Source organism: Nicotiana tomentosiformis, chromosome 2 (assembly GCF_000390325.3).
Source record: "Nicotiana tomentosiformis chromosome 2, ASM39032v3, whole genome shotgun sequence".
NCBI classification, from domain to species: Eukaryota; Viridiplantae; Streptophyta; class Magnoliopsida; order Solanales; family Solanaceae; genus Nicotiana; species Nicotiana tomentosiformis.
Window position 1 is genome coordinate 6,876,604 of NC_090813.1, and position 72,089 is coordinate 6,948,692.

Consider the following 72,089-nt stretch of genomic DNA (forward strand, 5'->3'; position numbering starts at 1 on the left):
GACCAAAAGTGTAACTTTCGATTTAAATAGTTTAATTTATATAATGATGGGTTAAACTTAGTTATTAATAATATCTCTAAATTTTATTTCCGGAAAGGTTACTAATGTTGGTCAGATCTGGTGAAGGATCGACAACAATATACATTAACTATTCCAAAACGCATGAGCAATAATGCAATAATAACTAGCAATGAATAACAATAAATGACATTTAAGTAAATAAAGGAGTGATTCACCCAATAAAGTATGAGCTAGATGATTATCCCTCCTGACAATGATGAGTGATAGACAAATCCCAGAATGTTCCAATTATTCTCGGATCTGATGGAAGAGTGTGATAATACGAACAAGAATCTAGATGAAAAGGTAGTGTTTATATCTTTGTAAGAGAGAGAAGGAATCTTCAATCAAAAGTCTGTTCTTGTCAAGTAATGCATGTCACATGCCTTACATCATTGTCTCCTTTTTTATTTATACGAGACATTTTCTTAACAAACCCTAATAGTACAAGTACAGAGAATATCCACTAGAATATTCTCTTTAACATGTTATTTCGAAAACTAGCCATTTTAATTTTGCCAACTGTGCTCGACCTCGACCATTGTTGACATCTCGGCCACGAACCACGTTGCTTCCTGGTCTACCTCAACTGATGACGGCTTGAAGACTCTTCCTTAGCATTATCTAGTCTTAAATATTGTAGGGCAGATTTTGACCTATACAATGATAAAAAGTCCTAAATTAAAAGGATACCGAACATGGAAGGAGAAATAAACAAAAACTCAAGTGTGGTTTAGCTATACCTATATTCTATGTGAAACGAATTACTATAGTCAACTCCCTTTTTTCAGCAAAAATAATAATAATAATTAACTTTTTTTTATTAAATATACATGTAATAATAACAATAACAATATAAAAATAGTACTCCCTCCGGTCTACTTTAACTAAAATTTTTGATTTTTTTTATGGTCCGCAATATTTGTTTTTTTTAAATATCAAGAAAGAATTAACTCATTTTTTTCAAAGTTACCCTTAGAGTAAAGAGCATATTCAATGAACAAATCAAAATTAATATGATCAATTTCATTATTAATTAATGCTAAAAGATAAATTCCTTAATATTTATGAAAACAGACAAAAAAATCAATTAAAGTGAACCGAAAGGAAGTAATACAATAGTACTCCTATATATTTTCAACTTTGAATATTGAGACAAAATATTAATTAGCGTAACGCAAGAAAGCCACTTGGGATATGCATGCAAAAATACAGATGACTGACTCTAAGGCATGAGGAATTGAGCCATTGAGGTCGACCCCTTACCATTCCTACCTGGTGTACTATTTTAAATTTTAATAATGGGTAAGTACAGTCGTTGAGAGCCTTATAATGCAAATTCCAGTGGGTGAATGAGATGACATCGTTATGGGCAAGTAAAATGCATGATCCAGGATTTAATTAAACGTTGTGAGTTTAACCTTTATTATTTTTCATATTGTGTTTTAAAAGTGTTCATATCAACTATTTGTTTCAAATTTTCAATTTTAATGAATTTTCATACATAAATTTATACTTCGTGTCAAAAGCGTGGGTTCAGATGAACCCGTCACTCAAACACTACATCCGCCCTAGATCGTTACTGCTACTGCAAGTGAGTTTATTATGGTAAGAGAATAATGGATAACAACTACTTGTTCAGTCCAGGGACATCAATGGACACTTGGTAAATATCTATATATGCTCTTCTAAATTTGCTAGCAAATAACAGAGTTAAAAAGTTTTTTGGTGAGTATGCCAGCAACTCTTAACCATTTATGCTCTAACAGAGTTATTTGGTGAGTATGTACATAATAGATGACAAAACAAGTTATAAATATTTGGGGCTCACAAATCTTAGCATGAGTCATGCATTAGTTGATTTTCATGAAGAGGACATATGATAAGCCTACTTACTGCAGTACATAAATTTGTTTGGCAAACTGCTGGTAAGTACTCTGAGCTGTGACTTGCGGAGGACCCCTACACAGAAAGATATCATATACTTTTGTGTGAAAAATGCAAAAAAGGGGGCTGTGGAATATCTTGATCAATGATCATTAATTGATAGAGTGTAACTACCCGACCGTTTTGAGCTCTAGCACGTCGTTCGACGGTTTGAACCCTTAAGTAGTTTCACTTCAGGTATTATGACTTGTACTGGGTGAGGCGAGACTATTGGACCTGTGATTAGTGCGATCGGACTTATGTAGCGTATATTAAAGAGCAAATATCGCTATTCAGTTCAGAATGAGGTAATGGTTCTTGTCAGGAGGAGAGACCCCATGATTTATTATTTTGGCAGGTGGTTATGAGTTTCTACACATCTCTTTCGTCGTGGCACTATTGTGAGAGTTGGAACAAGGCTTACATGTGTTATGAGGCGTATTGCGAGCATCAGATTCGTAAAATTGCAGCTATTGTGGTCGGAGGATGTTATTATGGGTATGTGAATTATGCTGTGCCTGATGTGATTTCAGCAAAAGTGCACGATCAAGTTTTGGTATAGTGTGTAGTGATTGATGCGGTGTTCGTATGTTTGAATTGGGTCTCGTAGAGAAATCCGGATGTTGGAATTTGGTTCTTAGGCTTGGCAGCCAAGTTTATAGGGAGGATCTTCAGTCTGGCTCGAGCTAATGTGCTCACATGGGTTGTGGTGGCACGAGTAGGTGCTCGAGGTATTAAACAGTGATTTTGGGCAACTACGGAACAGTTCTTGGCACGTTCGAGGACGACCGTATGTTTAAGTGGGGGAGAATGTAACGACCCAATCAGTCATTTTGAGCTTTAGCGCGTCGTTCGGCGGTTTGAGGTCTTGAGTAGTTTCACTTCATGTATTATGACTTGTATGTGTGGTCGGAATTGAATTTCGGGAAGTTCAGAGTTGATTTAGATGAAAAATTCTAAATTCGAAAGTTTTAAGTTGGAAGAGTTGACTAAGGTTTGACTTTTGAGTAATCGACCTCGGAATCGAGATTTGAAGGTTCCAATAAGTTCGTATGATAATTTCGGATTTGGGCGTATGTTCGGGTTGAGTATCGGGTCGCCCGGGAGTATTTCGACACTTAATATGGAAAGTTGGCAATTTTAAGGTTTTAGAATTTCTTAAGTTTGGTTTGACGTGGACTTTGGTGTTATCGATATCCGTTTGGGGTTCCGAGCCTTGCAATAGGTTCGTATCGTGATTTATGACTTATGCGTAACGTTTGACATCATTCCGGAATATTTAAGTATGAATCGGACGCGTTCGTCGAAGTTTGAAAGTTTAAAGAAAGATTTTGATCGTCAATTCGTAGTTTTGATGTTGTTTTGTGTGATTTGAGGCCTCGGGCCGGTTTGTGTCATGCATTGGGACTTGTTGGTGTGATTGGACGGGATCCCGGGGGCCTCGGGTGTGTTTCGGATGGTCTACGGATCATTTCGCCATGTTGAGCTGTTGTTTTATACAAAATACAATATATTTGAGTGAATTTGTACATAATACAATGTATTTATATCATTGTAAGTGACTAAATCTGGAAGATCTCGGCGCTTCAGAAACATAAAAACTAGAATTTTCTCTTGGAGTCATCGAAAATCCCTCAAAATCTCAGTCCAGATGTGGTCCACTCCGTGCTTGATCGAAAGAAATTGGTTGTTAACCCAAAACGCCTGCTTGACTTCTTCAACTGGTCAAATCACAATTTGGGTGTGACTCAACACATTGATTCTTTCTCTATTCTTGTTTTGACTTTATGTAATTCAAAAAATATTGCAGTATCCGTACAGAGGAATCTATTACAATATCCGGCGTAGAAGAAAGATATTGTCTCTTTCTTTCTAATATTGCAGTACAAATCCATGGTAAATATCCGGCGTAGAAACTAAGCAGTACAAATTCATTACAATATCCGGCGTACTCGAAGAGAGAGAAGGAAGAGAGAGAGAGAGAGAGAGAGAGAGAGAGAAGAAAAATTTTGTTGGGATTTTGAGAGAGAATCGTATGTTAATTGAAAGAAAGAGATAAAACATAAATAGCGTATTTCACGCCTCAATTGTAGTATATACCATAAGTACCTATTTTGCTATAAAATATAAAAGGTAGCTATAAAAAATAATATTTTAAAATAGTTTTGGTTTATAATAAATAGGTGTATACATTTGTTATAGGAGGTAATTCATCTTTTTACCAGCATAAATATTGGGTAATTTTGTCCATAAAAACTTAGGAAGAATTAATTTATTGGTTTACACTAAAACCTTTTCAAGATCTTAATCCGGATTAATTCAACTTGTGTATTAAATTTTGTAAAAAGAAGAGACACACTTGTTTAAATGTAAGCTTCGATTTTTCTGTGGCGTAAGGTTTAAGCCTGAATAGAGGATTGTATGTTGTTATTAAAAATTCCTACTATAGAAATGAAATGATGACGTTGTTTTGGTAACAAATTTTTGGGTGAAAAACGTAGTTATCAATGAAAAATTCGGAGGTAGGGACTTGTAAAGATATCATTCTATTAGTAGAAAAAAGACATGACACGTCGAACATCAGTAAGCTGGCGAGGTATGACGCGTGGAGTATCAATATAGCGACAAGTGCCACTCTCAATTAACTGAATTAAGAATGCAAGGAAGGTACGGGAGAAACACCCACGGGGTAGCATAGAGAAAAGATCCGGACCTGACAACTGTCAAAGGAGAAGCAGGAACGAAATGAATGAAGGCTACAAAGAAGGGAAGATACACGAACTAGAAGTAAATAAGGAAGGGAAATCAGAGTAATTACAAGGAATTTTTAGTTATAAATATGTCAATTATGGTTGTCTATGGTAACAGGCAATCAATACAATTAATGCCTCTAATAAGCCCAAATTAAATGTGACAACCGTTATGATTATATGCTCCAATATAAGGATAAAAATCTCATTTGTAAGGACAGGTTATGATTATTACTGAAATACATACTATAATTCTTTGCTTTGCTATTCAAGTTTTAAGCCTTGATTTTGGAGAGTGACTGTCATTTCATTCCTTATTGTTCTTTGCTAATCGTATCCATTATTTTTTCTATTCTCCTTAAAATTATTGGAAAAGTAAAGTAAATCTTGGTTATCAGTAACCCGGTTTCTTCTAAATATTGACTTTGACCAAGAAATCAATTTTTGGTTAAATAAATTGGTTATGTTATCGGGAATCTGATAATCTTTTCTTCCCTTCCCAAATTATATTCTTTGACAACCAACTATGTTAACGGTTAACGAAAATAATCAGCTGAACCAACAAGATGGAATTCCACCACTCCACTCTCCAACGGGATCCCCTCAACAATCCCGTGGAGGTTCACCTAAAAGGTCTACATCACGCGCTGATGATCAACAAGGGGACTAACAAACCGTAGAGCAAGACACTCTAAAGCATTTTATTGTAGAACATGCGAATAGTGCACTACAAGCTTTTGTTAGAGGATTGCCCAATGTGCCACAAACGCCTCCACCGGTCAATACAGCAACCATGGAAGGCCTACACTCAGGGCTTGACAATTCTGGAAGTAGAGGAATTCCTAACGAATATCGTGAGGGAGGGTCAGGCACACCAAATAATTCTAATTTACAAAGATTTGGTACTAAATTTACATAAACAATTGAATGAGCAAAACAAACAAATAGAGCAAATACCTGGCGTGCCACCCGTGATGAAAGGGGTGGATATTGATAAGTATTCACAACAACCCTGCAAGCCAAGTGCAACACCTTTGCCAATTCCTAAAAAGTTTAAAATGCCTGATATTCCAAAATTTGATGGAATAACTGACCCCCGAGATCATGTGACTGCATTCACAACTGGCGTGAAAGGCAACGATTTAACCAAGCAAGAAATCGAATCGGTTTTGGTTAAAAAGTTTGGTGAAATACTCACGAAAGGAGCGTTAATATGGTATTCTCTTTTACCTGAAAACTCTATTGATTCTTTTGTTGAGCTTGCAGATTCATTTATAAAAACACATTCGGGAGCTCAGAAAGTTGAAAAAGAGATGGAAGACATCTTTAAGGTAAAACAAGGGAATACAGAATTACTTAGGGAATTCGTAGATAGATTCCAGCGGGAGAGGATGATGTTACCTCAGGTACCTGATAACTGGGCAACTATGGCATTCGCGAGCAATTTAAACGAGAAAAGTTCAGAAGCCACGAGAAGGCTGAAGGAAAGTTTGCGATAATTCCCAGCAACAACTTGGAACGATGTGTACAACAAGTACAATATAAAGTTATGGATAGAGAAAGATACGGTCGCACAGCCAAGGGCTGAAGAAAGAACAGGATCGAGACGTTCAGAATCAGAAAAAAGGATCGGAAAAATAGGTACGAGCCTTACATGGGACCTGCAGTGCGAGACTCTCGATCTAAATAAGAGAATGCACGATTTGATTTAAGACCAAGGCTATAGGTTCATAAAGGAACGGGATACACGGGGCAATGATTCCAATACACATGCGAGGATAGGAGATCACAGCTTTAATGTCAGTACCTCTGAGTTAGTAGTTGTTTTAAGTGGTATGTGAGATAAGGTGCGGTGGTCTAAAGAAATGAGATCAGATCCAAGCAAAATAAATCCAGAAATGAGATCACAATGATCATGGTCATAGAAAAACAGATTGTAGACTTCTGCAGGGAGAAGTCGAGCATTTGTTGAAGTAAGGTTATCTTACTGATCTGTTCAGTGAGAAAGGAAGACAATCATATATGAAGAATAGACAGTAACTCCCGAAACCTCCTTCACCAAAAAGAACAATCAATGTAATAACTGGGGGAGATGAGGTCAATGGGGTAACATATACAACTGTAAAAAATACGTCAAAAGTCACGGTAACTCACGGGAAGCGAGTTCGCCAGGTCTTGGATGGAGACAATACAATATTTTCTGATGAAGATGTGGACGTCTTTATGATTCCTCACAATGATGCACTGATAATATTTCTACTTGTACATGATACTAATATAAAACGTGTTTTGATTGATCCAGGTAGTTCAGTGAACATCATTTTACTAAGGGTGGTGAACGAAATGCAAGCTAATGACAAAGTGATATCAAAGGCACAGTCTTTGTTCGGGTTTGATAATTCAAGCGTTATCACAAAAGTTGAAGTTGTGCTTACCACGTTTGCAGAAGGAGTTGTCAAGGATAGAAAGTTTCAGGTGATATACGCAAACATGGCATATAATATAATTCTGGAAGACCGTGGATTCATGATATTGATGTCGTCCCATCCACACTGCATCAAGTTATCAAATTTCCTTCACAGTGGGGAATTCGTCAAATCCGTGAAGATCAGCAAGCTTCAAGAAGTATCAATTCAGTGATGATTACAAGCACGGTAACCAATGATGCAGACGTAAAATAGCAACTACAGAACTCGGTTGGGGATGTTGGCGCAAAGACCTCAACTGAAGGCATACCAGGACAAACTGATGTTGATTCGAGACTCGATGTTATTCAAGAGCTAGAAGATAATGAAAATATTAAGATAGCTACTGAAAAACTCGACGCTATAGTGCTATTTACACACTGTCCAAACAGAAAAGTTTACGTCGGAGAAAATTTAAACCCGAAAATGAAAGGTAAATCAATTGAATTTTTACAAGCTAACATATATTGCTTTGCTTGGTCGCGCTGAGATATGACAGGTATACCACCGGAGGTGATGACCCACAAACTGGATGAGGACCCATCATACCCACCTGTCAAGCAGAAGAGGAAGCAAGAATCCTTCAAAAATCAAGTAATCCAAGATGAAGTACAAAAGCTTATACAAATTGGGTCGATACGAGAGGTAAAGTACCCTAACTGGTTAGTTAATACCGTTGTAGTTCCCAAAAAGAATGGAAAATGGCGCGTTTGTGTAGATTATACTGATTTAAATAAGGCTTGTCCTAAAGATTTATTTTCTTTTTTGCATATAGATCAACTAATTGATTCTACCACGGGACATAAGCTTTTGAGTTTTTTAGATGCATATTCAGGATATAACCAAATAAAAATGGACCTTCTAGATGAAGAAAAAATTTTGTTTATCACAGACAGGGGGACTTACTATTATAAAGTCATGTCGTTTGGTTTAAAAAATGGTGGAGCCACGTATCAAAGACTGGTGACTAAAATGTTTCAAGAACATCTGGAAAAAACTACGGAAGTCTAAATTGGTGATATGCTAGTCAAGTCAACACAGGCGGGAGATCATTTTCGACACTTGTTAGACACTTTCGAGATTCTCTGAAAATATAATATGATGCTAAATCCAGAAAAATGCGCTTTTGGCGTGGCTTCAGGTAAGTTTTTAGGCTTTCTTGTTTGTAACAGGGGTATTGAAGTAAATCCTGCGCAGATCAAAGCTATCGAGGAAATACCGGATATACTCACGAGCAAAAAAGAAGTACATAGATTAACAGGTAGGATAGTAGCCCTGGGGAGGTTTATATCAAAAGCGTCAGAAAAGAGTTTTAATTTCTTTTCAGTATTGAAAAAACAAAATCAGTTTGAATGGACTGATGAATGCCAACAAGCTCTCAAGGACCTAAAATCGTATCTGTCAAAACCGCCTTTGCTAGCCAAACCAAAAGACGGTAAAAGGATTCTCATCTATCTCGTTGTGTCAGAAGTGGCGGTAAATGCAGTATTGGTCCGAGAGGATAAAGGTAAGCAATCTCCTATTTATTATATTAGTAAATCTTTGCTAGATGCTGAGACACGGTATTCCCATTTATTAAAGCTTGATTTAGTGTTAATTATAGCATCTAGGAAGTTAAGACCTTATTTTCAATATCATCCTATTTCTGTAATAATTGCTTTCTCCCTGGGGAATTTACTGCATAAACAGGAACTATCAGGTAGATAAGCTAAATGTGCAATAGAACTTAGTGAGTATGGTATTATATATCAGCCCGGAACTGCAATAAAATCGTAGGTTTTAGCATATTGTTTAGCATATTTTAGTACGAATTTAGTTTCTGAAGCAGAAAAGGAACTACAGGTATTTACCGGAGCTAATCCGGGGAATTAGACTCTATTTACAGATGGTTCTTCAAACATTAAAGGAGCGGGTATATGAATTGTTCTAATTCCAACTTTAGGGGAAGTCATAAGACAAGCAATAAAATGTTGTCCAATCACTAACAATGAGGCATGATATGAAGATGTGATTGCATGCTTGGAACTGGCCGAGAACATGGTATAGAGCAGATTGTGAACAAAAGTGACTCGCAGTTGGTGGTTAACCAGATGCAGGGGACTTACGTGGCAAGAGAAACACGAATGAAACAGTACTTGAAAAAGATACGAGAATTGCTTAGAAAATTTCATACATGGAAGGCCGTGTAGATACCTAGGGAAGATAATGCAAAAATAGATGCGTTGGCAAATCTCGCGTCTGTCGCGAATGTAACAAATGCAGAAAATGTTATCGTGATACATTTGTTACATTTGACACTTGACTAAGACAAGAGTGAGGTAAATTTTAATAGTCTAACTTGGGATTAGAGAAACGAATTTGTGAACATTTTGCAGTATGGTATCTTGCATGAGGACAAGATAAAGTCGCAATTGCTTTGACAAAAAGCCATTTGGTATTACTTAATTTGTGAAAATTTATATAGAAATATGTTTGGCGGACCTTTAGCATGGTGCCTCGGTCCATCGCAAACGGAGTATGTGATGAGAGAAGTACATAAGGGGTACTGCGTCAATCACGTCGGGAGAAGATTATTGGTAAAGACATTAATAAAAGCAGAATATTATTGGCCAAAAACGGAAGAAGAAACAGAAAACTTTGTAGCCAGGTGCGATAAGTGTCAACGATATGCCAATAACATGCACCATCGAGTAGAACTGTTGCATTCAGGTATTTCACCATGGCCCTTCATGAAATGAGGCATGGATATTGTAGGCACGTTGCCTCAAGATAAGGAAAGGTATGATTTCTAGTAGTTTTAACAGATTATTTTTCAAAATGGGTAGAAGCGGGTGCTTTCAAACAGGTGCGAGAAAAAGAAGTCAAGGACTTTATTTGGCGAAATATTATATATCGATTTGGGTATCCAAAGGAAATCGTGTGTGACAATGGCCCGCAGTTCATAGGCGAAAATCATAGAATTCTTTCAAAGTTGTCAGATTAAATGGATTACCTCCGCACCTTACCACCCTGCGGCCAACGGACAAGCTGAATCGACAAATGAAGTTATTATCAATAGCTTGAAGAAGAGATTATAAGAATCAAAGGGCAAATGCACAAAAGTATTGCCAGGGGTATTATGGGCTAATTAGATGACAACAAAAACGAGTACGGGTGAGACTCCATTTTCACTGGTATATGGTGTAGAAGCTTTGATTCCGGTAGAGATAGGTGAACCAAGTACGAAATACACATATGCTACTGAGGAAGCTAATAAGGAGGAGATGCGAGTAAACTTGGATCTATTAGAAGAAAGGAGAGAAGCAGCATTAATTCGAATGGCAGTTCAAAAACAGATGATTGAACAATATTATAACAGGAAAGCTAATTTGAGATACTTCAAGATTGGAGACTTCGTCTTCAAAAAGGTGTTCCGATCGACAAAAGCGACCAAAGCAGAAAAATTGAGTCCAAATTGGGAAGGCCCTTATAGGGTTCGAGGCATCGTTGGAAAATGAGCATACGAGTTGGAAACCATGGATGGCAAGGTACTACCATCAAAGTAGAAATAGTTCATTTGAAGAAGTATTACTTCTAGACGAAAAAAGTACCCATGTTCAGGTATCACACAAGTTCAATTTTATTTTGTTCTTTTGAATTTTATTAACAATTTTAGATGATAGGAAAAAAGTTATCCCGTACCAAATAATGATATTAAACCTGAAAGGCGCGCGGAATACTGAATTATTCTCGGTCTAGGTTGTAACCTTTCTGATGGAAAAAGGATTATGCAGGCATCATCTAAATAATTATCTCTGAGTCTCGTTCGTATTTTCCTTTTTAGGGAATGGACCAAAAAAGATGGAGCAATCCAGTGTTCGAGATTTCATACTTCAAAGCTCCAACACTGGGGGGGGAGGGGGACTATGCATATAGAAGGAAGCAAAAGAGCCAGAAAGCCAGAGCCAAAATATAGTTACGGGATAATAGACCCGATTTTGTATTTTAAAATCTGCTACGATAAAATCAGTTATGAAAGTGTTGTACGAACAATTATGGAAATGATGTACGAAATTTATTTTAAAGTTCAAAACATAAAACTTCTTCAAATTATTTCTTTTTTCATGTCTACTTCATGTTTCATATATTTTCACCAATATGAAGATGAGACGTCATCTTCATTAGTGTCGTTAACATAAAAGGGCCCTCTTTAATAAAAACAAACTGTGTTTATCAAAGTCACGGATTGTTAAGTTATTTTAAATGCAAGAAAAATCTCAAATATCAAAAGGCAAAGAGCACAATATGCGGCAAAAGCAATCGAAACATTTATATATATTAATCTTGAATAACAAGGGTGATAATTTGTCATTAAATCCCAAAAAGAAAACAGAGGTAGAAAAAAATAAACCTTCCAAAAAAGTTGTTAAACTAAGGGAAAAACAGCAAAAGGAAGTTCCAAATAAAAGCTAACAAAAAGTAAGGGAAAGGAAAAAGCTAAGGAGTATCATCAACGGTAGCATCATCAATGGGAGAAGAAGGATTAATTTGAGAAGAAGAGGCCTGAACATCAGCCCTTCCTGGAACAAGTCCATCTCCATCACCCTTGGAACATTCATCTTCAGCTGAGGAAACACTTTGACGTTGCTGAATTTTATCAATTGCTTCTTTAGCCCTAGCAATCTCAACATTAAGGTCAAAACCCTCATGGTTTGCTTCAATTAGAGTCTCGAGGCGAGTGTTCGAGAAAGCCCAGCTCACATCTAATGATAACTTATCCTCGAGAGCTTCATAATCCTTCTCCCACTGATCAATCTCACTTCTCAACTCTTCTTTCCTGCTTCCAAGGCTTCATAGCTGTCTTCAAAGGAGCGAGAGAACTTTCCAAGAACTGAATCTTATCTGTAGAGATTTAGAGATCTTCCTGAGCTTGGGTAAGTATCTGAACCAATTCTCCCGCGTAAATCTCTTTTTGATTGAGGAGTTCTTTCAAACTCCTTATCTCTTCAGTAGCCTTGGAAAGTTGTTCACCAAAAGAGGATTCCAGTATATCCTTGTCCTTCCCAACCTGACTGGAAGAAGCTTTTTCAACGGCTAACTCGGCAGAAACCATCCTCATTTGTTACTCCAAAGCATTCTTCTCTCTGCAAGAACTTTCTTTTTCAGTTGAAGACCTTCGAATTGTTCCTTCCAGTTGTCAGCCTCGGTGCGCAATTCAATAACTTATTGGCCCGTCTGAGAAACTCTTTTCATAAGCTCTGAGCCAATCAAATTAATCTACAAAAAAAAGGGAGGAAGAGTTATGAATGAGAAAGAAAGAAGGAATGAAGTAATAATTAAATGTATACCTTCAAAGAAGAATGAACAATGCCATTCCTTAAAGTCAGTGAGTTATGGCCTTCTAACTTCTTCTTCTCCACGGGTCCTAGTAGTGGCTTCAACCACACATCAGCTTGACTAGATTTTCTTAATATATTCCCGCCTTCAGGGACCTCAATTACAACACTTTTCATCACCCTTCTACTACTAGAAGGTTCGGCTTCTACATGAGAAGCAGTCACGGGAGTAACAACGGGAGTAACGTTTGGTAAATACACTGGGGGTTAATGGTAGATAGAATTGGAAGGGAAGCAAGAGGAAATTCTTCAGAAACAGGCCCGAAAGCTTCTTCACCCTCGAAGCCTGGGGTGAACATTCTATCAACGGAACTTGATGGAGGATTAATAGTATCTTTATCAGAAATCACTAAAGGATCATTCTTTGGCTCATTTATGAGTCTGAAAGGAATTGAACTTGATGGAAAGTCATGAGAGGGAGGGGTTTATCATCAGAAACCATGCGCGACCTTCTCACCAAAGATCGTTATTCTATCTCTTCTTCATCATCAGAGCCACGAGCTACGTCAATTTTCCTTTTGGAGGAAGGAACACTCAAAATTAGCTCATGGGCAAGACTCACGGAAAGCTTGGTTGATGGAACAGAGGCGGGACTAGTGCCGTGAATAGAAAACTCTAATAAACAAAAAGGGCGGCTGGGAAATTTTTATATAAACAAGATAAGAAGGAGAATTATGAAGGAAAAAGAGTATCGTGCATTTTCACTTTCCAACTAAATTTTTGAGAAAGGAATTTCCAAGATCTTTTGTCTATAGGGGAAGCAGTTAACATCTTTTCCACCCAAGCACGGAAGTCGGAAATCTTATCAAATACTTTCATGGTTGCTGAAAAATGGGTATGTGATTACATGAAATAATTAGAAAAAAAAACTTACGTGCAAAGTTCTATTTTTCTGGGAAAGGCATGTTTCTTAACATATTAATCCACTATTGGGGGTAGCAACAAACCAGGCATACCAGCCACGGTCTCGATCATCCTCGGGGCTAACCAACACTCTTTTACTTCTAGCCTCGGGAGAAAAACTCCTGCATGAAATAACTTGGGGGAATAAAGATAAAGCAAGTGCCGAAAGGTAAAAGGAACGAAAACCAAATCCGACAAATAACGAAGGCATGCAACATCCCTCTACACGATGGGGCCAATCTGGCCAAGGTACACATTGAAGTAACGATAAAATTCAATGATTATTGGATCAATAGGGGATTAAACCCTAAAGTAAAAAGGTAGATATAAACAAAAGAGAAACTGGCATGGTAAGAGGTGATTCTTTGGTTAGCACCAGGAACTAAAACCATGAAATCATGACACTCTCGTCGAACTAAGGAAAAAAGACTGGTGGTTATTAAACTCGGGTACAGTTTCGCAGGATTGAGGGAAGCTATAGATGAGACTTGATTTCTCATGGTCTCACGGTCTGTTACAAAAGAAAACTCTTGATGAACAATCTCTGCAACTGTAGTTGCACACACAAGTTCATTTAAATCCCTATTTCTAGAAGAAGATTTAGGGGTTAGAGGAGCCCTAGGTCTATAAGAAGATGACTTAGCAAAACCACTTTGAGAAGAGGAACCACAATTAGATAATGAACCGAGACTACGAAGTCTACCACCTCTCCTGCTTCTCGTAGGGGCAGACGAAGGAGCAAGTTCATCAACAATCACAACTTTGTAAGGATCTGGTGTTGACGAAGACATAATTACCAATGAAATACAGAAGAGAGGATGCAGGAATACAAAGAGGGGGTAAAGTAATAGATACTGAAGAAGGAAGACTCAAGAAATAAAAAAGAATGAAGTATTTATAAGAAGATACAACTGTCGTTAAAATTGGTCATTATGAAGCGTCATAATGGAACCATCACTTCGTGACTGACGCAACCGCAGAAAAAAATCCTAAAAACGCATTGAGGAACTGCAGATCCAATCATAAAAGTTCACGTAGCACGGGAATTAAATAGATGTGACATACATCGCAATGATTCTGAAGGAGACATGAGGATACTTGAGAAACGGCAGCAAGGAATTCCCGCTATAAAAACTTACCACTTCCTGAATATTCAGTTGAGAATATTTAGAAAGTGGGGAGACAATCTGTATTGGTGGAAAAAAGACATGACACATAGAACATCGGTAAGCTGACGAGGCATGACGCGTGGAGCGTCGATATATAGACAAATAACACTCTCAATTAACTAAATTAAGAATGCAAGGAAGGTATGGGAGAAACACCTATGAGGTAGCATAGAGAAAAGAACCGGACCTGACAGCTGTCAAAGGAGAAGCGAGAACGAAATGAATGAAGGCTACAAAAAAGGAAGATACACGAACCAGAAGTAAATAAGAAAGGGGAATCAGAGCAGTTACAAGGAATCTTTAGTTATAAATATGCCAATTACGGTTGTCTATGGTAACGGGCAATCAATACAATTAATGCCTCTAATAAGCCCAAATTAAGTGTGAGAACCGTTATGATTATATGCTCCTATATGAGGATAAGAATCTCATTTGTAAGGACAGGTTATGATTATTACTGAAATACATACTATAATTCTTTGATTTACTCTTCAAGTTTTAAGCCTTGATTTTGGGGAATGATTGTGAGTTCATTCCTTATTGTTCTTTGTTAATCGTATCCATTAATCTTTCTATTCTCCTTAAAATTGTTGGAAAAATGAAGTAAATCTTGGTTATCAGTAACCCGTTTTCTTCTAAATATTGACTTTGACCGTGAAATCTATTTTTGGTTAAACAATCATGTGGCGTGGCCAGGTACACCTTAACTTCGTTGATCTTTCTTCTTCTTCTTCTACTTCTGTTTTTTCTCCTTGTTAATATTTTACTCTCTTTTATGCACCCAAGTGGACTAGTGACTAATAACGTAGGTTAAAAATTATACAATCTCATATATATCTATATCTATATCTATATCTATACTATATTAAAAGCACGAAAGTCCTTAGCGAAATGTCGTTCGCCTTTTTTACCCTTTAAAAATAGGTTTCATATTGGACAACATTATAATTTAATTTACTTTCCTAATATCCAGCACATTTAAATCAACTAAACTTTTGATTATTAAATATTTTCTTATTAAACTAGGTAAAAAGTCCTATTTAATATTTAGGACTTTAAAATCAATAAAACAAATTCTTATATAATTTTTTTTTCTTATTTTAAATTATAATATCTCATGTCTTATTTTTACTTTTAGGGTATATTATTCTTGCATCTCTTTAATTACATATTCATAATATTAAAGTCCTATATTTTATATTATATATTTTTCATCAACTACTTTTAAAAGTATCACGTTGAACATGAATATTTTTTCATAATATATTTAAACTCTAGAAAAAGGTTATAGCTCATTTTTTTATTTGGTTTTGCATAAAACTTTTGTACACCTATACCGAATTACTTGCACAAAAAATCTTCATGTCCTTTTCTATTCAATTTACTATTTAGCTAAAAATAAAATAAAGTATGTAGTATTATTCTATTGTATTCCTTTATTTTTGTTATTCGTTATACGGGCATGAATATATAAAATAAATTTTATCATCTTCTACTTCCATGAGTCGATCTGTATATTTTTATTTTTATTTTGGTTTAATGTGTAAGAAGCTATAAGTTATTATAAGATATATAAAAAATTATTTTTCATACTATGCTAGCTGGCATGAAGGACAAATGCATGGCTATGGACAATAGGGTGGCCTCATTCTCTCATTTATGTATGGGTCGAAATCTGTCTCAGTACTTGGGACGAAGCAGTATCGAGAAAAGAGTTGGTCGAGATCAACCAGGAGATGGCAAAACCCGTGGTCGAGATGTAGAAGATGATCGGTGTCAAGCACCGTAAAAAGAGCTGTAACAGCTAGTTTATTAGGGCAGGATATTAAACAGAATATTTCATTGGATATATTTTTTATTTGTACTACTAGGGTTTAGTGGAGGTATGTCCCATATAAATAGAGAAAAAGATAATGAATAGGGGCATGTGATATTCATTGTGATAAGAGCAGACTTTACAAAAAGATTCTCTCCCCCTTGAAAAGATATAAAGAACACCTTTTTATCAAGATTCATGTTCATATTATCCTGCACTTTTTCATCAGATCCGAGAAGGTTTCGAATATTCTAAGATTTGTCTTTCATTCATCATTGTCAGGAGAAATAATCACCTACCTCTTTATTTATTGGGTGAATCACTCTTCTTATTTACTTAAATGCCATTTATTGCTATTTATTATCAATCTCTCTTCCATTATTGCTTATATTTTATGACTATTTAATGCTTGTTATTGTCAACCCCTTGCTGGATTTGTCCCACCTCACACACGTTTTCAAGATTCGCATCTAGAGATATTATCATTAACTAGGTTTAACCCGTTATTACACAAAAATAATAGTTTTAGCTTAAAGTTATACTTTTTGGTCAAATAATTTGGTGTCGTTTGTGTGGATTATTTAGTTAAATCTTTTAGTTTTTTCTAGATCTACAACTGACATTGGTTACTACGTAAAAGGGGGGAACAAGAACAAGATCCTTTTCTCTCTGCATACATTGATCCAATTTGGCAGGTAACAGAGAAGAAAGAATGGGAATAATGAGTGACCTCCCAACCAACCTCATGAACATCATCAATGAGAGCTCTGAAGCAGTGGACGAGGATGCAACGCCCAATGCCTCCCCCGGGCGAGATGGGTCACCCCTTCCCCACAACAGCATCACAAAATCTCTTGGTAAGGGAGCTTCCACCTCCGTGGCGGAGGAGGCGCCACCAGCAATACAAAAGCTCCTAGAGGCCTGACTAACTGACACGCTAACTAGCACCTTCCATAAGCCCGCTTGGGATGCGGCTACAGAAAACGCAAGGACTTGCGTTATACCACCAGCGGACTAGCAACATGATCAACTCCCTCCTCCTCCTGCAACGACAAGTATTACTCACAATGTCATTAATAGTGCAAGTGACGACACTCTCGCAACTATTTTGAAAAGGATGGAGGAAATGAAACATGAGAACAAGACACTTCGGAACAAAATGAGAGAACACCAACAAAGGGTCGATAAGATACCGGGCGCCCCCAAGCTCTTTCTGAAGAGAGATGCCTGCCAGTTTGTCGAGCAACCATACAGTGATGATGCCTCCCCATATGCCATACTGAAAACCTTTAAAATGCTGCCTTGAAAGGCAATGACCATGCGACTCACTACGTCACCGCCGTGAAAGGCAATGACCTCGCCAAGGAACAAGTATCTTCCATTTTGTTAAATAAATTTAGTGAGACCCCCACGGGAGGAGCATTAACTTGGTGTTCACAATTGCTTGTGCATTCTATTGAAACCTTCTAAGAAATGACCGATAAGTTCGTAACGGCCCATTCTTGGGCCAAAAAGGCAGAGGCGAGAGTAAACGACATATTTTCTATTAAACAATCTCCATGAGAAGGATTGAGGGACTTTCTCGCCCGGTTCAACCGAGTAAGAATGACCTTGTCGAATGTATCGGAAGGGAAGGAAGTCGTTGCTTTTCAAAATGGGCTGAGCAGAAACAGTTCGAGGGAAATAAGAAAACTACTGAGTCGACTTATGAAGTACCCCCAACTACTTGGGATGAGATACACAACGCATATTATGCCGAAGTTTGAGCAGATGAGATGACCTCAATGGGCTGACCCATCGACTGACCTCGATGCAAGCAGAATCCAGGAAAGATCGAAGAAATGATATTAGTAGGGATCTCGTGGCCTCGCGACCCAACCGGGAATGACATATACCATATGTCAGAACTGCCTCTGCGTCCTCATCCCGCCACGAAGTGGGTCCACCCGAATCAATAACAGGGACTCACCAGAACGAGAGAGATATGCCATATTTATTATCCGCTCACAATTTTTGTGTGTTACCTACAAAAATAGTCTACGCCTTGGAGATGCTTGGACCGAAGGTGAAGTGGTCACAAAATATGAGGCCAGACCCAAATACCAGAAAATCAGATGCCCTCTGCAAGTTCCATCAAGAGCGAGGACATAAAACCGAAGATTGCATCGCCCTAAGATAGGAGGTCATAAACATGCTACGACAGGGACACCTCAAAGAGTTGATGAGCGACCGAGGAAGGATCAACTTTGCTAGAGGACATGAACAACATCAAGGACTGCCGAAATGACCATCGCTGACCCGTACCATCCACATGATCATTAGTGGAGGAGACTATGCTTCCATCAATAGTGTGAAGTTCACCACAACCCATAATCTCAAACGGTCGATCACCCACGAACAGTGCGATGAACTCGAAGAAAGTATCATCTTCGATAAGTCAGATACCAACGGTTTGGTTTTCCCTTACTATGATGCTCTTGTTATCAGTTTACGAATTTTAGATACTGATGTGAGGCGCATTATGGTAGACTATGGAAGCGGTGCATGCATTATCCACCCTTGAGTACTTGCGCAAATGAAACTCAAGGATAAGAAAGTGCCGCGCTGCATCACACTAATGGGTTTTAACAATGCAGTTGAGCGAACATCCTGCGAGATCACACACTCCGTCCTAGCCGGTGGCGTCACTCTGGAAAACACATTCCTTATCATGGACCAAGACACGATGAACAATGCCATAATAGGGCGACCATGGATACACACCATGAGAGCCATCCCCTCCAGCTTATACCAAGTCATCAAATTCCCAACTCTATGGGGAATATTCAGTATACGAGGGGAACAACGCACATCCCAGGAATGCTACCGTATCACCCTAGAGGCCTAGACTGTACAGCCACCTAACAAAAAAAAGGACAAAGAAAAAGAGGCATAGCAATCAATAGGGTCGAGGTCGATGTGTGATGACAGCGAGGACGTCATCAGAGAACCCGATACGGTCGAAGCTGTAGAATCGACCACAGAGGATTCGACCCCATTCAATTAGATAGCAACGACCACAGCAAGAAAGCTTACATCGGCTGTAAATTCAAGAATCAGGTAAGTTTCGTCAATTCTTAACTGCTAACGTGGACTTGTTTGCTTTTAGCCATGCAGATATGCTAGGTATCCCAAAGGAGACGCCACACATAAATTGAACGTCGATTCATTCCACCCCCCGTTGAGGCAGGTTAGGCGAAAGTTCAACTCCGCAATTAATGACGTAGTGCGCGAAGAGGTAGAAACATTATTGGAAAATGGCTCCGTCAGGGAATCGAAATACCCCCAATGGGTCGCCAACGTGGTCATGGTGAAAAGGAGAATGGCAAATGGCGGATGTGCGTAGACTTCACTGACCTAAACAAAGCATGCCCCAAGGATTCATTTCTATTACTCCATATCGACCAACTCATCGATGCAACGGCCGGGCATGAACTACTAAGCTTCTTGGACGCCTACTCGGGCTATAATCAGATCCTCGTGAAGAAGATCAGGAAAAAACCACCTTCATCACCCATCAAGAGACGTACTGCTACAGGGTCATGCCCTTCGGACTGAAAAATGCGGGGGCGACTTATCAAAGGTTGGTGACGAAGATGTTCAAAGACCAACTCGGTAAAAAAATGAAAGTATATATAGATGACATGCTGGTCAAATCCAAAAGGAAAGAAGATCACATCGACCACTTGAGAGAAAGCTTCGGCATACTCATACGGAATGAAACTGAACCCTAAAAATGTGCATTCGGCATGGCCTCAGGAAAATTCTTAGGTTTCCTAGTATCACAGCGAGGTATCAAGGTCAATCCCGACCAAATCAAGGCCATCTAAGGGATACAAAAACACTTGACCACCAAAAAATAGGTTTAGAGGTTGACTGGCCGTATTGCCGCCCTTTCAAGGTTCATTTCGCGATCATCTGATAGGTGCCATAAATTCTTTGATGTACTCAAAAAGGATAACGACCTCCAATGGACCCCTGAGTGCGCCCAAGCCCTAAAGGAGTTAAAGATGTACTTGGCATCGCCACCATTGCTTTCAAAACTAGAACCGGGGCAGCACCTCCTCATCTATCTCGCCGTGTCCGAAGTAGCTGTGAGCGCGGTCCTGGTCCGGGAAAATAAAGGTACGCAGTCTCCCATCTATTATATTATCAAAACATTAGTCGACGCCGAGACAAGATACCATGACCTCAAAAAACTAGCTTTGGCCTTAGTCGTAGCTTCACGGAAGCTTAGACCATATTTCCAATGCCACCCCATCTCGGTCATCATGACTTTCCCCCTAAGAAGTATTTTGCTTAAACCCGAGCTATCAGGCAGGTTGGCCAAATGGGCCATCTAAATGAGCAAGCACGATATCACATATCGGTCGTGAATAGTTATAAATCGCAATTCCTCACAAACTTCATCGCCGACTTCAGCGCAAAAATAATGCCCGAAGTCGAAAAAGAAGTCATCCATGCTTCTCCCCAAATGCAAGAACTCTGGGTCCTGTACACTGACGGCGCATCTAACATGTCAGGGTCCGAGCTGGGACTCGTACTCGAAGTCCCAACAAGCGAAGTGATTCGCTAGTCCATAAGATTCCAGGACATGACTAACAACGAGGTCGAGTATGAGGTCGTAATTACATGATTAAGACTAGCACTCAAATACAGAGTGAAGTGGCTAAGACTGTGTTGTGATTCTCAACTCGTGGTCAACCAAGTCACAAGGACTTTCCAAATCAAAGAACAAAGGTTACAAAAGTACCAGACTGAAATCTGCAAGCTGCTACCCGAGTTCGACGAATGTCAACTCGACCAGATCCCCCGAGAATAGAATACAAAGGCGGATGGCCTCGCCAAATTAGTCACAACCAGTAAAAACATTGCAACCGGAAACAGAAGCATAGTTCATCTTTTCAATTCATCAATAGAACCAACCGAGGTAAGAATTATAAAACTGACTTGGGACTGGTGCAACCGTATTGTTACATACTAGCAGGACAGGATACTCCCAGTTGATAAAAAAGAAGCCAATAAATTGTGGATGCAAGCAGCAAGGTATAACATCATTCACGACGACCTGTACAATAGGATGTATGATGGCCCTCTGGCAAAATGCCTGGGCCCAAATCAGACGTGGTGCGTCCTTTATGAAGTACACGAAGGCCACTATGGAGCTCATTCTGGCAATCGGGCTTTGTTCAGATGCCTCATACGGGCAAGGTATTACTGGCTCACCATGAAAAAAGAGGACGCGGATTTCGTCAAACAATACGATCAATGCCAGAAGTATGCCCCAATTATTCACCAAGCAAGAGAACACCTACACTCAGTGACTTTCCCTTGGCTGTTCATCAAATGGGGAATGGGCATCGCAGGCCCTCTCCCGGCAGGACGAGGTAACATATGATTTCTTTTGGTTTTAACGGATTATTTCTCCAAATGGGTAGAAGCAGGAGCATTCACCCAAATACACGAACAAGAAGTGATCGCATTCATATGGAAAAACATCATATGCTATTTCGGTCTCCCCAAAGAGATCAGCTACGACAACATACCCCAATTTCGGGAAAAAAAGTCGCTGAGTTTTTTTGAAAAATGGCACATCAAAAGAATACTCTCAACGCCATACCACCCCGTGGGCAACAGACAAGCGGAATCCTCCAACAAATCGATACTAAACATTATGAAGAAAAAACTCGAAGGCGCCAGAGGATTGTGGCCAGAAATATTGCCAGAAGTACTATGAGCTTACCGAACAACGCCAAAGATGAGCACGGGAGAGACGACCTACTCATTGGTCTATGGGACTGATGCAGTAATACCGGTCAAAGTCGAGGAGCCTAGCCTAAGATACTCCCACGAAAGCGGACCCAGTAACAATGAAAGAAGAAGGCAGGAGCTCGGCGAGGTCGAAGAACAAAGAGATATGGCCTACGTAAGGATGATCGCCCAAAAGCTGAGCAGAACGCTACTATAACAAAAAGGCAAAGATCAGGCCACTCAAAGTTGGGGACTACGTGCTTAAAGCTAAAACACAAGTGAGCAAAGATCCACGAGAAGGTAAACTAGGAATAAATTGGGACAGCCCGTACAAAATCACGGCAACAGCGAACAAAGGGTCATTCCAACTAGAAACAATGGAAGGAAAGCTACTACCAAACAACTGTAACATTGCACACCTCGAGTACTTCAACTTTTAAGAGATAAAGCGTCCTCAAATTCGTACTCTTTTTCCCTCACTCGAGTTTTGTCCCAATTGGGTTTTCTCGAGGAGGTTTTTAATGAGGCGACGAGGGACACTTTAGGTTGAAGTACGCACAGGCCGGCTAGTTCATTACTCGACCTCTCAATACTTCTCCAGATCGACCAATGAAGGGACTCGCATAGACTAGGACTGGGACTGGGACTGAAATGCCAGCCAACGCCCGAAAAAATATGTAAATTTCTCCAAGTGTATAAACAAAGCACAAATGCATGAAGTCTATTTCTATTTCTCCAAATGTACAACCAAGGCAACATTTTCTTAAAAATCACAACACCGACAAATGTCGCACCTAGGGGCATGCCTAACCGGCCCTTGGCCATAACTAAGTATAGGTTATATTCGACCTCGTTCGAATCAATACCTAACCGGCCCTCGACCATAACTGAGTATAGGTTATATTTGACCTTATTTGAATCAACACCTCACCGGCCCTCGGCCATAACTGAGTATAGGTTATATTCTACCATGTTCGAATAAATACCTAACCGGCCCTCGGTCATAACTAAGTATAGGTTATATTCGACCTCATTCGAATCAACACCTAACCGGTCCTCGGCCATAACTAAGTATAGGTTATATTCGACCTCGTTCGAATCAACACCTAACCAGCCCTCGGCCATAACTGAGTATAGCTTATATTCGACCTCATTCGAATCAACACCTAACTGACCCTCGGCCATAACTAAACATACAATATGTTCGACCTCGCTCGAAGTAACATCTACTGGCCCTCGGCCATAATCAAACATAGGTTTTGTTTCAACCTCGATCGAACTAACACCTTTTGACCCCGCGGCCATAGTTAAACTAAGAATATGTTCAACCATACTCGAGCTAAGTGATTACGACTAAGAAAACCAAGCAACAAGATCAAAAAGTATACAAGCTCGAACCGAAGAAAAAGAATCAAGTACAAATAACAAAATTGGTATTTCATACTTAGAATATTTTTTATAAAGGCTCGAAAAGACGCCCACAAAAAACGCACAAGTTTGCGGCAAAACAAAAAGAAGCAAAAGCAAAACTACTAATCGCCACCAGGCCTAGCAGCGCCATCGGCTTGATCACCTAGGTCATCCCCACCTGCCCCTTCACCACCACCATCACCCTCAGGATACTCATCCCCATACTAGGCGTCCTCTTCAATCCAATACACGCCCGCATACCCTAGCAGGATCGTAGCCACAAGAGACCCGCGCTCCACATTCCTTAACACGAGCATCCTCGAGGACGGCTTCTGAAATAGTTCTCACCCTCATCAGATTTCTAAATATATCCAGATGGGCCTCGACGTGAATCCACTCCTCGTACAAATCTCGAGGAACATCAGGGAAATTAGAAGTGCGGGAAGAGGATGGTCGAGCCAGTAATTGTGCCTTCTCGGCCTCAAGAGTGGCGACTCGATCACAAAGGCCAGAAGCCTCTTTCTCTAATTCTACAATCTATTCATCAAGCCACTCTTATATGAAACTGGCCGTCTCCAAAGCACTCTCTCACTCGGAACGAAGAACACGGATTACGATCTCCAAAGCCTCTATCTTCCTTATAGCCCCCGACCGAGCTAACTATGCCTTCTCGAGATCCGCTGCCTTCTCGGAAACCTCACCACTAAAAGCATCCGCTTTGAATTCACACTCCTCTAGCTCGACGCGCAACAAGCCCACCTAGGCTTGGAGATCGCCGTACTGGGCTTCGACCCCCTACTAACCTCAAGCTCCTCTTCTTTATCTCTTAGCGCCCCTCAAGAACATTGCATTTTTCGATGAACCTCACCAGCTCGCCATCCTTTTCCTTCAGTTCATCTCGGAGAGCCTGGAAACTGCCGCTCTCACCAAACCGCCTACAAATCTCGCGGTTCTTGCCACGTTACTCGTGGTATTTTTGCTCCATCTTCAGAAAAATAGCCTTACGCCTCTCCTACCTTCGGGCCTCCAAAATCACAGTCTGAAAGAGAAAAAAAGAAAAGAAAATGGGGAGTAAGAACGAATCCTAAACGTTGAACTTGACAAACAAAAAATGGAAGAAGTCGAGAAGCTTACCCTGAGAGCGAGGAAGGCTATGCTCCTTGATAAGGTAGTATCATTCAGCTTTTCAAGGGTTTTACCCTCTACGTCAGAACAGAGGGGACCAAGAGAAAGAACCACGTTCTCTATATTTACTAACAAATCTCGATCCATGGGGATCGCAATGGTCCGTATGGACCCCTCCAGTCTTACTTCAAGTCGAGTAAAACCCCCTCCCCCCATCATCCTCACCTTATCGGCATCAATATTAGAGCCCGTCTCATAGCCATCCTTGGCAACATTTTTTCCTTTCCTGTCGGCTAGCGAAGAAGGACTATCAATTGGTCGCGAGGCCGATGGCTCATCTTGCCGTGAAATTTCAGAGACTCTCGCACATGGCCCTTCAACTTCCATCGTGACATCGGGAAAGGACACTCCCTCTGCGGCCTCAGCCGATGGAGAAATCTCAGGCGGCGACTCAATGTCATCTTCGAGCATTATTGTCGCCATCTCACGGATGACGAAATCGCCCCTTACTGAATCCACAGCCCGGGCGAACCATCACCAAAGTCCACCGATCTTCTCTTACGGGGAACCAAATTCCAACCGCTCGGCGGACTCTTCCTCCTCATCCACTAGACGATGCAAAGGGGAAGACGGGATCTCTGTTATCAATATGTCCACAGGCGGAAAAGAAACCGATGTTGAGGCAGCAGCGGGTGAAGCCGATGACCGAACAGACCTAGCCGCGGTGGAAGAAGGAACAAAAGTAGACGATCAGGCAGGCCTAGCCGCGGCCATAATGGGAATAGACTCTGGAGAAGAGGCAGTCTTCCTCTTACGAAATGCAGGAGGAGGAGCCCTCGGACTCCTTGAAGATCCTCGAAATGAAAGAGAGAGATTAAATTTTAACACCACCAATAATAAACTGCAACGAGCAAGTGACCATGATGCAAAGCATCGGTAAAATACACCATAATGACGCATGACGTCGTGACATCATTCTGGTGCATAAGCGACACAACCCCAAAAGTTACGGTTCACGAAAGGTCACGATGCCATCTCGTCTGAAACATCACTGCTTGACTCGCTCGTCCAAATTTTGCCAACCGCAGTAAACATAACCTGCTCATTAAGGTAGTCGAAGGTTGGCCTTAATAAGCGAAGGGACTAACTGTATGGGTCAAAATCCGTCTCAGTACTTGAGATTAAGCAGTATCGAGAAAAGATTTGGTCGAGGTCGACCAGGAGATGGCGAAGCCCGTGGTCGAGATGTAGAAGATGGTAAGTGTCAAGCGCCGTAAAAAGAGATATAATGGCTAGTTTATTAGTGCAGGATATTAAAAAGAATATTCTATTGGATATTCTTTGTATTTGAACTACTAGGGTTTAGTGGGGGTATGTCCCATATAAATAGAAAAAAAGAGAATGAATAGGGGCATGTGATATTCATTATAATAAGAGCAGACTTTACAAAAAGATTCTCTCCCTCTTGAAAAGATACAAAGAACACTTTTTTATCAAGATTCATATTCATATTATCTTGTACTTTTCCATCAGATCCGGGAAGGTTTCGAATATTCTATGATATGTCTGTCATTCATCATTGTCAGGAGGAATAATCACCTAGCTCATTATTTATTGGGTGAATCACTCCTCCTATTTACTCAAATGTCATTTATTGCTATTTATTATCAATCTCTCTTCCATTATTGCTTATATTTTATGACTATTTAATACTTGTTATTATCAACCCCTTGCTGGATCTGTCTCACCTCACACACGTTTTCAAGATTCGCATCTAGAGATATTATCATTAACTAGGTTTAACCCGTTATTACACAAAATAATAGTTTTAGCCGAAAGTTATACTTTTTGGTCAAACAATTTCGCCTTACCAACTCCAAAGAAACTCCGAATACAGGCCTAGATCGTTTGTACAAACAGACTTTTTGGGTGCTAAGATCCAATGTCGATAGGAAAACAGCCCAGATCGTACGCTAAGGTCCTTAAGTAATCCCTTAGTGGAAAAGGAAGAGATAGAGCGATGACAACCAAGAGGTGATAAAAGATGACATTTGATTGTCCATAAAACTATGTAAATATAAAAGACAACATTTTATACATTCAAATGTAGAATCTAGATACATGATTATGGATGGAGAAAGAAAGCTCTCAAGAAAAAAGAAATAATAGATTAATGGATTCTGCAATAGTGATTTTTTTAATATGTTGGGAATAATTTCTACAGTATTTTTTATTAATTAAAAAAAAAGTCTGAACATGCCTTTTTTGTCAGTTAACTTATGTCTTCTAGAATGAACTTGAGAATATATTCAAAAAAAAATTGTGAACTCTCAAATCTCCACAGGTTATATGTTCTTGTTGAAACTAAAAAGAAAGCATGATAACTTGTGAAATTGAAGTAATAAAATTATAAAACTGGGAGAAATATTTTGTTGAATAAGTAATTGAGAATTTGAGGTGTATGATTGAGAACTTCTATGGGGTAAAATTTCTTCCTTATTGAGTAATTAGCTAAATAGGATCAACAATTATCATTTTTAATAATTCTTTTATTGTATAATTTTATTTTTTTAACTCAAACATAATTTTTACTATAAAAATAAATAATTTATTGAGATAGATTACACGCGCAAAGTGCGTACTTTAAGACTAGTACTATATTAAAAGCACGAAGGCCTCGCGAAATGTCGTTCGCCTTTTTTATCCCTTAAAATCAGATTTCACATTGGATGAAATAGTAATTTAAATGAATTTTCTAATTTTAGGACTTTAAAATTAACTAAAATTTTGGTCATTAAATATTTTCTTATTAAACTAGGTAAAAAATACTAATTGGAATACCCCAACTAGGAGTGAATAACAAAAGAATAAACTAATTTCCTAAATTGTTATACGCTTCTATAGCAGGGTAACAAAAGCATAAAATTTTGCCTCCACATATCGAATTTTATACGTTTTATCCTGTGAGCACCTAATTTTTGACTATATTTGAATTTTTATCACCTTCTACTATGTAAATATTTTTAGAATTTAATATATATATATATATTTTAGCTTTGTTACACTTATACATATATATTATTAATAATTTAAAAGGCCAATTATTACTATTAGTATTATTTTTATTATTATTTTTATCTTTATTTTTAAATAAAATAAATTAAAAACCTAAAATGAATTAAAAACCGAAAATAAATAAGAATTAATTTTTTTTTTAAAAACAAATTTCGGATGGGAATTAAAAAATAGGAAAAGTAGAAATATAAAATTAAAAAATAAAAGTAAAAGTAGGTAGAAATTATTTAATAAAAAAAGTTAAAAGAAAGTGAAAAATTAAAAAAATAAAAGTAAAAGAATGTGAAAATTTAAAAAATAAAAAGTAAAATAAATTTGGAATTAAAAAATAAAAGTAAGGGTATCTGATTTTTTTTTTAAAAAGTAAAAGTAAGTGGGAAATAAAAAAGAAAAGTAAAATAAGTGGAAAATAAAAAAAGAATAGTAAAAAAGTGGGATTTTAAATATATTAAAAGTAAAAAAAAAGTGATAAATTAAAAAATAAAAGTAAAGGAAAGTGGGGAATTATTTTTAAAAAAAAATAAGAAAAATGGGAAGTGAAAATTATTTTTAATTAAAAATAAAAAATAAAAAAAATAAAAGTCTGAAAATTTCGAAAATATTTTCTATAAATAGAAGAGAAATGTGATGAAAAAAGAGAGAGAGAGAGAGAGAGAGAGAGAGAGAAAGGGAAAAAATAGGGAGGGAGGAATTGAGAAAAAATTTATTTTTCTTCTTCTAGGATAAGGAAATTTCTATTCGTGTCATTCTTTTTTCGGCTTTCTTTCGAAAAATCCAGCAGCTTCACCACCCCAAAACCACCAGCCCTTGACTACTTTTGAGTCATCATTAACCCCTCCCTCCCCCCTCTCCCCCCCCCCTCCCCCCAAAAAAAAAAACTCCAAAAATAGCCACTAAATCATTAGTTTTGCAAGGTCGATTGAGGTTGCAAGTTGAGATTTGCCGCTCGAATTTTTTCTGGTCCGAAGGGTCCAGTTGAGAGCTATCCGATCATTGAGTAGTTGTAATTTGAATCCACAATCATCAATACAAAGGTTCAGTTCTCTTTCTATTTCTTTTTTCTCATTAATGTTTTGGGTCACTTTGTTTTAATTTAACTTTGAGTATGATATGATCGAGTTCGCATCTGAGTGTGCTAAGATTAATTTGTTCTCATATTGAATATTTGTTAAGATTAATTTATTGTCCTTTTTTGTAGTTCATACGGTTAATTTTATTGATGAATATGTATTAATTCGTTACTTTTCTTGTTTATTCAATGAAGTAATGACTTTCTATTTTAGCATGTTTTAGTTTCATTTTGATCTCCTATCTTAGTGACTAAATTGATCATGCCTGTATCTATCTTTTCCTGCCATAAATTTAGTCTAATTTCAAATATTGGTTAGCAGTAAAATTATAAGAGATTAGGTTGGGCCATGATTGGTGTAACACTTTAATTGAACTTCCCTAGCGTATTTATAGGCTAATTGTTGCACATGATCAAAAACAAATAAATATTCACAAGCTAGCCAACTTTTTCCATAATTAATTTACTTCATTTCCTCCATAACAATATACATACCTCATCACCTTACAATAATATCAAAATTAGTAATTGAATAATATTCGAATACCGTAGCTTGATTTAGGCGCGATTAATAATAAATCACCGTAACTATAGGTACGGTTCCTATGGCATAGTCATGATACGTAAACCCCAATTCAAGTGCGCGTTTCACGCGACTTGACCATAACTTCAAATAATAATAAAAATAAACATGTTATAAATCGTGGGTGCGTTTCACGTGGCGTGGTTTGCAATGTGTACCAAAACGACAAGTGTGCGACATCGCGACTTGTTCAAATAAATTTCATAAATATTAAAAAGCGGTAAAAGACAAAAATGCACAATGGATTTAAAACATGTAATAAATCAGATAATTACGTCAAGTATTAATTGTTAAGCGACTGTGCTAAAATCACAGAACTCGGGAGTGCCTCACACCTTCTCCCAGGTTAACAGAATTCCTTACCCGGTCTTCTGTGTTCGCAGACCAAAAATAAGAGTCAAATTTCCTCTATTTGGGATTCTAAAATAAATCGGTGACTTGGGACACCATAAATTATTCCAAGTGGCGACTCTGAATAAATAAATAATCTCATTTCGAATAATGTCACTTAAATTGGAAAAACTCACTATCCTCTCGAGAAAAAGGAGGTGTGACATATCCTATAGCAGGGTGAACTTTCTAAGAGATTAAAAGGTTTAATTTTTCTACTTTATATTATTTGTGATAAATGTATTTATTTTTTTCGTTTGTATTCATTTTCGGTACTAGAGTATAAAAATAACAACAATTTTAACATCATATTCCTATAAAACTGAGAATTTTCATGTGGTAAGATTTTATGCTTCATTGGGCTAGCGAAATAGAATCTACAAACATATTTTTAGAAAGTTACACTTTTTTTATAGTCGAAACACATCGTTTAATACTATTTATATGATTTTTTTTAAAAATTGTTTACTCATTGATACAAGAAACACACGAAATTAAACAAAATTGTCCTGTACCTATTTTTCTAACATGTAAGAGCCTGAAATATCTCAAAATAGACATTTGAACGACAATTAAGTGTTGTCATTTGAATGACTGTGCTCTTTATCTTAAAAAGCTTTTCAAAAGTCTTTTGTTAACATATAAGATTTTGTTTCATGCATTGGACTTGGTGCTTTCATTTCTGACTTAATGTATAAATTTTGTACAAGTTATTTGGACTATTATAATTCATAATAAAAAAAAAGTTAGGCTTTAATCTAAGTTTGTACCCTTTTTTATTTACATCTTTAATTGTAAGTATTATATTTTTATGTTGAACACAATTTAATTCGTTCTTGGAAAGTGTCAAGTTCATTTAATTCCACGTAAGAAAAGCACCATCCTTACTTCCCTATAAAATTATTTTTAATGTGAATTTTTCTTCGAAATTAAAAATATTATAACTCAAACAATTATTTATGGATGAACATATATCATTATAACATTGGCATATCCTCTTATCTCTCAATTATGTATTGTTTCTTCAAAATAACATATAAAATACTATTATTTTAGGATGAACAATATATAAACTAAAGCATATTCTTAGTTTGAAAATTGATGTTGATTATAAATTTGGTGATATTTGAAAACAAAAGTAGAATTTGAAGCTAAGCTGAAAATATTTATTCAAAAACCATGTTCAAACTTATCATTTTGAGTTGTTTCCTAAAAAAAAGAGATTAAAAATTATATACGAACTGAAATATTATTATGAACAATGTTAATACAAGTTAATACATTATGCCTACATTGCTTGGACTTCTAAACCAATAACAACCCATGTATAAGAATTACTATAATACATATGAGGAGTTCTTTATAAAATTAGCCAAATAGAATCAATATTCATTATTTTTAGGAACTTACACTATTATTTAAAATTATATTTTTAATTTTAAATATTTTTAATAATATTTATGAGATTTTCAAGAAGTCTTTACTCATGACTCGGGATACACGCGCAATATAAGCGTACTCTAAAACTATTACATTTAAAATCCATCAAAGGCAAAAATATTATAGTAGTAGATTTAAAGTGTACATACTGTCCCCAATTAAACTCTAAAACCTAAGACTACAGACACAATCGATTGACACAATCTTAATAATTAGTTGGGAATCTAAAGCCTTTACTCTTGAATCAATTAATCTGAGTTAAACACTTTGTCTTAGTCTCACATTGAGATTAGAAAGGTAAAAACACTTTTTCGTTTAATAAATCCTACCCTACGTGAATTTAGATTAATCGTTCAGTTGATTTTCGATACCAATTAACTTTTATACATTAACGATATAAATAATTTTTACACTATTTAAAACCGTTTATAATAAGTAAAGTTAATAACCTAACAGTTAAGATATATAAATTCTTACAACAATTTAAAATATACTGTAAAAGAAGTATGCTACTGTATATAAGTTAAAGCCTATAATTTGTACCTCTTTCGAAGTTAATAACCCCACGCTTGCGTCTCTCCCCCCCCCCCCCCCAAAAAAAACTAAAGAAGAAGAAAATCCTGCGGCTTCATTCCTCTATTTAAGTGTATGTCTGTATTCTATATCTATACACTTGTCTACCTGTTCTTTTCATCTTCATTCTTCTCTTATGACTTTCTCAAACCATTGATTCTCATTTTTCTTCCCAAAGAAAAAGAAACAACACATAAAACACAAAAGATGGCAGCAGCTACAATTTCTACCATTTCAATGATCGACTCCAACAAAATGGAAGTTGACAAACTCACGTACGAAATATTTTCCATTCTTGAAAACAAATTCCTCTTTGGCTACAATGACCCAAAACTTTCTCCTGCATGCAAACAAAACAGTAATAATATGTTAACACCCTTTGCCGGAACAAAAACTGTCGGCGCCGGAAAAATCAGAATTCTCTCAATTGACAGCGGTGGCTCCACTAATGGCATTCTAGCAGCAAAATCTTTAGCCCATTTGGAAGCAACCCTTCGTCGTAAAACCGGATTGAACAATACCCACATTGCCGATTTCTTCGATGTTGTCGCCGGTTCCGGAGCCGGCGGTGTCCTCGCCGGTCTTCTCTTCACTCGTGGGAAAGATGGGGTTCCGATGTTCACTGCAGAGGAAGCTCTTAAATTCCTTCTCGAGAGTGATCGGAAAATTTCACGGTGTTCTAACCGTGGATTGTTTCGGCGTGTTTTCCGGCCGGCGAAGATGTTTGATAAATTATTCAGCGGTTTAACTTTAAAAGATACGGTTAAGTCGGTTTTAATCCCCTGCTACGATCTAACTACAAGATCACCGTTTCTATTTTCGCGGGCTGATGCGCTGGAGATGGACGGTTGTGATTTTAAGTTGGCGAATGTATGTGAGGCCACAGTGGCTGATCAAGCGATGGAAGTGAAGTCAGTTGATGGAAGAAGGAAAATTACAGCCGTTGGTGGTGGGGTTACGATGAATAATCCAACGGCTGCGGCTATCACTCATGTACTTAACAATAAACAAGAGTTTCCGTTTGCTAATGGTGTTGAAGATTTGTTAGTGGTTTCTTTGGGTAATGGAGAATCAGATTCCGGTACCGGAAATGTGATGTCATCGCCGGCGGCATTTGTTAAGATTGCCGGAGATGGAGCTGCCGACATGGTAAGCTTATTTTTTTGTTCATGCCCAAAATATTTTAATATTTTTAAACAAAGAAAGAAAAAAAGTTGAATAATTTATATTTATAATAATTAAAATTGCTTTCGTTAGAATAGTTCGTAATTATGGAAGTTGGTACTTTGCATTTAATGAATTTTATTTTTAAAAACTCTTCCTTTTTTTGGCATGCGACCTAGTATTTATAACTCAGTGGCAACAAACAAAAAGTTGTACATATTAAATGGTCGACAACTTCTTTTGATCAAATAGTGCACCTAACGATATACTAGTATATATATTAAGAACTTTAATTTGGAATCTTAACTAAATAATCGAACAATAAATTATCTAAACAAAATATTGGACTAAGACTAATGTATTTAATTACTTTATCTAAACAAAATATCGGACTAAGACTAATGTTGTAACCCTATACAAAATGCAGGTAGATCAAGCTGTATCAATGGCATTTGGACAATTTAGAAACAATAACTATGTTCGAGTACAGGGAAATGGAATTGTTGGGGAAAAACACGAATCAACGAGCAAAGGTGAAAGAATGAGAAAGACAGTAGCCATATCTGAAGAAATGCTAAGGCAGAAGAATGTGGAATCTGTGTTATTTGAAGGGAAGAAATTAGTGGAAAATACAAATTTGGATAAGTTGGAAATATTTGCTGGTGAATTAATCAAAGAGCAAGAAAGTAGGAAAACTAGAATATTACCCCCAGTGGTTTTGAAACAGGCATCACCATCTCCTAGAACATCATCTGCAACAACTTCATCCACCATTTTCTCATTTTAATAAAGCTCCCGCTATGCGCGGGGTCCGGGTATCATGATTATTAGATCGATTTTAATCGATAGCTTGGAGGTGACACTGTCCATTATTATTAATTAGGTTAGATTATTATAGCGAGGTAAGGTAGGGTGGGTTAAGTTGAATCAATGCTGAAGTATGGGTTTGAAGCCACTCGTGATTATTTCAGATATCCGAGTTTGAGCTGAGCTGCTAAAATAGCCTGAGAAGTTTTCTTTTTCTATATATTTTTTTTAAAATCTTGAGGTTGATTTGTAGTAAAATGTATGTAGAGATGAATATTGGTGAATTAATGTGTGTATGTATGTGATGTTAATATTATGAATGTATTGCTTGTTAGACCAATGAGAAGCACTTGGTAAATTGTAAATTTTATGTTACCAACACTAGTTGCTTGTAATGATCATTTATCCCAATTGAGTTGTGTGTTAACTTTCTAAATTTAACTCCCTTTTTTTGTTTAGAATCAAACATACAACAACTACTACTACGTCTTAATTTCAAACAAGTTGGAGCCGACTACATTCCGATGAGAATGAGTTGAGTTTAGATAAGAAGAAGTAACATTTTTTTCATATAAAAAGAATTTAGAAATTTTAAAGTAAAAGGTTTGAAGGAAGCATTGAGTAGGTCAGTTCAGTAATAATATTGGAAGCATGGAACATCTTAATTATCTTAATTACTTGATCTAATTATGTTAGTATTCTATATTTACTGTCCCCACTACAAATTTAATATGTACATGAGTCGAGTCATCATACTTCTGTGTAACATAAATATGCAGAGAGATTTAAATATACACGGGTAGTGTACAAGTTTTTCTAGACTAACTCCGTCGATTTAACCTATTGTTCCAAATTATTTAACAAGTTTATTAGATTACCAATTAATGTCCTAATAGTATAATTTTGTTTTACAACATCAGTGCATAGACATGCTACACAGTGATTACCCAGCAAAATTAATTAGCCAAACATAATGATTCTCACCAAAGTAATTTTGAAAAAATCACTTCTCAAAATAAGCTATAAGTCAAAATAGATTGTCCCACACAAACACTTGTAAGTTCTATGGAATAATTTGACCAAATGTTATCCTACTAGAGGAATGATTTAGGACACCTGTTACTATTTTCACTGCCACATCCCAAGGTAAGAAATGACCAGTTACGCCAAAAGCTTTGTAGTTTTGCTTCGCATTGGCTAACTGGGAATAATGAAATTGGCCATCTTATTGCAGGGGAAGGGCAGGACATCTCTTTTGATTTCTCCCATAGAAAAGCCTAACATGCAGCAGCAAGAATCGATAGATTATGGAATAAATACACCCTTCCAATTTTAAGGTACAAATATGTTAAGCAATCCACCATTTCTTAGCCTTAATTATCAAAACTAAAATATTATGTCGTTGACGCAATTGGTGTTTACTAGCCCGAGCTTGCAGGCCCCCCTAGCTCGTCTGTTTCTTTCGCATTACAGAGTTGTACAACACAATGATTTTTACATGAAAAATGAGAACTGACTTGAGAAGGCAATCCCCAACAGGACCAGCTGAATTCATCCTCCATCTCTCTTCAAATACAAGAGACTACAATAATTGACAACTCGGCGGTCCATGTCAGCAGACAGTTCGACCATAGCAAATTGATGCAATGTAAAGATTTTTAGACCATTTTTCCTGCAAAATGAGAGTGCAGGCAATGTTGAAACTACAAAGGGAAAAGAATTAAAGAGTACATGGATAACAAATATGCAAATTGCATTCAACGGACTCCTGTCAATTGAAGCTTCATTATTACAAACATTTGTTTCATACAATTTTCACAGCCTTGAGAATTTAAATTTATTTTTAAAAACTTTGATGTGATATTTACTCTATTAAACTAACTTTTTAACCATTACTTTAATATTTTCTCCCGCGGCTAATACAATAAACAAGCAACAAAACAACTTAAATTCCATTTCCAGCCAAGGAAACATCATAGAAACTGGATCACAATGAGTAGTTTGTAAATTCCCATCACAAGTTGAGCCTGTTAAATTTAAGGAAAACGCAAAGCAAACAGGAAACATTTGGGATTAAGGAAAGACTAGTCACCTTAACATGGGTACTTGGGAAGGCAGATGTCCGCAAAGTCTCTTGAGTCTCATCAATCATTTTACGTCTAGGCACGCTCAATATGAAGGCTGCTTGATCGGCAGTAGCAGCCATAGAAGTTATTCTATAACCACTTTCCCACCGTCGATGTATTCCTTCACTTGGGTAAAGGAAGTCAAGCTCAACAACCTACACAGTCAATCTGCTTTAAGCTACTATTGTTGAGCAAAGTAAGAAATGGAAGTGATGACAGAATAAAAACTACTTTCACCTGTTCTGAATATCCAGAATTTCGGGACATGACCACACCCCATCGACTGCCAGCAGTGGTCATGGATGTGACATGGAAACCTTCTTTCCACTTTTTGTTTATCCATTTGAAAGGGAAAGATTCACTCACTTTGTAAGACTGTTGCGTATAAGGAGTTCCTGATCCATCAAACACCAAGAGAATTTAATAGATTGTTCATGGGACCATTAACAATAAATCATAATCAAATTGATTCGCAGCAAGTCCATTCCTGGTAAACAATCTGAAGCAGATAGTCTTAGCAACAAAATGCAGCTCACTAACCGCATATACGAAAAAGGTGGGTTACTTGTAATAAAACAGAAATTAAACCATCTATATCTTATTTACATGCCAAAAGTTGAAACATGCAAATAAAAAGCAGACTAAGTAAGACCGCCATATCCAAGAACCAAAAGGTAGGAAATTTTTTCAAAAGAAGCAGAGCACACTAAGGCCAACAAAGAGATAGTGTCAGCACACTAGGCAGATGGTGAAAATAGGTAAATAATTCAGCTCCAGTTGCTTTGATCACACCAAAAGGTTTTGAGACAGCCACGACTAAAATACTTATGCAGGCCATTAGCCTGAGGTCTAAACTTTTTCCTTTTTTTTATAACCAAGAAATCCCTATGAGTTAGATGGTCCAACCCCAATTGTGTTCACAGGTTCAAAACTCGGAGGAGTACGCACCCACCTCTCTACCCTGCTCCCACTTAAATAGCAAGCTTCATGTCAGTGACTGGGTCTGACCTCATGACATGCGCCAATCCATGCATCCTTGCCTAATTTGCCCTACTTTTGCAGCAGCTAACTAATGGAAAGTGGTGGTAAATTGCTAGTTGGTATTTTAATTCTACCAACAGCAACTCACATTCGAAAACATCTCGTAGATGGCTGAAGTATGGAAAAGGTCTCAAAGACGTGAGCTAATCATCAAGCTCCAGGCTACCAGTATAAGGGGCATAATTCTACACTTGACAACATTTTTGTTAAGATCCCTATTGTTCTTCAGTATTAGAACCGTATGAACATCCCACTTCACCTCCTGGTCACTCTTGTACCAGGAAACTTCCCATGCTAAAGATATCTAGACTGAACCGCATGAACATCCCCATTGCTCATATTAGTACCACAACACCCATCCCCTTTCGACCTTTCTGTTTCTCGTATCTAAAGCTGCTTAAACCAACAAGCAGGAATAACCACACTCTTGAACAGCAAAAATTCAATCCGGACCTCTTCCAAAACAGGTGTTATTTTCTGTTCCATCCTTTTCCATTTGACTAAAGACCAGATCTGTGAAAGCCTAATGCAACAAAGTGAAGAAACATTGAAGCACAGGTACCATGAATTTCAAAATCAGACTGAACTTAATCTGTTAAAATTAATACTACTTAGGATCACTGGTAATGAATACAAGATCCGTGTTTGTTCTATATGCACTTCAAGCTATATTCTTATAACTGCATAGTATGTCGCAAATCTAATTATTATATATGTGCTGGTTTTGTTTAAGCATAAACTCTTTCACTAATAAAGAAAATTTCCCGCCAAAAATAGCAAGATGGAAACAATATCATTCACAAGGAGAAGTTCATCAGTTGATCCTTCAAAAAACACCTCAAACTGTGAATCAATCACATCAGTTTCCATTAATATCTAACCTTTGGACATAACAACCAAGGAACTTCCGTTAGCTGCACCAGCTATTGAGCTGATGTAGTAGTTCTTTTCCCACTGTTCCATTATCCAATCCTGAAAAGAATCCACAACAGAATCACAATTATTTGAGGATATCCCACGAAAAGAAAGAGATAAAGATAATCACTGAATATGATAGAGATAAGGTGATTGAGATGATAACAACCTTATGGAGGAAGACAGCTGAAAGCTCATAAACCTGGGAAGAGAAACCGGTTCCTGCATCCATGATTAAGGCCCACAGATTGGCTGCTGAGGCCACACAGCTGATGTAAAGACCGTCCTCATTTCCTTTATCTACATGCTGCCGGAGCCTAGAGTCTGCTACATTATAGTGGTACCTACAAGATTATCATTAATACTTTTATATCAGCAACTGACATTAATATAGAAATCACATGCATTAAGAAGATAATTTAACATGAATATCCATGCATTTAACACTCAATTCGTCAATAGTTCATGTAAGCAAGAAAGTGAGATAACACTTTTAAGTCCTCATGTAAACCTACCAAGTCAAACAGTTTATACAAGAATGTAGCCCGTCTTACCAGATTCTGTAATATGATCCATTGAAAGATAGAAGGTAGATAAATAGGAATCAAATATTCTCAGAGGTGCACCAAAAAGATTGCATGCAAGTGTATTCACACATTAGATTCCCTTCTCTCCCCTTAAGGGATAAAACAGAGGTAAACATATCAGGCGTGTACCTAAAACATCCATGCAAATGTAACACATTTACATTTCCTACCATTTTTCGAAAGTTAATCCTATGCTTCGATTAACTTAGCCATATCATTTTTCCTGCTCAACACCCAGAAGTTTACTGTCCGTAAATAAGAATAATGTACTCGCGAATTTTCTCACATGAGGCAAAAGGAAGTTCTAAACATTAAGTCATCAAGACTACATAAAATATGAACCGATCAACCTAAGCAAAAGGCATGTATCCAAACAAAACAGAAGGGACACCTGTATTAAAGAGAAAATCAGTTTCACTTCAAACTCGAAGAAAAATAAAGTGACCCCTAACAGAGATGTAGTGACTAATGCATGGAAATGATTCTCAAAGGTTCGCATAGGCCAGATTATCCGAAAACGGCCAACCCAAGAATCATAAAATCAAATACTGTCTTAAATGTTAAATCCTCAAACCAACTTGGATTCCTGCTTTATATACTGTAAACATTAGTAAATCTAATTTTCGTTAGTAAAATTAGTCGTCCTCCTTAATAAAAAACCTAGTCCTGTCCTAAAAATAAGTAATCTCTCAAACCTATAGTATGTCCAGTTGGGGAAAGGACACAAGAACAGATGACATGAAGCAACAAGCAAGTCCACTTGAACTTCTATACAAGCCAAATTTATGAAACACACCAAATAGGAATGTCAGAGCTGCAATTTTATGGCAACTTAGATGCATAACTAATTAAAACATTAAAAGGCTTTATTTGGATGTCCAGAGTTCGATGGATACTTTTGATAAGATCCAAGACAAAATAAAAGTCAAGCACTTGCGGCACCTTTTTAAGGAATTATAATAATGGCCAGACACGTCAAACCTCATAATCACACTTTGATTAATAACTGGACACGTCAAAACTCATAATCACACTTTTATTAATAGCAATGTACCTCTGCTTCATGGGACGTCGTGCATTATAAACAGAAATCCATTGCGTTGCAGGACTACCTAATCGTACTTTTTTCTTTGGTTGCTCATCTTCCTCCAAGTTTATTAGCAACCTTCCCCGCTTCTGCCCAACCTGATTAGACAAGAGGAGACAGCTGAGTAGGGGAGCAATATTGTCATGTAAACACACATACATGCATGAATATGGATAGGAACCTTAAGAGCTCCATCAATTCTTATTGGCCGTAGTGACGTGACTGGCTCAATAAGACTCTCAAAGAAAGAGATAAGCTTGGCATAATTTGGTTCCTCATCAAATTTCATATTTGTCACTGCCTCAAGGAACTGCTTGAATGGGGCCGGACAAAAACAACACATCAACTCTGGAGAAGTGGCCATTTTTTTCTTACACACAAGAAAACTCTTGTTGTCACCCTATTACAATTCAAAACAATAAATACAAGAGAATTATAAAATTTCGTAAGTCAAAATTCAGACACTACAAAAACTTACAGAAGCATATAACAACCAACCTGATATCCTTGCCACGGTAACCTTCCCTTTATCAGGAATATTAATGTGTATGCTAGTGACTCAAGGTCATCTCTTCTACTTCCCGTCCGACCCAAATGCGCATGCACGCTTGCATATCTTATGGTTCCCCTGTCAAAGAAAACATATGAGCCCACATTCAAAAGGATTGTTGAATTATACGCCCGAGATTATTTAAGTTACATTCCAAATGAACAAACCTGAATATATCTGGCCTCTGGTCATATTCAACATGCAGACCAGATGCTGCATCTTTCCATCTAGATGCTGCAGAAATGAACGATATCATCAAGAACAGTACTCAAGATTAACATCAAACAAAAAGAAATGGTATTCTTCAGGTCTAGTAGACCCACAAGCAGAATTGATCTGACAGAGTTAATTCTCAACATGTGATAACAAATTGACAGGATTAACGATGCTTTACAATAAATGAGAAAGAAAATGAAATGGACACTCCAAGAAAAAGATAGAGCGATAAACAGAAAAGATCATAATATAATGCATCTTACCCAAACCGAGATCAATAAGATACAGCTTCTTCTCATCAGCACTTCCTGGCAGACCAAGTAAGAAATTTTCCGGCTTCACGTCTCCATGCACGAACCTTAAAGTGAGAAAAAAAATTAGATGTGAAAAAAAACAGGTCACCGATACAACTTGACTTTTGAGTTTAGAGTGCTGAAAGTGAAATGGAAGTGAACGATCAAGCAAAGTGATATGCCAGAGGAAAATATCATGACGAATGATGAAATAACATATGTATTGCTAGAGAGATAACAGTTACCCCTTAAGGTGCAGTTTTTCAAGAATCGATATTGCCTCCACCGCAATACAGGCTACCATATTCGGCGACATCCTGTTGCAAGGTTAATAATCATCAAACAGAGAAAAACAGGCTACAGGCTACAGCATATGCATGCCCACAAAAAGTTATACGTGGTACATTATTTTGTTCTGCATTCCTATATATGTGCAGGAAAATCAATGCAAATAGAAAAAGTTGGAAACTTACGACTGGCCTAAAGAATTCCAGACATCCCACAAGCTAGGTCCCAGCATGTCCATGACCTGAAAATATTTCCAGGAAATATCAGTAACACAAAAGTGATAGAACTAAAAATTCTTTTAGAAAACGATGAAAACTAAAAGTTACCAAGATGTAGAAGTCCCCCTGACGACCCTTATAGTGAACCCATGGGACACCATAGCATCCATTCAGGGTGCTGTCAAGGCAAAAAAAAGTTCACAATTGGATAATAAGTAAGACATCTGAAGACTGAAAAATACAAAGAAATCAGAGATTCTGAAATAAGGATTCATGCTTACTTGTACACCTGCCACTCATAAGGAGGGCCGTAGTTGCAACCTTTACTATTTCGATGCTCAAACTTCAATGCAACCTAGTGACAATCATTATCGCTGTATTATAATCCAAATAATGTCAGAAAGGCTCGTAAAAGATCCACTATGTCGTAGGCAGTACCTCAACAGCATCTGGTCCTGTTCTCTCAGTTCCCCCACTTGTTCTTCGACCAACATATACCTGCCCAAATCCACCCTTACCTAACTTCCTTTCTGTTTTATATACAGGAGAATTACCCACTTGTACCTGCATCAAGAAACACAAGCATTCTTATAAAAATTCTATTTACGATAAGAGTGGATATACGATGTTTCAGAAATTTAGCCTACACATTGTCATTAATGATGTCAAGGTATTTCCTAGGCAGCTGGAGGAATTTTCAAGGCAAAAGTTAATAGAACACAAATGGAAAGAGACTTAAGAGCAAAATAGGAAGATACCCTCTCAGGTACAGGAGTTGTGCTTGATTCTTCTTCGACTCCCATTATTTTGTCCGCACTTCCACCACCATCCATTGCAATATTTTTATCTGCAGCACCCTCAATTCTATTAAATGCTGGCTCGGCAACCCCAACAGGAGCAGCTTGAGGAAGAACCTCACGCGGCGTCTCTGGGTCCAAATCTATCAACCTAATCCCCCTACCCCTACCACCACCACTTGGCCTTGCACGTGTCGTCCCTGAAGGCCCTTTTCCTACAGCCGTTGCAGCATTACCCCTTCCTCTTCCTCCACCACCACCTCTTCTTCTGCCTCTGTTCTGAGTAGGCGGCAAAACCAAGTTTTCCTCTTGGCCAACAGGTTGAGGGGCGGCAGGCTGGAGATCACCAAGCCGTTTTGATCTCCTTGCTCCACTACGCAACTCTGGCATCATCACCCATGCAAATCACACTCAACTCGGTTCACCCACCTTGCCTAGAAAATCTGGTGGTAAACACAACAGTAACAATGAATGCAAGAATCCTGTATTAACAACATTGTGGACTTCAAATAGAAACCATAAACAAAAAGACGAGGCACTCAACACACCAGCATCTAGGAAAATCACAGTTTCCATGTATCAAACATGATCTTTACATTAATTCCCAAAAGTTCAAAACTAAAGTTCTAAACTTTTTACCCACAAAAACTTAAGCTAACTAACATAAAAAGATTCATATTTCTTACATACTAAAAAAGGACCAGATTATGCAGATATGGATATCTTTACTGTTATAAGTGTGACATTTATATTTCTATAATTAGTTCATTTCTCTTCTATCTTTCTATCTCCCATCTATCTACTTCGCTATTTATTACAAAGCTTCACGAACCTTCCTTTATTTCAAAACAAGAAGTGACACCGGAAGTATATATACATCAAAAATTAAATAATTTTAAACTTCAACAGAAAAATTAACATCCTAGGGGCTTGATTCCAACAAAATGAAAGCTTTAAACTATATAATCAAGAAAAAGCTATAAAGGGAAACAACACCATTGGAATAAATTTAAACAAAATCAAACCAATCATACAAAAAGTTCCAATACTGTGAATTATAATTAAAAAAAATTAATCTTTAGAAAACCCAAATGGATCACCTTCATCACATCACATGTAACTCAACCGATCATCAAACAAGCAACAAAAACTCAGCATTCTAGGCACATTTCCACAGAAACACAAGAACCCCACAAAGGGAAAAGCCAAGAAAATCATACAAAAATAGAAAAAACCAAAACTTTACCTCAAAAAAGAAAGGATCGGTGAGAAATACAACAAAAATCAACACATTTGAAGGAAGAAAAATGGGTTTTCAAATCGCCGATCAAAATCAGATCTTTAGATAAAATCAACAAGAAACCACATGGGGTAGTTCAAAGAAAAAGAAAAGGAAAAATCTTATCTGTTAAAAAAAAAGGAGGAGAAAAAAAGCTGGTTTGGTGTTTTAGTGTATATGGGGATGATAAGGTGTGTTTAGCTTGAATGAAGGATGAAGTAACGTTACATTCGGTGAGCAAAATTTTGGATTTTGGGAAATTTGATTGAATGAAATGAAATACTAATAATGAGTGGGCGGAGGACTGTGTGTGTGTATTTGTGTGCTGTATGGAGCCCTGTATTATTACTTCGGTACCTGTGCTGTATCTGATTCTGTATTTACTGTAATCTAATGTACTCTATCTGATTATCTATTTACTGTAAATGTAAATATAACATATTTATTTTTTTACGAGTTCGAGCCGTAAAAATAGCCTCTTGTAAAAAATTACATAAAATAGACCCTTCTGATTCGACTATTTTCCGAACCCCACACATAACGAGAATTTAGTACACCAAATTATCCTTTTATCCGAAACTCATTTGCCCTTAATCATTTAGTATTTCAAAAACTATTAGTTTGATCTAAACTCACTATCCTAACTAATATGAATTTACTTCGAATAGATCCATTAAATTGATAAAGTATTTTCTACCAAAAAAAATCTATCTCAGAGGAATAGTATATTACCTCCTACTTGGAATATATATTCACACATATTTAAAAATAATTTTAATTTTTTTTAGTTTTTACATATTATTATACAAGAATTGTGAGTGTTGTTATACTCTAACAATTCTCGACTTGATACTCCATATTTGCCTTAGTCTTATACATAGGTAAATATAACATACAACTATATGTTATGTTATACCTTTGTGAATTTGTTTTTGCATGTTTCGTGTAAGTTATATGCGTAGTTCCTTACGTGTATTAAAATTGTTAGTACATTATGTTCATAGACAGAAAATTAGAATAGAAAATGGAAAAATAATTTTTAGCTCAGAATTTTTTAGTGTATTCTTAAGGAAGTTAATTCACTCACGGTTGTCCAAAGTATTTGGACTAACTCCTCTCAAGATAGAATAAAAAATTACTATGTAATAGCGACAATTCAAATTACATAACTTTGGCGAACTCAAATGACGGAACAGCTCACACAATGTTGTTTTCCCACAAAATTGTACGTGGTTTCTTGACAAGTGAACTAATTTGATCCTAAAATAATGTGATAATTGAAGAAATGTACAATACATTGCCTTAAAATGAAGATGAAACAATAAAGATGACAGTTCCGGGAACAAGATTTCCGGGTACAACAATGATGAGATCAAAAGGCAAAAAAGTAAGATTGTATTAAGCTTTGTGTGGAATGTAATGTAAGTTTAGCCAGAAAATTCATGTCCTTTACAATGATAACTGGCTCACTATTTATAGTTGTGTCTAGGGAAAGAGGTCGTACGATCTTTAATGTCAATTATGAGGGTCATTAATGAAGATGTAATGGTGAATATAAATGTCAAATTCTCTTTAACGGGTCGTCTGTCACGTCCTTAGTTGTTAACTAAGTACACGTGCGGCACTTGATAACTCGCTCACGATCTTGCACAACTTGCTCACGTTCTTACTATGCCAAGTCAACCTTACCACACTCAAGATCGCTAAGAGAATGGTAAAAGGAAGACAATAGAATTGTTAAAGGATGCTTTGTATTATAGAGAACTTGAATTATTTGCTTGGTGAATTACAAATGGATGGCCCCTTTATATACTAGTCTCCTAGGAGTTAGAGTGTAAATATTAATTGTTACACAAGTACTTAATATTTACAAGATAAGGGCTTTCTCTAGATTTCTCTACAAGCCTAGAAGATTTCAAGGACTTTCCTAGCAAATCCATAGGGATCTAGGGTCTTCCAAAGGAAATGTCCATACTTTTCTAGAATCTTCTCACAAATAATAGTCTTCTTCCTATGTAAGCTTCCACATGATTTTAATATATGCCAAATGGCACCTATGTGGCATGATGATATGGCGGGTCATCACACTCTCCCCCATTTAATGTTGCGACGACCGCGGCGCAATGCTGCTGCATAAACTCTTGAATCTTATCTTTGAATTTCCATAAGTCTCCATATCGTTCCCATGTGGCCTCCTCCTACGGTCCGCAAACTTCTTCATCTTCTTAGCTGCCCTATCCAAGTAGGACTTAGCAGTGTAAAGCTGCTCTTTCCATCCGTTGGCCATATGATAAGCCCCCAAACTCTTTCCCTCGAACGCGGCTGGTAATGAATGTGGAGTTTGTGGTTGTTGGTCTGTGGCTAGCTCATATGTGTCCGCCCCGTGGACTCACTCCGCTGCAAGTTATAAGAGAATTGGGCGATGTCTAGGAGCCTTGCCCAATCTTTCTGATGCGCGCTTACATAATGCCTCAAGTAACATTCTAGTAAGGCATTGATCCGCTCCGTTTGTCCATCCGTCTGTGGGTGGAAACTAGTGGAAAAGTGCAGTTTCGTGCCAAGTATGTCGAATAACTCTCTCTAAAAGTTTCCAGTAAAACAGGGGTCTCGATCACTACTAATATGCCTTGGTAAGCCCCAATACTTCACCACATTCTTAAAGAATAGTTTGGTGGCTTCCTTGGCAGTGCAACCTGGTGAGACGGGCATGAAGGTGGCATATTTGGAAAATCTATCCACCACCACCAAATAGTATCATAACCGTCGGACTTTGGTAGGCAAATGATAAAGTCCATAGTCACGCTCTCCCATGGACGTTCTGCAACTGGAAGTGGCTCGAAAAGTCCTCCGATTTTTTGTTGCTCAACCTTGTCCTGTTGACAGACAAGACAAGTCTGCACATAACACTCTATGTCATATCGCATGCATGGACAATAGTAGACTGACTCAACCAAGGCCCTAGTGCGACGTTGGCCTGGATGATTAGCCCACATTGTATCATGATTCTCCCTTATGATCCGCCGTCTAATGTCTCCAAACTTAGGCACGTAGACCTGCTGGCCCGTATTAAGCAATAGGTCGTCTTCTACCCAAAAACGTCTTGTCTTGACCTGGTTGGCTAACTCGATAAGTTGTTTGGATGTTGGATCATGATGCATGCCTTCTTTTATAGCCTCACGAATGTCCCATCTTGTTAAAGTGATTGCAGCAAGCTCTGCTTTCCGGCTCAAGGCATCGGCTATAATATTACCTTTGTCCGGCTTATACTTCAACACATAATCAAACTCGGCCAAGAAATCCTGCCACCTAGCTTGTTTTGGTGTGAGCTTCTTCTGCGTCTGAAAGTAGCTAGTAGCCACATTGTCAGTCTTGACCACAAACCTCGACCCGAACAAATAATGTCGCCATGTACGAAGGCAATGCACAATGGCAGTCATTTCCTTCTCTTGCACCGTGTAACGCCGCTCCGTCTCATTTAATTTACGGCTCTCAAACGCTATGGGATGCTTATCCTGCATCAAGACACCCCCCCCCCCCATGGCAAAGTCTGAGGCATCTGTGTGCACCTCAAATGTCTTGGCAAAGTCAGGTAGCGCCAAGACTGGCTCCTCTATTACAGCTGCCTTAAGGTCTTCAAACGCCTTTGGTAATGCTCTGTCCAAACCCATGGCTTGTTCTTCTTTAGCAACTCAGTCAATGGTGCGATTTTTGCTGAGTAGCCACTGATGAACCGACGATAGTAGTTAATAAGGACAAGGAAGGATCTCAACTCAGTTACCTTTATAGGGGCCTCCCACTCCTGGATAGCACGTACCTTAGCCTTGTCCATGCGTAGCTTGCCATTGCTAATAACATGACCTAAGAAGTGCACCTTTGATTGTGCAAACTCGTATTTCTCTTTCTTGATGTATAGCTCGTTCTCCCGCAAGACGTGGAAAACCTTCCTTAAGTGCTCCATATGCTCCTCCAAGGTGTTGCTAGATGACTATGTCGTCTAGGTAGACTACCATGAATTGATCAAAGTGGGGATGAAAAATCTTGTTCATAAGGGTGCAAAATGTGCCCGGTGCATTGGTTAGGCTGAAGGGCATCACCAACCACTCAAAGGCTCCTTATCTTATCACACATGCTGTCTTCGGCTCGACCCCTTCTACAATGCGAACTTGGTAGTAGCCCATGCAAAAATCCACCTTGGTAAAGTACTTGGCTTGCCCAAGTCTATCGAACAAGTCAGCAATGAGCGGGATCGGGTACTTATTCTTCACTGTGACCTTATTAAGTGCTCGGTAGTCTATGCATAAGCACATCAATCCATCCTTCTTCTTCTGGAACAATACTGGTGCGTCGAAAGGTGTCTTTGATGGGCGAATGTGACCAGCATTTAGCAGCTCTTTCAATTGATTCATGAGCTCCTCTAGCTCGGGCGGTGCCATACGATATAGGGCAAATACGGGTGGCTTAGCCCCTGGCTCCAACTCAATCTTGTGATCCACCTCTCGCATAGGCGGCAAGTGCTTAGGCAACTCCTCGAGCATGACATCTTTGTTTTCCTCAAGCAACTTCTCTATGCAAGGCGGCGGTGTCTCTTGAAAACTCTTGTCTTCCTCCAGACTTGCGATGGTTGCCACGAATGTCGGCTCCCCCTTCTTGATCCCCTTGACAACCTGCATAGCTAAAAGTTGTGCTTGGCTCTGTCCGTGTGGCATAGTCACTATAGGTACCATACAAGATCCTTCTCACTCCATAACCAAAAGACGTTGGAGGTAGGGGTCGATCAAATATTATGTCAAAGATATCCATAACGGTTACGGTAAAGTTTGTCATACCTTTCTAAGTGACTATGCCTGACACCAACTCCATTAGCTACCCCATGAGAATTTTGTACCTCGGCATTCACGGTCTTGACGCGAGATTTGGTTGGAGCAAGCTTCAATTCTAGTCTCTTTGCGGCAGCCTCAGTCACGAAATTATGAGTTGCTACAGTATCCACAATTTCATGAGCAGGCTTGTTATTGATGGTGAGATCCACGTATTTATTGTTATTCTCGGTAGGTTGGATAGCTTGCTTCGTGACAGCACCACATAATCCAATCATACCCAACTGTGCGGTTCCCGAACTCTCTCCTTGCGGCTGCTCCTTCCGTTCACGGACCATGGCGTTGAGGCTCTTTAGGTCGGGACAATTCCTGAAGCTGTGCGACCCTTTGCATATGTAACATCCCTTCTTTTTGGCCTGCGCCTTCTTCTCGGCGTAGCCCTGATGGCCACTCGACTTTTTGGAATATTGAGTCTTGTAGTATTGTTGTTGTATCTCCTTGCCTTTGCCACGGTCACCCCCACCTTTGACATTGTTAACCTTTAATTCTTTGCCTTTAACTTTGTCGTGCTTGTCATGCCTGAAATTCATCAATGATTCGGACTCAACTATGGCTTGGTCTATATCTGTGACTTGACACCGTTGCAACTCCTGTTTAGCCCAAATTTGCAACTCGTCCATGAAGTGGAACAACAAGTCACCATTGGGCAGGTTGAGGATTTGAAGCATAAGGGTAGTGAACTCCTTGACATAGACACGTATGCTCCCTATTTGCTTCAACTCCCTAAGCTTGCGCCTTGCCTCGTACAAGACATTTTTTGGAAAGAACTATCGCTTGAACTCGGTTTTGAACGGATCCCACGTGCTAATAGTACATAGACCTTTATCCACGTCGGCCATCTTCCTTCTCCACCATAGCATGGCAGTCTTTGAGAGGTACAACACTGCAGTGTTGATCATGGCCTCGTCGTCCCTCACTTTGCCGTGCCTGAAGTAGTTCTCTAAGTGCCAAAGGAAGTTTTCCACTTCTTGTGCATCACGAACACCTTTGAACATCGGGGGTTTGGGAGCCTCGATCTTAGACTCTCTCATCACCATAACATTGTTGGCTGCCTCGGTCACGCCAGCACTAACATGCTCCTCGAGTGACTCTATCTTTGCCTTCATAGCATCAATAATACACAATGCCTCCATGAGTCTACACTCTAAGGAAATGATGGTTTGCCTTAGTTCCATCTCGGTTTGTGTACGTCCCTCCAAGTCATTTCAGATACTCTTAATCTCTTCAAGAGTGTGCCCCTCAAGAATGCTAAGGGTGCCTTCCACCCTCCCCAAGCGTTGTCCAAAGATCTCCACGGCGTCCATCCCTGCTTTCATCTTCATCACCCAGTATTTACCGAGCGAGACGTCCTCGGGCAGGACCTCTACTTTATTCTTGCTCGCTTCAGTGGGAGATGGTTCTTGGGATGTAAGCCCTTCGTTTGACACAACCTCGGGTGGTACCTCCTGACTCTTATTGGTGGCATTGCTCTTTTTGTTATGGCCACTCTTGCCAACAGCATCTTGGATGACGTTAGCTTGGGTGTTGGCAGCGTTAATTTCTCCGTCGTTTGCCATTCCCTTAGTTGCAACCTGGCTCTGATACCACATTGTCACATCCTTAGTTGTTAACTAAGTACACGTGCGACACTTGACAACTCGCTCACGATCTTGCACAACTTGCTCATGTTCTTACTATACCAAGTCAGCCTTACCACACTCAAGATCGTTAAGAAAATGGTAGAAAAAATACAAAAGAATTGTTAAAGGAAGCTTTGTATTAGAGATAACTTGAATTGTTTGCTTGGGGAATTACAAATGGATGGCCCCCTTTATATACTAGTCTCCTAGGGGCTAGAGTGTAAATATTAATTATTACACAAGTCCTTAATATTTACAAGATAAGGGCTTTCTCTAGAATTCTCTACAAGCCTAGAAGATTCCAAGGACTTTCCTAACAAATTCATAGGGATCTAGGGTCTTCCAAAGGAAATGTTCATACTTTTCTAGAATCTTATCACAAATGCTAGCCTTCCTCCTATGTAAGCTTCCACATGGTTTTAATATATGCCAAATAGCATCTATGTGGCATGATGACATGTCGGGTCATCACACATCGCTCTTAATGCTGCAGAATATTTCTTATTAAATGCTACCGGGCGCAGAGCATTTAATACACCTTTATGAACGTTATCCCTTCCGGTGACAAGCGGAATGACTGCATTCAATTTTTGGACATCCCCGTCTAGGGTTCCACGTATCTTTCCTTTAGATGACCATGTGTCATATCACATTTCACCCTATACAGATAGTCCCCCTACTTTCCGGTGACATAACTTTGTGTTACCGAAAAGTTGGTAGAAACACTCTTTTGGCGGGAATTACCATAACTTCCTCTGAAGGCTTCTGACGGTTGATTAGACGCACGTCTCTCTGCATTTAATGCCCCGAACACGTGTCGTCCCACGATTCAGCACAATGTTTGTTGTTTATCGAGGGAATCATGGCCATGAATTTAGCTTCCAAAATTTTACTTATATGCATCATTATTTTCCTTTGCACTTTATAATTTCTCGAACTTCTAATTTGTATCTTTGTTCTCCATCCTTTCTCTAATTCTCTTCAAACACAAAGCTTTTCCTTCTCCTTAATCAATGGCTTCTTCCTCCAAGCGTGTCGGTTCTTCAAAGAACAAGAACAAAGCCGAGGACTCTACTCCTCCAACGGTGGGTTTCATCATCCCAAGGAGAATCAGTACCACAAAGGACTTAGAAGAGAAATTCCATACCGCTAACCCTCGTACATGGGCTGTTAGCAGGTACCCTTCTTCCATTCATCCTTCTAGTTTTCCTATTGTGAAGGAAGACTGCCCACTGCTATGAGTTGGATATCATTGCCCCTGATCTATCGGAGCGAGTAACCCTTTCCAAAGAAGGTTTTACATACTTTTACACATATCCCTTTACTTTGGGTGCGTTTTCATTGAGTGGAGAGCTTGATTCCGTGATTGTGGAGTTTTGCCATCGCTACCAGGTGTGTTTGGCACAGGTAAGTCTTTTAGTGTGGAGGACGGTCGCATGCCTTCTATGCTTGTGCCAGGAGACTGGAGAGGAGCTAACCTTAGCTCATATGATGAATCTCTATTCTCCCAAAATCTTCCGGGGGGAATGATAAACCTCTATAAGCGTGGCCACCATGCTTTGCTGTCTAGCATGGATGATGACAATGATTGTAGGTGGATGTAACGGTTCGTTGTAGTTGCCACCAACGACATCATTCCGGCAACGGCTTCATCCTTTCCGGCCGCTTGGAACCGCACTCGTAAGCTCTTTGTTTAGTTTTTTTCTTTTACTAAATATTTTTCTATAGTCGTATTGACCCTCCATCCTTCGTTTGTTTCAACAATTCGATGGATTCCACCGGTGATGGAAGGCTTGGACCGGTGGGTTCAAAAGATCTTGGACGTCACGACCTAAATATGGGTGAAAGGCAAAATATTATGGTAATTTTAACTTACTTTGCTTCTATTTTTTTTTGTTTATGGAGAACTTGGTTGAACCCTTCTAACTTGTTCACGAAATTAGGTCTACCTACGAGCTCTGTTGTTGTTCCCGAGAAGGACGTCTTGGTTGATTCTGCTGATGCAGCGAGGCTACTTCAGGAGGCACTTACTCGAACAAATATCTTCAGGACTGTCTCAGGTGCAAACACTTCTTTACGGAGTCCCCGGCTGGAGGATAAAAAACCGAAGAGAAGACGTTCCTCCGTGTCCGGGGGAAAGAATAAGAGGGTAAAGATTGATGCCCCGAGTCATCTCTGGTGGCGATGGTAACTGATCCTCCTTTCGGGCCAGTCATAGACACCGTGATGATTGATGATGATGATGAAGCTAGTGATGAGGAGCTTCTCTACATAGAAGACAATGATCCTCATCATCTCAACAGGATGCTCGACCTATTGAGATTGTTACACCAACCGAGGACGATGCCTCGGCACTTTGGGGAGAGTTTGATTTGGTAGATAATGTCAACTCCCATTTTTAGGCCCCAATTGTTGTACCCGGTACTATGGGGTTGAGTACCGGGTCATTGTCGTCTTTGGTTGGCGAGCATCCAACAACCAACACTGCATTTGATGCAGCTTCTTCTCACTCTTCAACTTCATCAGCTTTATCTCCATCTTCAACAATACGAGCAACTGCTACATCACTTCCATCTTCATCCACTCTTCCAGCAGTAGCTGCTACATCGCCTCCACCGGCCATACCTGACCATGAAGAGGGTGCTCCACTTCCACAGTCTCTAGTTCATGGGAATTTGGGGCAAAATTATGCTGCCCCTCTGAAGATCCACAAAGGAGGAGAACGTTACTCTTTCGGTCTCTACCGGATGCAACTTGGTATCCCGGTCGGTGGAGCTTGCTAATTATCTGAAGCCTTTGGCTTCAGAGAAAGACTGAGAAAAGATTCAGGCACTCTCGGGAGAGTGTTTGTTGAACAATGCCATGTACAACGTCGTAGTGGTACGTTCCTTTCTTCCTTTGTTATTTCTTCTACTTTTGTATGAATGTATTCTAAGTTTTACTTCTTTTTGTTATATAGTCCAACTTTCTTGCTACTGAGGGCCTTCAGAAGTTTATTCGTGAGAAGGAGGAATTTACTTCTAAACGGAAACAACTTTTGGTGGAACGAGACCGAACTGTTCTCCGCTTCTCGGAACTGGAAAACAATACTACTGAGGTCGTTGTTTTGGAAGCTCGTTTGCAGCAAAGCGAGCAAGAAGTGGTAACCCTTATCTAAGAAATTGGCCCGCTGAGGGTTAGATTTTATGAAGCCAAGGCCAAATGGGCTGAAGTCCATGATGCCGTTCTTGCTGCAACCGAGCACGAGGCTGCCTCTGCTGAAAGAGTGATTAACTTAGAGGCAACCTTGAACTCTAAAATTGAAGAGCTTGCTGTTGTGGGGGCGCAACACGCCCAGCTAGAAGAGAAGTACAGGAAAACTATCGAGCATAATTGTCACGACCCAAAATCCACTATAGGTCGTGATGGCGCCTAACACCGCCGTCAGACAAGCCACCGGTAATTGATCGATTTGTTGACTCATTTTATTACTTTGAAATCATAATTTCCATTAATTAAATAGTAAAAAATAGAATTTACAGGGTAAATGATAATATTTACATGAACTACAATAATGAATAACCCGTAGGAACCCCCAAAATCTGGTGTTATAAGTGCATGAACATTAACTAGAAAATATAATAAAATACAATATATGTCTAGAATATAAGTTAGGCAGGAGAATATAAATAATTCTGATGGAGACTCTGTATGATGCGGATCATAACATGGAATGCAGCTCACCGTAAAGTCCCCGCAATATCGCGCCTCTACGCCCAAAGGACCACCAGAAACATATATACCTGCACAATAAGTGCAGCAAGTGTAGCATGAGTATGTAAATCAACGCGTACCCAGAAAGTATCTAGCCTAACCCCAGAGAAGTAGTGACGAGGGGTCGACATCGACACTTACTAGTGGCCCAATAAGACAGATACAGTAGAAGTAAACAGATGTAAGGCAGAGTAAATACACGGAATAACAAGTATAATACGCGGTACAATCCTTCTCTCAACAATAAACTCGAGCTCTCAATTAGCAGTTACCTCCTCAACTGGAGTATATATATAATGGGTCTCACCAGATAGGTCATCACAATTCAAATCTGGAAAAAGTCATAGATACACTGGCTTTTTGTCAATTATTACGCACGATACCATAAAGAGTATTTTATAAAAATACCGAGGAATACGGCCCGATCCCATCATAATATCTGCATTGTCGAGGGTCGAACGACACAAACCATAGATACATCTATTATATTACCAAAGCGAACGGCCCGCTCCCATGAGAGTGTGATACATAATCCTGTCGAGGCGAATGACCCGATCCCATCATAATGTGCGCACTACCAAGGGTCGAACGACATGAACCATAGATGTATCTATTAAGCTGCCGAGGCGAACGGTCTGATCCCATTAGAATAAGAAGCTTTAACGGGTCTTTGACCCCACTCACGAATAAACGTGTGAGTTATATATTTTAAGAAAAACCTTTAGAGGAAAATGCATAGCACGGGAGAAATTCGTAAGAGGAGTACAATTATTTTGCGGCTAATCATGAAGCCCGTCAAATCTCTACAATAGCAAGTCTGTCACTCTACGCAAATCTAGTCTCAAGTTGTAATGTAAAATAAAGGAATTTAATAGGCAACTCAAATAGTACAGTTATAGCATGGCGAGGACCTAAATCTACCCGGACTTAACATGAATCTAGCTACGTACGGACTCTCGTCACCTCATGTGTACGTAGCCCCCGCAACAAGTAGAACATATCAAATACATCACCTAGGGGTAGTTTTCCCCTCACAGAGTTAGACAGGAGACTTACCTTGCCCCGAAGTTCCATAACCGGCTCCAAAGCCACTTTAACACCTCAAATCGATGCCCGTCGCTCCGAAACTTATCAAATAATGTGCAAATCCATAAATATATACTCTATTACCCATAATTAATCAATTCATAACAATCCCCAACTCCACTCTAAAAGTCAATAAACTCGACCCTCTTACCCACGTGCCCGAATTTTGAAATTTCTCAAAAATAACCTTTATCCATAATATTACGAACCCAAATATATGATTTATTCCAATTTTCATGTCCAATTTCGTGGTCAAATTCTAAAAATACTAAATTCTAGATTTTTTACCAATATCCTACAATTTCTACAAATTTCCATGTTCAAATCCCTATAGAATCTATGTATTTAACTTACAATACGTGGAAATAGCTTACCTTTCCATATATGATGAAAATCTCCCCTCTAAGAGCTCCAAATATCTCCCAACCAAATAAAACTGTGAGAGAAATGGGCTAAGTCTAGGATTTAAAATACCTTACTACCCATCGACCTTCACACTTGCGGTCTATTAGCCGCTTCTGCGGCTCCGCACTTGCGGAAAGTCTCATCGCAGGTGCGGTTCCCACTAAGCCCAGCCAAGTCCGCTTCTGCGGACAAAAATCCGCCCCTACGATCTCTCTTTTGCGGAGCCCTGACCGCTTCTGCGGTCCAGCACCAAAGGTCTAGCCCCCACTTCTGTGGATGCGTATCTGCGTGCCCAAACTCCGCACGCCCTTCGCCCAGCTGGCCTCTTCCGCTTCTGCGAAACATTCGTCGCATCTGCGGGCTTGCAGATGCAAAAATAACCTTGCATCTGCGGCCATCCCCACTCAGTCCAAATGTCGCTTCTGTGACCAAGGCACCGCTTCTGCAGGCTCGCACCTGGGCCCCTTTCCACGCAGGTGTGATTGCACCAGATCCCAGTTGCCTCAGCACTTCTCCCAAGCCCAAACTCGAACCTTTTTCGATCCGATACGCACCCGGGCCCCCCGGGACCCGTCCAAACATACGAACATATCCCAAAACATGACACAGAATTATTTGAGGCCTCATATCACGCCAAACAACATCAAAACTACGAATCGACGATCAAAATCCTTCTTTAAACTTTCAGACTTTGAAACTTTGACGAACACGTCCGATTAATACATAAACATTCCGGAATGATGCCAAACTTTATGCACAAGTCATAAATCATGATACAAACCTATTTCAAGGCTCAGAACCCTAAACGGACATCGATAACACCAAAGTCCACCTCAAACCAAACTTAGAAAATTCTAAAACCTTCAAAATTCCAACTTTCCATAATAAGCGCTGAAATGCTCCCGGGCGACCCGATACTCAACCCGAACATACTCCCAAGTCCAAAATCATCATACAAATCTATTGGAACCTTCAAATTGCAATTCTGAGGTTGTTTACTCAAAAGTCAAACCTTAGTCAACTCTTCCAACTTAAAGCTTCCGAATTTAGAATTTTCTTTCCAAATCAACTCTGAACTTTCCAAAATTCAACTCTGACCACACGTACAAGTCAAAATACCTTAAGTGAAGATACTCAAGGCCTCAAACTACTAAATGACATACTAGAGCTCAAAATGATTGGTCGAGTTATTACAATAATAGGCTCTTTAGTACAATTGTCCGAGACCTTGATGTTAGTCTCAAATTTGCTAGGTCAGACCGGGAAATCCTTTCTGCCGAGGTAACCCAACTCAAATAATAACTCAAGCGCCGAGAGGCTTTCCTTGTTATTGAAAAAACTTACACCATGTACATGAGGAGAAAAACTTTGGAAGAGGCCAAAGTTGGTGTTATTGACCTTGATGCTGAAATTGCTAAGGCACACGAGCTTGAGTTACATGCTAAAAGCTGACTCCTATTGAGGTATGGTCCTTCTAGTTCTGGTTTTGAGTTTTCAGGAACTGAAAAAGAATCGGAATATGATGATGCCAAAGGCCAAATTGATGAAAATGTTGAGCCACATATGGACCCGCCTACTTCTCCCGGGGATGCGGACACTTTTCTTCTTCCTGGTTCTGGAGGCACTGCAGTTTAGCTTTTTTTTTCTTTTTCCCATTTTTTACTTTTACTGTATTGGTACGTTCTTATAAATAAAGATATATTTTTGCTCAAGTATTATTTGAGTCTTACTTTCGTTTGAATATCCATGCAAGTATTTAACCTTTGTATTTGCTTAAAAAATTTGCGCACGTTTTTCTGTTCGCGCTTTACTATGTGTAGTCTCGGATGCATTTTACTCGAAGCACTTTTGGTTTCGAGCATTATCTCTTTTACGTAAGGGTAAAAGTATTTGCGCAAGTTTACTTTTTGCGTCCTTTCGTGTATGTCTTCGGGTGCATTTTTCCTCGAAGGCATTTTGATTTCGGGCATAAATTCTTCCAAAACCAACCCTTTAACGTGAAGGTTTTCATAAGAGAGGGCCCTCTTATGTTTACAGTGCTCTTGAAGAGGACGTCTCCTATTCATTACAACACTAACGTTTGAAGTACTTATTTAACTTTCAAATGACAAAGTTAGTTCATCGTTGAGACAAGAAACAAGATAAGAATAAAAGGATTTCTTTTCATATAATTCCTTCTATTTTCAAAAGTAAACAAGCATTTATTATGCTAAGAAATTGCCATTACTTATGGCTAGCATTTATTATGCTAAAAAGAAATTGCCATTACTTGTGGCTAGCATTTATTATGCTAAAAAAAAATTGCTATTACTTGTGGCTATCTTGTACAACTTATTTTTACGGGGTTGGCTGCACAGTCCCCAATCTCGATGATGCATTTGATTTCTGGATTTTTGTTTCCCAGTTGACGTGGCAGTCGATGTTGCCGTATCCTCATATCACCCCCTAGTGTTCGAATACGAAGAATTCGAATTGGAACACTAGAAGTTTTGTGTCTTCAAGGATCCCACCAATGAATTGCTAGATAATCCTTAACTTGGCAACATACCTTACTTCCCCTTACGAATCCATGCAATCGAGCGAAAGAATATCTAACAATCCTCTAGCGGTTTGTGCTCGTGAACGGTCGGGTAACCTCTGTTCGGTAGCAAACTTAACTTCCTAGTAGAAATTTATTATCGAATCAAAGATTATTTAACTGTCCCCGAGTGGAAGCTTGCTTGTTTGACTTGCTATCAAAGGTCTTATTAATGTTGTCTTCTTAATATACTTTCTATCACTACCTCATTAAAAATCTTGCCAGAAAAACCCAATTGGGACAAAAATTGAACGAAGGGAAAAAGAGTGCAACACATACTTTCCACTTGAGTAATGTTCATCAGCAATAATATCTTATGAGGTGTGCCACATTCCAGTTACTAGGCAACTTGTCTCTATTCTGATTCTCCAACTCGTAGGAACCTTTCCTAGTGATAGCTGAAATCCGGCAGGGACCTTCCCACATTGGACCTAGCTTCCCCGTGTTGAATTCTCGGGTATTTTGGGTTACTTTCCTCAGAATCAAATCTTCTATTTTGAAATAACGGAGGTTGGCTCTTCGATTATAATATCGCTCCATTCTCTGCTTTTGAGTTGCCACTCTTACACGCGCCAAGTCCCTACATTCCTCGAGCAGTTTCATGTGGATTAACATTGCTTCATTGTTCGATTCTTTATCTGCCCAAAATTATCTCAAAGTGGTTTCTCCCACTTCCACCGGGATTAGGGATTCAACACCATACACAAGGGAAAAAGAAGTTTCTCCTGTGCTCGATTTGGCCGTTGTTCGGTAGGCCCATAGAACTCCAGACAATTCTTTAGGTCATTTTCCATTTGCTACTTCCAACCTTTTATTAAGGTTTTGAATAATCACTTTGTTTATTGACTCTGCTTGACCGTTTGCGCTCGGATGATAAGGAGAAGATGTGATCCTATTTATCTTCAAATCTTGAAGGAACTTTATAACTTTTGCAACGATAAATTGTGGTCCATTGTCGCATGCTATCTCTTTTGGTATTCTAAACATGCAAATTATATTTTTCCACATGAAATCACCACTTCGCATTCTCCAATCTTCTGATAAGGACCTTCTTCCACCCATTTAGAAAAATAGTCATTCAGAATTAAAAGAAACCTTACCTTTCCGGGAGCTGGTGGCAGCGGTCCGACGATGTCCATCCCCTATTTCATGAATGGCCATGGGGACAGAACCGAATGTAAGGGTTCTACCGGTTGGTGTACTAGTGGTGCGTAGCGTTGGCACTTATCACATTTTCATATGAAGTCTTTGGCATCTTGTTCCATGCGAGGCCAGTAATATCCTGCCCGTACCAACTTCAGCACCAAAGAATCTGCGCTCGAGTGATTGCCGCATATCCCTTCGTGGACTTTTCTTATGACATAATTAGTTTCCGACGTTCCCAAGCACCGGGCCAGCGAGCCTTGGAAGGATTTTTTTATACAATTGGCCTCTCTTGAAACTATAACATGCAGCCTTGGCGCATAATGCTCGTGATGCTTTGGGGTCTTCGGGCAACCTCCCATGCTTGAGATAGTTGATTATTTCATTTTTCCAGTCTGAAACCAGACTAGTAGAATTTACCTCATAGTAACCATCCGTATCGAGGACTGAGTTCATCAGCTGCACTATCGCCCCGGACTCCGATCCCTTTATTTTTGTCGATGATCCAATGTTTGTTAATGCATCCAATTTTTCATTATCCTCCCTCGAGATATGAGTAATTGACCATTCCCAAAATCGCGCCAAAAGATCCTTGACCTTTACCACATATTGTTGGATACGTTCTTCTCTGATATCAAAGATCCAGTAAACCTGATTTACCACCAGCTGTGAGTCACATTTGATTTCGATAACCTCAGAATTAAGTCCCCGGGCTAATTCAAGCCCTGCAATCAAAGCTTCTTACTCTCCTTCATTGTTAGTTAAAGGGATCGTTCTGATGGCTTGCCTTAAGGTTTCCCCCGAAGGCGTGATTAAGCCTATTTTGAGTTTGGACCCTTTTACGTTGGATGCTTCGTCCGTAAATAAGGTCCAAACCCCCGATGTTGATTTCGACACCATTACTTCATCCTTGGTTTCCAGAGATAGTAGTGCTGGACTAAAATCGGCCACGAAGTCAACCAAACACTTGTGACTTAATTGCCGTCCTTGGTTTATATTCTATGTCGAACTCACTTATTTCGATGACCCATTTGGCCAATATGCCCGAGAGCTCGGGTTTATGGAGGATATTCCGCAAAGGGAAAGTAGTCACCATAGCTATCGGGTGGCATAGGAAGTAGGGCCTCAGCTTTCGAGCGGCGACTACGATAGCTAAGGCCAGTTTTTCCAAATGTGGGTAGCGCGTTTCTGCTCCCGTTAAAATTTTGCTAATGTAATAAATGGAAAATTACGTACCTTCGTCCTCCCGGACTAAAACTGCATTTACCGCAACTTCTGAAACTACGAGGTAGACTAGCAATGTTTCACCTTCTTTTGGTTTTGAGAGCAATTGAGGGCTTGATAAGTACTTCTTCAGGTCCTTCAGAGCATGTAGGCACTCCGGTGTCCATTCGAAATTATTTTTCTTTTTGAGCAGTATGAAGAAGCGATGACATTTTTACGTTGACCGGCAAATGAACCTGCTCAAAGCTGCTAATCTTCCTATGAGCCTTTGGACTTCTTTTACGTTCGACAATTGATCCAGGATATCCTCTATATCCTTAATTTTGTCGGGGTTTACCTTAATTCTCCTTTGTGAAACCAAAAATCATAGAAACTTACCAGATTTGACCCCAAACATGCACTTCTCGGGATTAGTTTCATGTTATGCTTCCTCAGGATGTCGAATGTTTCTTGCAAATGCTTAAGGTGGTCACCTGCATTCAAAGACTTAACAAGCATATTATCTATATAAAATTCCATAGTCTTTCCTATTTGCTTTACAAACATTTTATTTAAGAGCCGCTAATAAGTGGTTACGACGTTTTTCAACCTGAAGGGCATCACATTGTAACAATATGTACCGAAATTCGTTATAAACGAATTCTTTTCCTGATCTTCCGGGTTCATCTTGATTTGGTTGTACCTAGAATAAGCATCGAGGAAACTCATTAACTCGTGCCCGGCCGTGGCATCAATCATTTGATCGATATTTGGCAGTGGGAACGAGTCTTTCGGGCATGCCTTATTAAGATATTTATAGTCTACATACATGCAAATTTTATTGTTCTTCTTCAGAACTACTACTACATTGGCTAGCCAGTCTCAATATCTTACCTCTCGGATTTAATAGATATTAAGCAAGCGGGTTACCTTTTCTTTGACGAATTCATTCCTGGCCTCGGCGATAGGGCATTTCTTTTGTCTTACCATATGTATGTTGGGATTCAAACTTAGCTTGTGCACGGCTACTTCCGTCGGGATACCTGTCATATCCTAATGCGACCATGCAAAACAATCAGCATTAAATTTAAGGAATTCAATAAAACCAGTCCTGAGCTCTGGGTGCAGTCTTGACCCCAAATAGAATTTTCTTTCTAGGAATTCTTCGAACAATGCAACTTGCTCTAGTTCCTCCGTCGTGGACCTCGTTGCGTCCGTCTCTTCTGGAACTTGGAAATATCTCGGCACCTGATAATGTTCTAACGACTCTACTCCAGGGCTAACTTCTTCTAGCTCGGGTGTAGGTACCGGTTCCTATAGTTACTATTCTGTGTGCTCCTTTCCTTTGCTACTAGAAACCGAAATTGCATTTATCTCCCTTGCTGTCGGTTTATTACCTCTTATCTGCATGATTCCTTCGGGCGTTGGAAACTTTAGCAATTGGTGATATGTCGAGGGTACAATTTTCATCTCGTGTAACCACGGCCATCCCAGGATGATATTATATCCCATGTCACCATATACTACTTTGAAGAGAGTTATTTTCATTACTCCTTCAACGTTCATGAGTAGCAAAATCTCTCCCCGGGTCATCACGCTCGCAAGGTTGAATCCATCGAGGAGCTTTGTTTCCGGAATAATGCTTCTGGTGAGTTTAGCTTGTTCCAATACTCTCCATTGTATGATATTAGCCGAACATCCTGGATCCACTAGAGCACACTTAATCTTAAAATCCAAAACATTTAAAGAAATTACCAGTGCATCGTTGTGTGGTAACAACAATCCGTCTGTGTCCTCCTCCGTGAAAGTGATATCGTCTTCCCGGAGTCTTTTACTATGAGTTATTGATTCTTTCGTCTTCTTCGCTGCCAAAAAGGTGACCCTGTTAATCTCATTCCCTCCGAAGATCCTATTGATCATTTGGCGTGGGGGTTCTTCTCTTGCTTTTGAAGGTTCTGCGTTGTCTCTGTTACAACCATAATTGTTCTTAGCTCGGTCACTCAAGAATTCTCTGAGGTGACCGTTCTTCAATAGTGTTGCCACCTCTTCCAGGAGATGTCGACAGTCCCCTATTCAGTGGACGTTCGTCCCATGGTATTCACACCATAAGTTGGGATCTCTCTGGCTGGAATCGGATCTCATAGGTCTCGAAAATCTTGCTTCTTTAATGTTTTCTCGTGGCCGACACCAACTCCACTACACTGACGTTGAATTTATATTCCGATAATTTGGGGTAAAAAGGATCCCGAGACCCCGATGTCTCTTTATCCTGAAGTGGTCTATTGTTTCGACCATGATCGGTCCCTCTGTCAACGGTGAACTTGTTTGCTGCCCAGAAGTTTCGGCCGTGACATTAGGTCTGCTCGTAAGGCAAAATCGGCCCCTCGAAGTCCGTCTGTCTGCGTCGTAGTCATTCTTTGAATTTTCTCTGATCTTCTCATGTACCTTGGCCGATGATGTAGAACCGACCTCGTCATCTTCGATCCTTCTCTTTGACTTGTACCGGTTGTGGACATCTACCCAAGTTGTTGCTTGAAACTCAAGCAAGCTCTCCTTCAGCTTTCGGGAAGCGTCTGAGCTTCTCAGATTCAATCCTTTGGTAAATGCTTCAGCTTCCCATTCATCCAGGACAGTCGATAGCAACATTCTTTTTTTCTAAAATCGGGTAACGAACTCTCGTAATAATTTGGATTCTCCATGTGCGATCCTGAATATGTCGGCCTTCTGGGATTGTACTTTTCTGGCCTCGGCATGAGCCTTAATGAAAGAATCCGCGAGCATCTCAAAAGAATCTATGGAATGCTCAGGTAATAATGAATACCATGTTAGAGCTCCCCTCGTAAGAGTTTCTCCAAATTTCTTTAACAACACAGATTCTATTTCGTGAGGAGCTAAATCATTTCCTTTTACCGTCATCGTTTAGGTGGCAATATGCTCCTATGGGTCTGAAGTTCCGCCCTTCTTTGGCATTTCAGGCATTTTGAACAGCTTTGGGATTAGTTCTGGTGCCGCACTCGGCTTATACGACAATTGAGTATACTTCTTCGAGTCCGGGCCTTTCAGTACTGGTGGCGCGCCCGAGATCTGGTCCATGCGTGCATTTACTTCCCTCATAAATTGTAAAAGTTCATTCTTGAACGGGTCGTTCTCGTCGTGCAAGGATCGATTTAACTGCACGACTGTCTAGGCCCCATGGTGGGCGCTAAACTGTTTACACGTAAAATGGTACAGCTGAATTTATACGCGGTTTCTAGACAAGTGAACTAATTTGATTCGGAAATAATGCGATAATTGAAGAAATATACAATACTTAGCCTAAAATGTAGATGAAACAACAGAGATAACAGTTTCGGGAACAAGGTTTTCGAGTACAACAATGATAAGATCAAAAAACATAAAAGTAAGATTATATTAAGCTTTGTGTGGAATGTAATGTAAGTTTAGCCAGAAAATTCATGTCCTTTACAATGATAATTGGGCTCACTATTTTATAGTTGTGTCTAGGGACGGAGGTCCTAGGATCGTGTTCTCTTTTAGTGTCAATTATGAGGGTCATTGATGAAGATGCAACGGTGAATATAAATGCCAAATTCACTGTAACGGGCCGTCGCTCTTTATGTTGCAGAATATTCCTTATTAAATACTGGCGGGCGCAGAGCATTTAATACACTTTTATGAACGTTCTCCCTTCCGGTGACAAGCAGAATGGCTGCGTTCGGTCTTCGGCCATCCCCGTCTAGGTTTTCACGTGTCTTTCCTTTAGATGACCACGTGTCATATCATATTTCACCCTATACAAATGTAGACTTTATTTGATTTTAGAAATATGCAGCAACGTTTTAGAAATTTGTTGTCAAAAATCTGAAATGATATATATGTATCTTTAGGCAATGAAAAGATGAGAGGGAGCTGTGTAATTGAAAAAGTGCTTTTTCTATTTCATAACCCTTTAAAAATCCAACAAAAGCATCAATGAGAAATATTCAAATATTAATTGGGTAATGACACGAGAGAGACTCAGGGATTACAAAATAAAATGGTTCAGAAAAACTTTGAGTTAAATATTTTTATTAATAAAGTATTTTTGGCTGGAATATATTCATTGAGTTATATTTAATCTACAACACTTCTGTAAATAAATAATCTAAACATGAAACTTCTTAAGCACAATAATTAGCAAGGGAATCATCGTACATATAGATTAGGCAATATAAAAAATAAAAATAAAAAGAACAAAGAAGAAGACATTAAAGGAGCTTAACTAACTAGTGTATTTTTAGGTTTGGCTCTAAACCAAAACAGGATTAATGCTTGGTCCTTCAAAGCAATATTTGTTTGTTTCCATTAGACTTTTTAGCTTATTTCACCCCAAAACCAACACTATTCGGTATTCTGTCCCCCCTTCCCCTTTTTATATTTAAGTCTACGCATTCCTAAACAAACTCCTTTTTTAATGTATATTGGCCAATCAGACTTTATTGCCAAACAGTTTCGAGTCTTCTTCATTTTTTTTTGTTTTTTTTATTGGTTTTGTTTTTATTTTCAGTTGTTTTGGAAGAAGTTTAGTAGCAATTAAACATATTTATTAGAACTTTCACGTAATTTTGACTATATAGAAATGTCTGCACTATTTTAGGTCTTACTACTAATTATTTTCCAAAGTGTAGATCTAGAAGAAACAATTTGAATACATCTTTTTTTTCAAAATCAATTACTTCCTTTTTTATTTAAATGTATTAAAAACTCATTGATTTGGCTAATTCGAATCCATGAATAGGCACAGCGATCTAAAGTGCTTCCTATTGAATTCTTTTTTATTTTTTATGATTTAAACTTAAGACCTCGCGTTAATTATGAGGAAATTTCAACTATTTCGCCAATCAATTTTTTGGCACTAAATTCGTACACATGACTTTGGCATGGGAGGGAGGGAAAAGAGTGAAGGGGCAAATGACTCGTTTTTGCCTTACCACCCTACGATTTGGACTAGATACAAATCAATTAATAATGAATTTATAAGTTTGTCAATTATGATACTAAATTATTGGTAAATTGTAACGATCCGACCGACTGTTTTATTTTCTAGATCCCCGTTCTCCTACATAATACTCCTTGTATGTGCTTTTACTATTTTATGGCTCGCGGGGATGATTAGTCCGGGATTTGAAAGGGTTCGGGTTAAAATTAGAATACTTAGTTCCTTAATGTTGGCTAAAACGAGCTAAGTTTGACTTGAGTCAATATTTTGAGTAAACGACCTTGGAAGCAGGATTTGATAGTTCCAATAGGTTCGTATGATGATTTTGGACTTGGGCGTGTGTTCGGATCGGATTTTGAATGACCCGGGAGCGTTTCGGTGCATAATGTTGAAAGTTGGCGTATTTGAGGTGTAAAAGTTCTTTAAATTTGGTTTGGAGTAGGTTTTGGTATTATGAATTTGGTTTGGAGTAGGTTTTGGTGTTATGGAGGTCCGTTTGGGATTCCGAGTGTGGAAATAGTTCCATATGGTGATTTAAGACTTGCACACAAAATTTGGTGCCATTCCGAGTAGTTTAAGTACGAATCGGCGTGTTCGGAGTAAGTTGGAAGAATTTGAAGTTCATAAGTTGATCCTATTGGTTTTGGGTTGCGATTCTTAGTTTTGGCGTTGTTTTCCGCGTTCTGAAGGTTCGAGCAAGTCCGTCTCGTGATTTTAAACTTGTTGTATGTTTGGACGAGGCCTCGGGGGCCTCGGGTACAATCCGGACAATGCACGGATTGAGTTAGAACTTTAAAGGGGCTGTTGGTGCACCAGTTCTGGTGTGCCCGTACATGCGAGCATCTGGCCGTAGATGCGAGCCTGCAGGTGCGAGCTCTTGGCCGCAGAAGCGATCTAGGCATGCTGGTTGTGTGTCACGACCCAAAATCCCACCTCAGGTGTCGTGATGGCACTTAGTCTCTAAAACTAGGTAAGCTGATTACAATTTCATTTGAAGCTATTTTTTAAAAAAACATATAAATTAATAGAAATGTCGAAACCAAAAGCGGAAATAAATATAACCACCTCCCAAGACTGGTAATACTGAGTCACGAACTCTAACTGAATACATGCAATGATTTCAAGGATCGAATATAAAATACTGTCAGAATAAGAGATGACAGTATAATAAAAATGAAAAGACACCAAGGGACTGCGAGGACCAAGCAGCTCTACCTTGAATCCTTGCGATCAACACACTAACTTTGTCTGAGTCTGATATCTCCAATACCTGGCTCTGCACAAAAATATGCAGAAATACAGTATGAGTACACCACAGTAGGTACCCAGTAAGTATCAAGACTAATCTCGGTGGAGTAGTGACGAGGTACAGTCAAGACACTCACTAGTCAAATAACTTGTGCAATATAGTAGTATATGATAATAATGGAAGACAAATGGCAATGATAGTAACAAGAGTCAACCAATGATATAAACAACAAAGCAAGCAGAACACCATAAATATTGCTCAGACGAATAAGGAACACAAGTGCAGCCAATTATTCAAATACTTCAAATATACGCCTTTCAAATGTGAGTCCTTCAAATCTAAAACTTTCACATATAAGTTTTTTTTCAAATAAAATCTTTTGAATATAATTCTTTCAAATAAATATCTTTCGAATATACTTCCTTCAAATAAATATCCTTCGACTATAATTCTTTCAAATAAAAGTCACTATGTGACACCTCATTTCATAATCATAAAATACGGGTCTCAACCCACTTTCATATTTTCACGGCACCTCGTGCCCATATCTCTATTACAATCGCATAGACAACTTACGTACCAAAATATCAATGTATATAAGATCCACAGGATTAATTTATTTACAATAAAATAAGTTTATAATTTTTAAACCAAGTAAGAAATCAACAAAGAAATGAGTTTATTTTTGAACTCGTTTGGGTGAAGAAGATGACATTTCAACTAAAATGAAGCATACGATAGCTACTGATTTGGATGTAAAATTTAACAAATTAAAATATAATAGCAAATTTCTTTTATTCAAAACAACTCAAACTTGGAAAACTAGTAAAAACCAGAAATACAAATCCTTAGAGTCTCGTACGAAGAGCCAAAGCCAACACAATACAACAAGGAATACAAAACACATAATAAAATCAAATAATACATCACGGGAGAACACAAGAATTTACATATCACGGAAAAACAAAATAACCAAAGGCAAGTACAGCCATAGAGAAATATCAATAAAGGGCACTCCCGAGGTACCGCCTTGTAGTCCTAAATCATAAATAAATTTTAACAAAAGGGCACTCTCGAGGTACCGCCTCGTAGTCCCAAATCATAAATAAATTTCAATCATTCCTTATATCACCGCGGGAGCCTTCACATTAGTTTTTTTTTTTAAAAAAATTATTTTTCCGAAATAGCACCCCGCATTTTAGCCACCCTTATTACACCGCATGGCTTCTAGTAGTTTCCCTACTAGCCACGCATATCAAGCCCCCCTTATCTCACCGTATGTGTTTCAACACCCAAATATTATACCACCACATGCGTATCAATATCACAATTCATACCTCAAGTGCCCGATTATCACAAAATAACACAACTTGCACCTCAAGTGCTCAAATATCATAACATATTATAAATTTGCACATCAAGAGCTCAAATATCAAAACATATCACAAATTGTATCTCAAGTGCTCAAATATCACAACATATTATAAATTGCACCTCAAGTGCTCAAATATTACAACATATCAAAAATTGCACTTCAAGTGCTCAAATATTACAACATATCAAAAATTGCACATCAAGTCCTCAAATATTACAACATATCACAAATTGCACATCAAATGCTCAAATATCACAACTTGCCACAGAAATCAACAATATATTATTTTCCATAATAAGGAGCCCATGGCTCAACCATAATGTGCAAAAAATCTTAACAAAAATATCCGGAAGTGGACAACTTAACAAAATAATATTTCACAATTTAACACTTTGCCTCAATATGATTTTACGGCCTTTATAACTCAATACCAATTTCAACAACATGAACTGGAAAGTAATTCATCAAGGAAAAATGCCTTCTTTAATCCAAATTTTTGGCAAATAGATTAATGCCCCCTTTTAAATTTATTTAATAAATTATTTGCAAATGAATAATCCATAATAAAATTATCTACAGGAAATATCAACTCAACAAAAATACGGGATTCACATAAAAATCAAGGTGAAAATCACACCAATTATCATATAAAAATAAATTCAACAAACAAGGATTTAGGCATGGCAAATAGAGAATTTAGTAAGTGCCAACAAATTGCCAATTCAATATTTAAGGATGTCTAAGAATTTTAACTGGTATAATTTGCACATATAAGCCAAGTGCGTGCTCGTCACCTCGCGTACACGGCTTTTCACATTTTACAAATGGCACATACGACTCAATGCCTAAGGGGTAATTCCCCCACTCAAGGTTAGGCAAGATACTTACCTCGACGAAACTAAGTCAATGCTTTAAATAATCTTCGCGAGTGAAGTCACCTTCGGATGGCTCAAATCTGAAATTCGCCCCTTAATAATACTATTATGGTCCACCACGTTAAACAAATTTTAATCTACAATAATGCAACACAATTGCACTAATATTAGTAAACAAATTTCTAGATTTTTGGTCATTTAGGCATTTTATCAAACACCTAGAGTACATAGCATTTTACTTCCTCTAGTAATGATGTTTCTTCATCCAACAATTCCTCCTTCCCACCAACAAGAAATATTAAACCATCCTTTGTCTACAAAAAACTTTCTTTAGCACCATTAAAATCATCAATGAATTCACATCCACCCAATTGTTGCTAATTAATTCATTACAAAATCTCTACAATACCCAATAATCTAGTTTAAGTATTTATGGCTTTCAAGCACCATACAATAAGTGCTAATACTTATTTCTTGCTCACATACTCATAATAAATCCATACATGTGAGTCTAAGGGTGAAGGATTACTTTTTTGGAAGAAATCTTGCAAAACCCTCCTTTGAGTTCTTGAAGAAATTTCTTGAAGATCTAGGTATTTTATGTGTAGATTTCATCAATACTAGTGTAGAAATGATGGAGTTTCACACCAAGATAATGGGGATTTCTTACCTTGAAGAAGAGAGGAGTTGGTCTTGAGAGAGTGGAGAAGAGCTTCAAAATTCGTCCAAATGAAAGGGGAAAAATGAACCCCGAATTGGCTTAAAAGAGCTGGAGCTGAGGCGCGTCTACTCTAGAGAAGTGTGCCTCACTTCGCTGTCCACTGCAGGCACAAGATCCGCGTCTGGTCTGGCGAAGTGACCCTCACTTCGCTGTCCGCCAAAATAACTAGGTGATCTAACTTTGGTAATTTGATAATAAATTTTAGTAGGAATGTCAAAATGACGAACAACTTGATGCGTTAGAAACTAGACTCAAAGGGCTACACTCTAGGTGCAAAATTCATGGAAAGTATCTTCACATTATGAGAGTTATACCTTTTCAAAGGTAGGTATTGTGCAAATTAAGACACCTTTTCCACTTAATAATTCCAACTTTCGCCAATTCGTGCTCAAAACTTCTAGACCTATCCAAATGAAAATCCGGGCATATGCCTAAGTCCAAAATTACCATCTGGTCCTAACGGAACCATCAAAATTTGATCTGAGGTCGAACACTAAAAAGTCAAATTTGGTCAACTCTTTCAACTTAAGGCTTCCAACATGGAATTTATTCTTCCGAACTAATCCTGAAATACTTGAAAATCAAAATCGATGATTCACACACGTCATAATATATCATATGAAGCTATTCAAGACTTCAAATAGTTGGAAGGAGCACAAATATTCAAAACGACAAGTCGGGTCATTACATTGTGGCCCGAAGAAGCGGCGAGGATTACGCAAAAGCGGCCTCGCTTCTGCGAGGGAAGGGCTGCAGGTGCGAAGGGGTCGTCCAGGCCTGGAGCCGCAGAAGCGAGAGGCAAGCCGCAGAAGCGGGCTCGCGGATGCGGTCTCCTCTCCGCAGAAGCATCCAGGGTTGGGCCTGAAGCTTTCCGCAAAAGCGGACCGTGGTCCACATATGCGACCCATTGACCGCAGATGCGAAAGTCCTGGAGGCAGTGACGTTCATTTATTTCGGACTTAGGTCATTTTTGGTTTATTTATTTCACTTCTTGGGGCGATTTTGGAGCTTCCTAGAGAGATATTTTCACCTAGCTATTAGAGGTAAGTAATTTCTATCCAATGTAAGTTAAATACATAGATTATGGGGAGATTTTAACATGTAAATTTGTGAAAATTATGGGTTTAGATGAATAAAACTAGGTTTTGATAAAAATGGGATTTACCCACGAAACTAATTATGAGATTGAGTAAAAATTATATATTTGAGTTCGTGAGGTTATGGGTAACAACATTGTTCAAAAATTTCCGAAATTCAGGCACGTGGGCCTTCCAATTTGGGTTGGGTAATTACTCTAAAAGCTAAATCATTAACTTTTGAGCATATATTGATTAATTTATATAATATTTGACTAGTTTCGGATTGCTCGGCACCGAGTTGAGGCATTAGGGTGAATTTGATGCCGGAAAGCGAGCTTTAGGACAAGGTAAGTCTCTTGCCTAACCTTGTAAGAGGGAATTTACCCCATAAGTGATTTAAATTTCTATTTGCTTCTAATTGTGGGGGCTTTGTATGCACGAGGTGACAGAAGTCCGTGCGTAGCTACTAACTATGCTTATGTTCGGGTAGTTTAGCACCCGAATCATGAAATACTTGTAATGTTTGCACCCTACTTGCTAATTAAAGTGCCTAAATTATGTTAGAACTTGATAGAGGATTTGTAAAAGACCGAATTTCACTTACTTGAGTTTTGGCAGGTTACTTGACCGTTAATAAAAATTGTGTTTCGTTGTACATTAGCCTTGTATTAGCTCTTAAATCGGTTGTTTATAAAGTATCCTCTCTTCTTGTGGAGCGGGCCGAACGTCTCGACAGAAGATATATGCATCTATGGTTCATGTCGCTCGACCCTCGACAGTGTACACATTATTCTAGATCGGGTCGTACGACCTCAGCATAATCGTACGTGACAACACTCAAACTTTAATAATATATCTGATATCTTTTCCTGGCTTGAGAGGCTAAAATTATATAAGACAGAAATTTATTTGAGACTTACTATGTGTGAACGAATTATTTACTTCTTGCTTGTTATTGAGTTATTATTATGTTACACCTTGTGTGTCCCAAGGTGACGTAATGAATATGAGACTTGTTAATCATGATTTAAATGATTTTAAAGTCATAATATGGCTATATATGATGTTTGGATAGAAAATATGAAGTTTGAGAAAAATCATATTAAAGTTGCGGAAACACCGACTAAGGATTTGCCATGCAACAGAGCTTTTTGAGAAATATATTTTGTGTGCTATATGAGGTCTTTTAGGAAATATTATATATCAAATTGAAGTTCTTGGAATGTAGTTTCCAACTCACTTAACCGTTCATTCATACGACACCCGGATAAAAAGTTATGAGCGTTGGAAGAAGGGCCAATCAAAGGGTGCCAAGTATCACCTTTATGACTTTTAAAACAATTGGGATATTTGCATCCCATCTCGTCTCTTTCTCCAATTTTCCAGAGAGATCGCCCAAATAACACCCCTAACTTTACTCTTAAGCTATCTATAAGAGCTTCAAACAATATTATCATCCCGGGCACGGAATCAAGAAGTGATAACATTAAAACGATCCCTACGATGTAAGTATCGCTATATTGCCTCTCTTTTTCTTTGTGCTTTGAGTCTTGGAAGGTACTTCATAGTTAAGAAAATGTGTAATTTCTGTATTTAAGTATTTAAATATCAAGGAAGGTTCATAAATTCATTTCCTAATAGTTATAACTCACGGGACGATGATCGGAAGTCGTGAGTTCGAGTTATTTCACTTGTAGTAGACTGTTTTGTGGGTTGTTTCGTGTTGCCTTTGGGTTGTATATTTTTCTAATATTTAATGGAGTTTTGGAGGATAAATTATGTGGAGAAACACCACATAATGATAGAATGGTGGGCTGGTCATTCATCGTTATATTATTTTAAGTTGTTTGACATTACTTTG

The 72,089-nt window shown here is 38.5% G+C and overlaps 2 protein-coding genes across 5 annotated transcripts; one reads left to right on the forward strand and one right to left on the reverse strand.

Annotated features, from left to right (window-relative positions):
* The first annotated feature begins 31,996 nt into the window (after positions 1 to 31,996).
* On the forward strand, positions 31,997 to 34,230 carry LOC104113185 (patatin-like protein 3). The gene is made up of 2 exons (XM_009623294.4): positions 31,997 to 33,068; positions 33,511 to 34,230. Exons 1-2 carry the CDS (start codon positions 32,127 to 32,129, stop codon positions 33,868 to 33,870), a joined length of 1,302 nt encoding a protein of 433 aa, XP_009621589.1. The 5' UTR covers positions 31,997 to 32,126; the 3' UTR covers positions 33,871 to 34,230.
* A 943-nt stretch (positions 34,231 to 35,173) lies between these two features.
* LOC104113184 (casein kinase 1-like protein HD16) lies at positions 35,174 to 43,569 on the reverse strand. Of its 4 annotated transcripts, none has more exons than XM_009623290.4 (17): positions 43,255 to 43,569; positions 41,970 to 42,451; positions 41,650 to 41,775; positions 41,493 to 41,566; positions 41,320 to 41,389; positions 41,179 to 41,234; positions 40,951 to 41,022; positions 40,676 to 40,770; positions 40,364 to 40,430; positions 40,145 to 40,274; positions 39,828 to 40,046; positions 39,614 to 39,744; positions 38,142 to 38,316; positions 37,939 to 38,029; positions 36,254 to 36,411; positions 35,983 to 36,171; positions 35,174 to 35,562 (listed from the first exon to the last, which is right to left on the reverse strand). In XM_009623290.4, exons 2-17 carry the CDS (start codon positions 42,399 to 42,401, stop codon positions 35,503 to 35,505), a joined length of 2,145 nt encoding a protein of 714 aa, XP_009621585.1. In that variant the 5' UTR covers positions 42,402 to 42,451; positions 43,255 to 43,569; the 3' UTR covers positions 35,174 to 35,502. The 4 variants fall into 4 exon arrangements, with proteins under 4 accessions (XP_009621585.1, XP_009621586.1, XP_070051031.1 ...); XM_009623291.4 differs by having other exon boundaries at positions 41,970 to 42,490; XM_070194930.1 differs by having other exon boundaries at positions 43,244 to 43,569.
* Between the last annotated feature and the right edge of the window lie 28,520 nt (positions 43,570 to 72,089).

Excerpts from the sequence above, each read along its gene's own strand:
- LOC104113185 (XM_009623294.4), top strand. The coding sequence starts at position 32,127 with ATGGCAGCAGCTACAATTTCTACCATTTCAATGATCGACTCCAACAAA. Across the intron at positions 33,069-33,510 it reads GAGATGGAGCTGCCGACATG|GTAGATCAAGCTGTATCAAT; the intron begins GTAAGCTTATTT and ends TACAAAATGCAG.
- LOC104113184 (XM_009623290.4), bottom strand. The coding sequence starts at position 42,401 with ATGATGCCAGAGTTGCGTAGTGGAGCAAGGAGATCAAAACGGCTTGGT. Across the intron at positions 41,776-41,969 it reads CAACTCCTGTACCTGAGAGG|GTACAAGTGGGTAATTCTCC; the intron begins GTATCTTCCTAT and ends TTCTTGATGCAG. Across the intron at positions 36,172-36,253 it reads ATTCTGGATATTCAGAACAG|GTTGTTGAGCTTGACTTCCT; the intron begins GTGAAAGTAGTT and ends TTGACTGTGTAG.